The sequence below is a fragment of the Gymnoscopelus microlampas genome (assembly GCF_963454915.1).
Source record: "Gymnoscopelus microlampas genome assembly, chromosome: 14".
Classification (NCBI taxonomy): Eukaryota; Metazoa; Chordata; class Actinopteri; order Myctophiformes; family Myctophidae; genus Gymnoscopelus; species Gymnoscopelus microlampas.
In genome coordinates this window covers 2,969,961-3,035,380 of record NC_139951.1, presented here as the reverse complement: position 1 = coordinate 3,035,380, position 65,420 = coordinate 2,969,961, and the positions used below count along the sequence as shown (strand labels likewise).

Genomic DNA, 65,420 nt, shown 5'->3' with positions numbered 1-65,420 from the left:
GCAAACATGCAGCCAGAGAACAAGCAGCCAGCAAACAGACAGCCAGAAAACAGGCAGCCAGAAAACAGTCATCCGGCAAACATGCAGGCAGCAAACATGTAGACATAAAACAGGCAGCCAGCAAACAAGCAGCCAGAAAACAGGCAGCCAGCAAACAAGCAGCCAGAAAACAGGCAGCCAGCAAGCAGGCAGCCAGTAAACATGCAGACAGAAAACAGGCAGCCAGCAAGCAGGCAGTGTTGGAAAATTATATCCTTAAGAGGCAAATTATATCCTTTTTAAAGCCTTAGTTATTATGAGCAAATGGCTTATACCCTTATATGGAAATAAATATATATCCTTTTTAACCCTAGTTTCTAAAGAGTTAATGTGTGTGATTTTACTATGACTGTTTTTTAAAGTACCAGTTAATAAGAGCAAAAAGTATGTGTCTTCTTTAGTACTGTGTATTGCTGGTCACATAGGCCTTTATAGATAACACATTATTGTCTTATGAAATCACTATAGTTTTGCTAGAATCATATCCTTAGAATTACAGTCACTGTGATAAGCATGATCTATTAGTATGGCAGAAAGCTGCGTTATCTACTAGAAGACACATTTCACTTATAATGTCTAGGACCGTCACGGTCGGAAAGTAAAGTACAATGCTGTCTGCATCTTTGTTGGGGAGTATGTGCATGGCATTCTGGCAGGTGGAGAAACCAGGCCTGGAGAATCGAAGGTCATCTGTGGGACCTGTAAATCAGACGGGGCCACTTGCAAATCCTGGGGAAAGAGATGGACCAATCAGGAGGCTCACTGATCACCCATCTTTGATAATGATGTATAATATAGGCCCTAGGGATAGACAGAACTGCCCACTTGACTTCATGAACGAGAGGGTACTACTTGTTATTGGTTAAGGCAAAGCTACTGGGGCCAGAGAAGGAAATGCCATGCTAGTCGTGTAATCCGGGATGCAGAGATGGTAGTCAAGGCAGCAGTGGGGACATAGATTGGTGAAGCAATCGGAGGACGCGCCTGCTCCGGGCGCCTGGGTTTGGATCCGCTTAACACTTTCTACACTCAAAACACAAAATCTAAAAAATCTAAGGGGAAAACCTCAGCACCTGGCAAGAGCAATGAAATCACTGCCCTCCTGCGCATGACCCAAATCATAGCCAGTGGTGGAGAACTCAACCTTGTTGACTTTATAGGCAACCACGAGTGCAGTGACTTCCCCCCTTCCCTCTTCCAGGAAGATGGCAGGATGAGAACAGGTACCAAGGCAAGCCTTGTTAAGGTCCTGAAAGAGGAGACCAAAGTTGCATGCATCCCTGACCTGCCTACAGAAGACATAAAAACAGCAGTAGTTATTGATGCCATGTATGCCATGCGCCATTGGTCGTTCCTGAAAGGTGAAGCATTTGGAACAATCGCTGAACGATACCAACGTCTGCTGTTGAATGATGTGCCTGCTGGCACAGAGATCATTCACTTCTGTTTTGACCGGTACAGTGGACCTAGTCTTAAGACAGCTGAGCAAGAACACAGATATGCTTGACCAAAACCTACCAAAGAATATGAAGTTAGTATGCATTACACAGCTCCAGATCCTCAGGAGTTTTTTGCTGTGTCAGCTAACAAGGCAAACCTATTGAGTTTCCTCTGTGACGAATGGTGTGAAAATGAGAAACTTAAGTCAGCCCTTGGTCCAACACATCTTTACCTGGGTGGGGGGTTTAAAGAAGAGACAAGGAGTGTGGTGATCAAGGAGGGGTCTATTGAAGATGTCCCTGCACTAGAATCCACACAACAGGAGGCTGATACAAGAATAATACTCCACACCCGTACAGTGTCCAGAATGACAAAGTTGACAGAGTTGTCATCCATGCCAATGACACAGACATCATCATCATGTGCCTTTACTATGCAGCAACCCATCTCAGATGCCTTCCAGAGCTGTGGGTGAGAACAGAGCAAAATTCATACCTTCCTATCCATCAAATGGTATCAGCACTGGGGCTCGCACAGTGTCGTGCCCTGCCCTTTATCCATAGTTTAAGTGGCAGAGATACTGTACCACCAGCTATCCCTTCTTCACTGGGAAGAAGGCATGGTTCAAGGCCATCATGCGTCTGGATCTCTGCACTTGAGGAGTTTGGTGAAAACTCTTATGATTCCCTCTCAGATGACGTCCATCAATAAGGCACGAGACCTCACAATTGCTGTATATACATCCAAAGTGGACCACCAGGAGGATTTTGACCTGAGTAAGCTTAGAGTGTACAAGTTCCTCAATAATAGATCAACCCTCTTAAAGCTGCTGCCCCCGACAGAGAATGCCTTACCTGCACCTGAGAAGAGCTGTTCTAGCAACCATAATAGATAAATGTGCACATATCGCCAAGCCGGATATTCCTTCTTTCACAGAGTATGGATGGTCTCTCAGTGATAGCAATGCAGTCCCCCTTGCATCTACCGAGCCAGCCTGATCTGTGTCAATGAACAAGGCAATATCATGCAGCTGTATCAAAGGCTGCCAGAAAAACTGTTCCCGTGCAAAGAAGGCAATTCCATGCTACTTAGGATGCCGTTGCCAGGGACTAGAGACATGATGCAGCAAGATCAGTGCAACACATGACAACAGTGACAGTGAATAGCATTGTACCATAGTATCATTGGCTTTAGAAGCAGGCAAGACAGCACCATAGAGGTCAAAATGAACCTTTTGTAGGCAACCTCAACTCCGCCTTTACTCTATTTGTCACTAAGTACTCTATCTTTTGTTATGTTACTTGAATGCATACCACTATGTTAATTTGTATAGCCCTAAAGTTGAAGTTTTTGGCAAGTCTTGGAGTGTGCATGTGTCTGTTTATATTGTATTTAGTTTATTAAAATGATACATAAGATACATTGTGGGCTTTTTCTCCGATTTTTCTCTGCAATCATCCCCACAACTATAGATCTATAAATCAATAAATCTGAGGGAAAATGTAATACCATACATTATTTATGACTGCAGCCATATTGACAACATATAAATTAAAGCTCAAACTGACCAAATGTGTTCATATTGCTTAAAAAGCAGACTTTTTGCCATAACAGCCAGCTGTCACTGTAAAAGTCATAGTAAAACTCATTTTCGCGTGGCGTCCATCTTGGAAATATGCAAATGAAAGGTCCAGACACACCCAATCATAAAGATAAGTATTCCATTGAGTTTTTCATGCTCTGAATCCATGAAATAGACACCAAGTTTTTATTTCTAGCCCATCTGGTTCAAAAGTTATTGCCAAAGCTATTTTCTGATAATATTGAGGCGGCCATATTGGATTTCCAGCAGCAAGGTGACCTTGTTGTCCATATAGGTTGTGATCCTACTGGGTCATAGATATTATTTCTGGTGGCCAACCTTTTATGGCAGGGCAAATGCAGCATACCCCCCTTTGCCCCCTGGGTATACGTTTTTACTCTACTGGATGTCGGCCATCTTGAATTTCGGAGTCAAAACGAGGTCTTACAATTAAAATTGTGTCAGATTTGGAATCCTCATGGTTGACTTGTATGGAAAAGTGCCTTCATACATGATTCTAGGTCATCCAGATCAAAAGTTAATTTTTAGAGACGGCGCCGGGCGCCATTTTGAATTTGGCTGTCTAGCAAAAAATGCCGGGATTTTTGGGAGGGACCTGGAGGCTAAATCTTTTTTAAAGGGTCCATAGAGGTCAAATCAATCGTCAAACCATCCTTGCCAGAGGATGGTCACGGAACCTCCATTTTTGACTCCACTAACAGTTAGTATAGTAGTTATCATCCCTATCAGTACACAGTTAGTATAGTAGTTATCATCCCTATCAGTACACAGTTAGTATAGTAGTTATCATCCCTGTCAGTCCACAGTTAGTATAGTAGTTATCATCCCTATCAGTCCACAGTTAGCATAGGAGTTATCATCCCTATCAGTACACAGTTAGTATAGTAGTTATCATCCCTATCAGTACACAGTTAGTATAGTAGTTATCATCCCTGTCAGTACACAGTTAGCAGCAGTTATCATCCCTATCAGTACACAGTTAGTATAGTAGTTATCATCCCTGTCAGTACACAGTTAGTAGCAGTTATCATCCCTATCAGTACACAGTTAGTATAGTAGTTATCATCCCTATCAGTACACAGTTAGTAGCAGTTATCATCCCTATCAGTACAAAGTTAGTATAGTAGTTCTCTATCGTGGTCGAGACTGGCTCTCCACTACATATTATTCAATATGTACGGGAACTGACCCCCAGGGGCAGTGCTCGTGGATACTCTTTAAGACACATCACTCATGGTGGCCCTGCCCTGATCTGTGATCAGTGGGGTATTTAAGCCCCACCCAGGCAGAGCCACTTCGACTCTTTGATTTCCACGAGAGCAGACGCTTAGTGGACTCAGCTTAAGACATACAGTATACAGAACGGGTGTTTGGCGGCGTGGTCCACTTACTTTAGGTAGAGAGCAGGTCCTGTGAGGCTCCTCTCGGGACGCTTTGCTGCCATATTTAGACCAACACAAGTATATTCCATTTTTCCTGGCGCGCGGCGTGCACCCTGGTTCCGAGTCTGACCCAGTCAGAGGGTGGATCAGGGCGGCAGCTGTTCCGCTCGAGCGACCAAGTTTGTGAAGCCGTCTGTCGGCCGAACGCTTGGATCGCCGACATCGTCAGAGAAGAAAAAAAGAAAAGAAAAAGCCGGTTTGGGCGCGGTACCGAGGTGGAACCCGAGTGAGGCTGACCCAGTCGGCGGACCTCCGGGCCATCTACTACCGGCTATCATTGCCGCCGCGGCCGAGAAAGCCATCGGCGGAGCCAAGTAATCTATTACAAACAAACAAAGTTTGCAGCGTGCAGCGTGTACCTACTTCCGCGTTGACGCAGGGCGTCAGCGTGGGGGGAGGGGCCTGGGCGCTCCCTAGAGGAGGGCTGCACAGGTCAGGAGTTATCTCCTGGAAGCCTGCTGTCAAACTGCTGCAAGTCACTGTTGCAAATCACTGACTTTGGAAAAAAATAATGAAGTGGAATAAAAAGGATAAAGAGACTTGGCTCTGCTCATATCCTTATAGAGATTAAGGGTATTTAATATACAAATGTATAAACGGGCGAATATTGAGTATATGAGTATACAAATATTCGAGTATTGAGTATATGAGTATTAGATATACAAATACATACGTTTATGAATTTATACCTGTATATTATATATATTTAGGTATATAGATTTGCATACATAGCTTAAATGATATAGCAAACATGGCCAGCCCAGCGCCCCACGTCTGTCTGGGCTGTGGGATAAGGATGCCCTTGGGGGACGGCCACGATAGATGTATGCCTTGTTTGGGGATGGAACATGCGCGCACGGGCAGTCTGGACCCCTCTGCGTGCATGAATTGCTTCATCCTGCCGGCTAGAGTGAGAGAGGCCAGGGCTCGGTCGTTTTCTCTCCAACCCTTGAACACTGCCTTAGGGCAGCTGCGTCCGGCACTCAGAGCTGTGAGGCCTCGCGTTCCCATGGGAACAGGCGCTCGCTCGGTGACGAAAGTGACATTAGCCCAGCTAACACTAGCATGCGATGCTACAGGGCGGAGGTCGACGGTCAGTGGGAATCCCCGCCTACGTCACGGACGTCACGGGCTTCCCTCGCCAGCGTACGATCAGAACCCGACAGGGCAGATGACGCCAGCAGCCCCCACCTTCCCCACGAATCCTCTCGCTCGCTGTCTTTCCAGATGGAAAGCTTGCAATCCACATCCTTGGGTGTTACGCACCGTGCAAAAGGATACAGATTACAATTCAAGAGCTCACCTCCACGGTCCACTACGGCAGTGTTCTCCCGAGTGTCAGGCCAGGCGGCCATCACACTGCGGGACGAGGTATCAGCTCTTTTGAGCAAGGGCGCTATCAGAGAACTATCTCCGGATCAGAACCGGCTCGGTTTCTACTCGGAATATTTCCTGGTGAAAGAGAAGGGGGGGGGGGGGGGCGTAAGACCTATTCTGAACCTCAAAGGCCTGAACAGGTACATGATGGTTTTCAAATTTCGTATGCTCACGGCGAAAACGCTGCTGGAGCAGGCTCGTCAGGGAGATTGGTGGACGAGTATAGATCTCAAGGATGCTTACTTCCACGTCCCAATCTATCCACCGCACCGCAAATTTCTGCGCTTCGGCTTTGAAGGCAGAGTGTACGAGTACACGGTGCTACCGTTGGCATGTCACCGAGCCCTAGGGTGTTCGTGAAATGCACGGAGGCGGCTATAGCCCCGCTGCGGCAGCAGGGTCTGCGTCTGGCGACGTATATAGACGACTGGCTGCTGTCAGCGGATTTGAGGGAAGAGGTGGCGCGCCACACCAGAGTGGCCATCGCTCACCTACAGTCCCTGGGCTTCGCAAACAACGTTCAGAAGAGCGTTATGGTTCCGTCCCAACAAACCACCTTCCTGGGGATATCCTTGGATTCCACCAGGATGGTCGCACGCCTGTCTCAGGACAGGATAGCGAGTTTCCTGGCTTGCGTGAGGTCCATGCGCCTAGGGCGCAAGGGCACGTACAGGACTTGCATGCAGGCTGCCGGACTCATGGCCTCGGCTGTGAGCCTGATTCAGCTTGGCGGACTGAACATGAGACCTTTTCAGAGGCCATGGGCTCTCAAAAGGTGGTAGTGTCAGCACAGTGTGATAAAGCACTATACGGCGTGTCGCTGACGAGGTGGTGTAGTTCTGTCTGTCGATCTGCCAGTGACACAGACAGGACGTGCTGGTCTGTCGAACACAAACTGGGCGGCCATTATAGCCCGCTATACGGCGTATCACCGATTGGGTCGGTTTGCGCGTCCATGGCGGAGTCCCGTCAGTGGAGACACTGGGCGGGGCGCGCTGGTAGTCAGTTGAACAGTGTTATACCCGCGGCCATTATTAGCCCGCTTTACGGCGTGTCACCGATTGGGTCGATTTACGTGTCCGGGGCGGAGTTCTGTCTGTGGATCTGGTCTCAGTGACGCAAAACAGAACGTGCTGGGTCTGCCAGGGGTCCCCTGAATCAGTCATCGCACACTACACAGCGTATAGCCGACTGGGCCGGCTTACGCGGCTGCGGCGTGGTTTGCTGGAGAACCGGGTGTGGTGATACCAGCAGAGTGCATCCGTGCTGTCAGGGGCGAGCGGAGCGCACCATATATGGTGTTGCACGGCGGGGCCGTCTACACACCTAGGTGTAATGCTGCGTGGTGGAATCCGTCATCGGTGTGAAGCCACGGAGTAAGCTCCTTGCTCATCCCGGGAATGCACAGAGCCATGGCTATCCGGATGCAGCTAGCCAACACAGAGGCTATTCCGTCACTGTATCAGCGCCCGCCTACACGGCGCTTGCGTGACCAGAATAGAATTTACCTTTATTGAGGAGCTGCAGCAACTGGCTTGCAGGCTCCGAGGAGGACCGATCTTGTCCGAGGAAGCGGCTTATTGAGCCATCGACCAGGTTGGGCCAAGAGGCCAGTGCCCGGCTACAACGAGCTAAGGAGGCTCGTGGAGGTGCACGGGAGGTGGTGGCAGGAATGCTCCGGCAGGTAAGTAATAGAATACTTTCTCCACCACTGGTGTGGACAGTCATTATAGCCCGCTTACGGCGTAGTACCGATTGGGTCGGTTTACGCGTCCGTGGCGGAGTCCCGTCAGTGGAAACACTTGGTGGGCGGTCTGGCGGTCTGGCAAACACAACCTGTGCGACCATTATAGTCTGCTATGCGGCGTATCACCGATTGGGCCGGGTTACGCGCCCGTGGCGGAGCCCCGTCAGTGGAAAGACTGGGTGGGGTGTGCTGGTGGTCTGTTAGAACACACATAAAGCAGCCGTTAGAGCCCGCTATACAATGTATTATCGGCTAGGCCGGTTCACGCGTTCATGGCGGAGTCCCGCCAGTGGAAACACTTGGCGGGCGGTCTGGTGGTCTGTCGAACACAACCTGGGCGGCCATTATAGTCCGCGATGCGGCGTATCACCGATTGGGTCGGTTAAAGCGTCCGTGGCGGAGTTCTGTCTGTGGATCTGGTCTCAGCGACGCAAGACAGAACGTGCTGGGTCTGCCAGGGGTCCCCTGAATCAGTCATGGCACACTATACAGCGTATCGCCGACTGGGTCGGGTTACACGCGCTGTGGCGTAGTCTGCTGGAGAACCGGGTTCGGTGATTCCAGCGGAGCACATCCGTACTGTCAGGGACGAGCGGAGCGCAACATATATGGTGTGTTGCCGCCTCTACTCCAGCCCAACGGACGAAACGTCCGAGGGCGGCAGAGCGGTGAGAGCCAAGCTCAGGCTGTGGCCCCCCCCCTTTACCTGCCCTGCCTGGTTTGGACAGGTCTGTAGGGATGGATTTTGTTTATGAGAGGACTACGAGTGTTGGCAGCCTACTTCTCCAACTGCAGTATGCAGTTCGGAGAGTGGGCGTTGTGTCGCCCCTCTTGGGGTCGCTGCGGTGGCTCGTTCTTAGGTAAAACAAACCTGAAGGGGGGCAAGAGTAGCCCCCCGCATGTTACAAGGTGCTTGGACGCAGTCCTGGGACTTTGGTGTCGGGAGAGCCTCCGCATCCGGAATTGAATGACCGGCTGGTGCGGGCTTGCTCAGAGGAGCAGTGCCACAACAATGTGGCCAGGCTCCGGCAGCACTTTGGGCCTCGACAAGAGAGTTTGCAGGCGTCATCGCTCACAATCGAGGATCCTCCGCATGGGTTAGAGGCCGGAGCAGGGACTGGTCCCTTGCTCCAGGGGGACGGGCCACCCTGACAGCCAGGTTGACCGGGAGGCTGTGCCTATGCCCTTTGGGGCTGATGGCAGCCACGGCACACCTTGGGCCCCGGCTCTCCTGAACATGCGGCCAGTGCATTCCTTGTCATTTACAGTCATGCACCATACGGGCGTGTTGCTGGCGGCAGCTACCGCGTTCGGGTTATAGCTCCGTCAGTGGGGGGACACAGTGGTTGCAGCCCAACCCTGCATCCCACCCTAAGGTCCGGTCAGAGTCCCGAGCCGGTCAGTCCTCTGAGCTGGTCAGTCTTTGAGCTACACCCTTTCAACCCTCCGGGAAGCAGGGAAGCGGTGAAGCAGGGCCGGGCGGGCAGTCTTTATTATGCCCTGGCAGGGCCCTGAGGACTTACTGTCGGCAGGACACAGGCCCACAGGTGACTGTATCAGGGAATACATGTGCAGTTGTTAAACATAACAGAAATGCTTAACAATATGGGTGCAACAGACCAGCTTTTGTCTGTTATAGGCATAGCCGCCTTGGGGAACCACTCTCTAAGGCTAGGCTCTGGTGGAAACAACCCAGGAGGCGTACAGACAGGCAATCAAGCCAGTCCAACGACGGGAGTACGGGCACACTCGACACAGGGCCTTGCTACCTAGCATCGGCTCTGGCGAGGTGCCCCTTTGTCCGAGATCTGTACGGCGGCCTCTTGGGCACACATTCACCAGGTTCTACTGCATGAACGTGGCAGCCAGCACCCCATCCACGGAGTGAGTGCTCTGCTCCAGGCAGTAGAGCAGGTCATACTCACCGTGCCTCCGAGATCCCGGCTCCCGCAGGACGGGCCCGGGCTCGGAGTGATGTCATGCATGGGAAGCTAGCCCTGCGCCTTGCGGGCTAGCTAGGTGGCTAATCAGTTGATTGGCCTGACGCCAGCTGGGCCTAGGTAGCGGCTTGCGCCTAGGCCACGAGCCTGTTTGACCGGCCTTGGCATCTGGCGGGGCCAGCTGGGCATAGGTAGCGTCTTGCGCCTAGGCCACGAGTATTACATACTTCGTTGGATGACAGGATTTTGGAGCACGCCTTGGGCTCTGATACTTCGGGCTTAAACTGCTTCGGGCTGCCGCGGGGGCAGCTGGGTCTGCTTATTTCCTCGCGGTGTGTCTTAGAGTGTTCCCGTACATATTGAATAATATGTAGTGGAGAGCCAGTCTCGACCACGATAGAGAACGGGGGGTTACATCCGATGTAACCCGGGTTCTCTGAGTGGAGAGACTGGCTCTCCACGCTTGAGCCGCTCCGAAATTCGTGTCAATCAAAGTTAATCGAAGTGGCTCTGCCTGGGTGGGGCTTAAATACCCCACTCATCACAGATCAGGGCAGGGCCACCATGAGTGATGTGTCTTAAAGAGTATCCACGAGCACTGCCCCTGGGGGTCAGTTCCCGTACATATTGAATAATATGTAGTGGAGAGCCAGTCTCTCCACTCAGAGAACCCGGGTTACATCGGATGTAACCCCCCGTTATCATCCCTATCAGTACACAGTTAGTATAGTAGTTATCATCCCTATCAGTACACAGTTAGTATAGCAGTTATCATCCCTATCAGTACACAGTTAGTATAGGAGGGTGGTGTATTTTAGCAGCATGCTGATCAGTCAAATTGATGAGATCTGAGATCAGTTGAGCTCTGACACTATAGTCTCAATACGTTCTTTTCCCCCATTTGAGTCATGTATTTTTCCACATATGAAAATGGAAAAGAAATCTCTAAAAAGGCCCCCTTATGATATGTCCTTGAATATCTTTTATCAACTAGGATTTCACAATTAATTATACATTCACTTGAAGTTTCTTAAGTTATTCAATTGTTTATTTATTTATTTGTTTTTCCACTCCAGAAATGACAGTTGTCTAAAATGATGAGGCTTGTGCATGTTGGTGGTAGATATGGAACTGCGGGGGTGTAGAGAACAGCACTAGAGCAGAGGATGTGGTCACTGAGCAGGCTGTGCATCCTGTCTAGTGCCGATAAATGACAGATGTGAAACCTTCAACCTGACCACAAGCCTATGCCTTGCAAAGAACACCTGCCTCTCTGCAACCACCATCGCTGCAGGTCTCTGTACAAACATACACTGAACAGAGAGAATGTTCTGGCTTCTATGTCAACTGTAGCCTTATGAACCTGTGTGCACAGAAAATCTGAAAAAGCTAAATACACTTTATAAGCTAAAACACAGAAAAACAACAGCTAAAACACTTGGTAAAATAGGAAACAAAAAATAAACAACAGAAGGAGACATCACTATAGAATACGCAGCAGCGTCAGCAGACAATGAAACTAAGCAAGGCCACAGAACTCTCAAACGGGATCATGTTCAGGAGTATGTCTGTTTGTAATCAAATCAACATCCAGGGCCGTGACTCTATGCATTTTTTGTGCAGAATGGAACCATGTCCTGTTCATTGAAGCTAGCCTGGGCCACATGTACTTGGGACAAAAACTATGCTATTGAACACAAATGAATATAAATAGTCAATCAATGAATTCAATATTACTGATACATGTAACATGACTGTAGTGGTCAATGATGAATGGTATTTTTTTCTCTCTTTTTTAGATGCCATGGTATGATTACACAAATAGAGTGAACGTAAAAGTCAGTGAAAACAGGAGTTAGTGAAAACATATCCCTAATATTTAACCAAATAGATCCGGTAGAAGGCTCCGCCGGTGGCTTAGAAATGTGACAAAAACAAAAAAATCTCCATGAATTCAAGGTAAAGAAAAAGAAAACCTTTTGGGGGTGAACTATCCCTTTTAAGCCTGTAATCTAAACTCTTCACTGTGGTGGATTAATGATATGTGGGGTTACACTTTACGTGTGTCTGTGTGTCAGCCACCAATCAAATAAATGTCAAGCTTTTTTTTTTGGTCTGTTGGGAAATGTTATTTAAATATTTGTTTTTTTACAAATCACATTGCATTGGCATTGGGTAGGTCAGTGAAAGTCTAGTCAATGAGAGTTTAATCAACAAGGAAAAAGGTGAAGGTGAAGGCTCTGAATTGAAATCTATCACACCATGTATAAGGAATGGGGGCATTTACAAACTTGGAGGCATGTTTAAAAGTACATACATTTGCCATTTTCTTATGTGAAATAACCCCAGATTAAATTCAATATTTCTAAACACATTGTAACAATTCATGGCTCAAATTCAAAACAGTTTATTTGAATTATTTCACACTCCCAAATTATTATTAATTAATTAAAAAATTGGCTGGCAGCTAAGGATAAATCCGGCATTACTTTGCCATTACTTCGCCAAAATATTTTAGTCAACTAAATCCACTGTAGATTTAGTTGACTAAAATCTTATACTAGAAAAAACTAAACTAGACCAGAACTAAAATGTGAGTGAAACTAAATGGCATTTTACTTCAAATTTTCTGTCAGAATTAACACCTTACGACACACACGTCATTGTCTCCGCCAGGCCGAAGGCGTGGCAGAGACTGTTTTGCTGTCTTGTCTGTGACCAGCTAATCTGTGTGACCAGCTAATCTGTGTGACCAGCTAATCTGTCTGTGACCAGCTAATCTCCAGCAGATCGCAGTGAAACTGTGCAAAACACACTCCTATGATGCATTTTTCATGATCATCCTTTTATAGCGCCACCAGGAGGCCGATCTTTGCAAAACCTCAAATCATAAACGCAGCGTCCGATTGCCGTGAAACTGCACACACATTCCCACTAGAAGAAAGAAATGCCACCTTTTTCACATTGTTCTGTTATAGTGCCACCAGGAGGCCGATTTTTGCTAAACACATTTTTTGATATTACTCCTACAGAATTACCAAATACTTTCACTGTCATTTCCTATCGTGTCAGTTCAAGAAGTTTACTGCTAAACATGCATTGCCAATGTCATCTTATTATTTTTATTATTAATCTGATATTATATAGAATTACAAATGTTTTACCCTGGGCCTGGGTTGTGTAAACGACACAACTTAATAATGCGTATTATATTTTAAATTACACATTTGCTCCAACTTCATATACATCCATTCAGTTCACTGTCCTGCTACTCCACATACAAACATGAACCTGCTGGACACAGATGTTGACACAGTTAAAACACAGTTAAAAACCAACTGTTTCACCTTATGCCCCTTAATGTCCTGATACTACGACTGGGAGAACTTAGAAGATTAAAGCACATGTTTGCAGAGTACAAAGAAAAACGAGCCTAGCTGTTCTCCTTCTTCTTCTTCTTCTCTTGTTTAATGGCGTTCGCAACCAACTTAAAGGTGCATATCGCCACCTACTGTACACGAGTGTGTAGCATCACATCAAATATCCCATTACTGGCATGTAATATGAATATATATATATACATATACATACATACATATATATATATATACATATATATATACACACACACAACCTTTTTTTCCCTTTTTTTTTTCTCCCTCCCTTCAAATTCTGCTACTCAACCTAGTGTAATTTAAAAACGTAAACAGTGCCTTTCTAGCCATACCTACTCCCTTTCCCTCTGTTCCCAGAATCCCCATACTATCCCATTCCCGTCCTGCTTCAAGAACTTTGTCACGTAATTTTGTTCTTTCCTCTACATAACTTTCACATTTCAATAGAATGTGTTCTACATTTTCAATTTCCCCACAGTTCCCACATTTGTTACTTTCTGCCTTACCCATTACATATAATGTACTATTCAACCCTGTACGCCCTACCCTAAGTCTAGTGATAATAATTTCTTCCCTTCTGCCCCTTTCATTGTAATTCTTTATATTGACAGTTTTTTGGATTTTATACAACTTCCTTCCTTTCTGATCCTCACCCCACCTTCTCTGCCAAATTTCCATTCCTTTCTTCTTAGCTATTGCTTTCCCTTCACCCTTTCCTAATAATATGTGTAACTCTATCTCCTGCTCTAGTGCCCTTTTTGCCAACTTATCCGCCCCCTCATTCCCTGCCAACCCCTTATGAGCTGGCACCCAACAAAACTGCACATCTATTCCACCTCTGTGTAATCCTAGTAAACACTGTTTTATTTCAATTACTAAATCCTCCCTCACTGACTTTTCTGACTGTAGGCTTTTCAGTACTGCCAAAGAATCTGTGCACACCACCACCCGCTCTGGTCTAACCTCCTCCACCCTTTGTAACCCAGTGATAATAGCCACACTCTCTGCTGTATACACTGATAAGTAATCTGGCACTCTTTTTGTAATTGATACATCAAATCTGGGACATAGACACCAATTCCCACCCTGTTCTGCTTATCTTTTGACCCATCTGTATACATTTGCATATAATTATAATAACTCTGCCTGAGATACACACTTGTTTGTGCTCCTATATCCTCTTCTTGCCATTCTCTTTTCTTTTCCACAATATTCATATCTATTCTCGTTTCCGGAAACAACCATGGTGGACTAGCACTAATTGGAGTAGTCAAAGTAAACTCCATATTCTCCATATCATACTCCCTCACTTTCTCTTGCCAAGTCCATCCAAACCCCCTTCCTTGAAAACTGGCATAGGCCTACTCCCAACAATCCTTTAATGCCCTCTTTACTGGATTCTCTTCCCCCCACCTTTAATTCTAATCCAGTATGCCAATGTGAGCTTCTCTCTCCTTAACTCCAGTGGCATTTCTCCAGCTTCTATTAATACTGCATTTATTGTGGTTGATCTAATGGCTCCAATACATAACCTTAATGCTTTATACTGTACTCTATCTATTATTTGTAGTGATGTCTTAGCTGCTACCCCATACACTATACACCCATAGTCTATTGCTGACCTCATAATTTCCCTGTATATGTCCATTAAAGCTTGTTTATCTGCCCCCCACTCACATCCGGCAACAGCCCGCATCAGGTTTATTCCTTTCTTACATTTCGTCTCTAGATTTTTCAAGTGTACTTTCCATGTATATCTACTATCTAACCAAAGTCCCAAATACTTAAACTCTTTCACCCTCTCCATAGGCTGACCATACAATGTCAATTCCTCCTGGAATTTACGTTTGTTTGTAAACACCCGATAACAAGACTTGCTAGCTGACATTTTGAAACCCCACTCATATGACCACTTTTCCACCTTCTCAATTGCATTCCTTATGTTTTTAAACACATATGGCACATTTTCCCCCCTCATCTGCATATAACGCTGAACTTATGTTATTGTCTACATTATCAAAGATATCATTTATCATGACATTAAACAATATAGGACTAATTACACTCCCTTGTGGAATACCATTCTCTATACTATAGTCCTTTGACTCCTCTGCTCCAACCTTAACACAAAACGTCCTACCTGTCAAAAAATCCATTATAAAGTTATACATCCTCCCGCCAATACCCATTTTACTTAGCTTGATTAGCAACCCATCCCTCCACATAGAATCATAAGCCTTCTCAATGTCGAAATAAACTATTGCCATTATCTCTTTCATTTTCAGTGCCTTTTCTACATCATTAGTTACTTCAACTAAAGCATCCATTGTGGATCTACCTTTCCTAAACCCACTCTGATACGAGCTAAATAGCCCCCTCTTCTCCAGCACATATAGCCTTCGGACTATAATCTTCTCCATCCATTTACAAAGGTGTGACGTCAGTGCAATAGGCCTATAACTCCCAGTACTAACTGGATCCTTCCCCGGCTTATTGAATGGCAAAATCACTGCCCTTTTCCATCCAACTGGCATACATCCTTCACTCCAAATTTTATTAAAAAGTATCATTACCCTTTTTAATGACTCAACTGGCAGCTGACGAAACATGGCATAACATGATCTTTCCCTGGAGCTGTATATCCAGTATCTTGCAAAGCTATTTGTAATTCTACCATAGTAAAATCCACATCTAGAGCTGACATATCCTTCTCCCTCACATTTTCATTCTCTCTGAGTACACGTTCCTTTTCCTGTCTAATGTCTATGCATATTCCCCAAATGCTCCTAGCCGTTCTCTGTGCCATGAGGCCAGTGCACTTCCTGAATAAAGTCACATGACATGTGTGTCACATCATGAACCTGAAATCCTGTATTCCTTAAAGAAATATTACCTGCCACAGAAAACAATGCATGTATATATCTTATTAAACAAAACTCAAACATGAAATAAACAACAGTAGCAGAACAGAGTGTGATGCAGGACATAAGGGGCATTAGGTGAAACAGCTGTTGTTGTTTTTTTTAACTGTGTTTCAACTGTGTCAACCTGTTTCAGTGGCTGTGTGATCTGTGTCCAGCAGGTTCATGTTTGTATGTGGAGTAATGAGAGTAATAGTGCACCGACTATAACATAACTATCACATTGCTATTAGTTATGTTTATGGTTTATGTACTTTGCTGGTGCAATCTGCAGAACAGTGAACTGAACGGATGTACATGAAGTTGTCTGCATGAGCTTTGTGGCGTAGGACCTCTACTGAATGTTATGAGCAAATGTGTCATTTACACATTTGACAAGTATTATACTGTAAGTTGTGTAGACAACACAACCCAGGCCCTGGGTAAAACACATTTTATTCTATATAATATCAGGCTAATAACAATAAGATGACAACCCTGATGCTCAACCATGTCTGGGTGAATTTACGTCTGTGAGTCGTTTATGTTCTACCGGTGGTAAAGGTGGTATACATTCATTCAAAGCATTGATCTTTCTGACACATGTTGCAAGTCAGATTTCAAGAATACACAGTTCTTTATATCAGGGGTCTTCAACAGGGGGTCCGGGACCCCTAGGGGGTCCTCAGAGTTACTACAGGGGGTCGGACAAATCTTTGTGTGATATCATTGTTTTTTTTTTACCTTAACCACTTGAACCCTAGCATCCCTTTTCTGAGGAGAACTTTAGGCAAAAATAGCAGATCTACAAGCTCACAACGCCTCGCGGGTTCTCTAATAATTTATGCGTTTCACAAATACATTGTTGCCTACAGTATGTATACAAATATGTGATCAATATAGATTACACTCAAAGGTGATGACACAGTTGGGAAAAGGCCAGGCAGTGTCTGGCAGGGTTACCAGAACAGTGGGCCCCTGACACTGCCCACCAATTATTATAATAGTTATTTATTAAGGTTTCGAGGCCAATAGGCTCGAAGCCTTATTACATCTGTAAGAGTTCATGATCTTCCGCCGGTTTTGCCAGTTCTGGCCTAACCGCGTGGTCACTTTTTATGAAATTCGGCAATATGGTAGAGGGCTATGCCAAACGGCGAAAACCCGAAACTCACAAACATTGGCCAAAGGGTGGCGCTGTAGCACTCAATTGAAAATGCCAACTTTGAACAGGTACAGCTCATGCCCTGTTTCACCTACAGCCATGAAACTTTGATACACACATGCGTCTCCTCATGCCTAACAACTTTCACTGTTTGACTTTTGACCTCTGACCTTTAGATCTCCCACCATTTCGAATTCTATGAAAAGCAGTAAAAAGCAGTAAAAAGCCTACTCCTCCTGGGATTTATGAGCAATCTGTACGAAACTGTATACACATGAACTTTGGACCAATGCCGACAGACGTAACCAAGCGGATTTTCCATAAGTGAAAACGTTAAGCTTTTATAAGCCAATGAAAATTGCAGCTTTTTTTAAATTATTCATCTGCCCCTAACACATACATGCAGACTCACATTTGTTTGACACTTTGCAATATTGTAGAGGGTCCTTCCAAGTATCACTGAAACCAATCTTACTCCAATTGGTCAAAGGGGGGCGCTATAGCAATTTTTTGAAAATGCAAACTTTAAACAGGCAAAAGTCATGCCTCGTTTGGCCGACAGCCGTTAAACCTGCTTACACATGTGCCTTGACTCATGAGGAACACATGTATCACTTTGACCAGTAAGCTCTGCCCTTAGATTGTCTGCAATTTTGAGCAGTTTGAAAAACATTTAAATCCAGGATTTCTGAGCAATTTGCATGAAACTGTGTCAAATACATGTTAGAGGCCCTTTTTCACAGGTTTAGGTGTGTTGGTTCAATAGCTTGATCGCTTAATCATCTGCCTTGAAACCATAGGGTAGCCGGTTCGAATCCCACCTCAGGTAGACTTAATTATAATTGCATTGCACACAACATGACTATATCAATGAATACATGTGCAATTGTTAAAGATGACGAGAAATGCATACTTGAAAGTAGTTATTTTCAATGTATGACGTACTTCATTCGCGCTTTTGTTTTGTTTTGTTGGATTCTCCCTTTTCACTGTCTAAGGCTGTGTATTGGATAGCTCCACCAGTAAAGTGTGAGTCTCATGTGCCGAAGGTCCCTGGTTCGAATCCCACTTATTACAGTTCACATTTAAATTGCATTGTACAAAACATGACCCTGTTAATTCAGACAAGTGCAATGTTTAGACAATAACACGAAATGCTTTTGAGAGTAGTTTTTTTTTATGTATGACATACTTTCTTGTGAAAATAGCCGATCTACAATCTCACACCTTTTTAGATAGCAACGCGTTGTGAGCTTGTAGATCGACTATTTTCCACTAGTTTCCATTCCGAAATATATTGAGCAGTTTGAAAAACATTTAAACCAAGGATTTCTGAGCAATTTGCGTGAAAGTGTGTCATGTGTGTGAACTCCCTTTTCACTAGTACAGGTCTGTTGGCCCAATGGCTTAATCATCTGCCTTGAAACCACAGGGTTCCTGGTTCGAATCCCACGTCATGTAGAATTCATTATAATTGCATTGCACACAACATGACTGTATCAATGAATTTATGTGCAATTGTTAACCAGTAAACTCCGCCCTTAGATTGTCTGCAATTTTGAGCAGTTTGAAAAACATTTAAATCCAGTATTTCTGAGCAATTTGCGTGAAAGTGTGTCATGTGTGTGAACTCCCTTTTCATCAGTTCGGGTCTGTTGGCCCAATGGCTTAATCATCTGCCTTGATACCAGAGCGTCGCCGGTTCAAATCTCACCTCATGCAGACCTCAACTCAATTGCATTACACACAACATGACTGTATCAATGAATAAACATGCAATTGTTAAATGAAACGCTTATTGAGAGTAGTTGTTTTCAATGTATGATGTACTTCATTCCCTCTTTTGTTTTGTTTTGTTGGATTCTCCCTTCTCACTGACCAAGGCTGTGGATTGAATAGCTTGATCAATACAGTGTTAGTCTCATGTGCCAAAGGTCCACGGCTCAAACCCCACTTGTCACAGTTTACATTTAAATTGCATTATGCAAAACATGACCCTGTTAATTCAGACATGTGCACTTTGCTCTCTCTCTCTCTCTCTCTCTCTCTCTCTCTCTCTCTCTCTCTCTCTCTCTCTCTCTCTCTCTCTCTCTCTCTCTCTCTCTCTCTCTCTCTCTCTCTCTCTCTCTCTCTCTCTCTCTCTCTCTCTCTCTCTCTCTCTCTCTCTCTCTCTCTCTCTCTCTCTCTCTCTCTCTCTCTCTCTCTCTCTCTCTCTCTCTCTCTCTCTCAGTCTGTCTGTCTGCCTGTCTGCCACTCTGTCACTGTCTGTCTGTCTGTCTGCCACTCTGTCACTGTCTGTCTGTCTGTCTGTCTGTCTGCCAGTCTGCCACTCTGTCACTCTGTCACAGTCTGTCTGTCTGCCTGTCTGCCACTCTGTCACTGTCTGTCTGTCTGTTTGCCAGTCTGCCACTCTGTCACTGTCTGTCTGTCTGTCTGCCAGTCTGCCACTCTGTCACAGTCTGTCTGTCTGTCTGCCAGTCTGCCACTCTGTCACTGTCTGTCTGTCTGCCAGTCTGCCAGTCTGCCACAGTCTGTCTGTCTGCCAGTCTGCCAGTCTGCCACTCTGTCACTGTCTGTCTGTCTGTCTGCCAGTCTGCCACTCTGCCACTCTGTCACAGTCTGTCTGTTTGTCTGTCTGCCACTCTGTCACAGTCTGCCAGTCTGCCAGTCTGTCACAGTCTGCCACTCTGCCACTCTGTCACTGTCTGTCTGTCTGTCTGCCAGTCTGCCAGTCTGCCACAGTCTGTCTGTCTGTCTGCCAGTCTGCCAGTCTGCCACAGTCTGTCACAGTCTGCCAGTCTGCCAGTCTGCCACTCTGTCACAGTCTGCCACTCTGCCAGTCTGCCACTCTGTCAAAGTCTGCCAGTCTGCCAGTCTGCCAGTCTGCCACTCTGTCAAAGTCTGCCAGTCTGCCAGTCTGCCACTCTTGTCACAGTCTGCCAGTCTGCCATTATTCTCGAAACCGCTAATTGCTGCTTGCAGCTATATTTTTATATTTGATTTTATATCTACATTTTACAAATGAGGGGCCAAATGCATTAACATTTAAATTACATTTTAGGCCCTACAAAATGGTACCTGTGATAGTCAGTAATTTTGGGGATAAACAAGAAGTTGTAGGGTAACTTAAGCTTTGATAATGATGTACCGTGCATGTCAAAATCAGGTACACTACTGCACACAAGGTTTAGGTGCCCACTGGACCTGTCTACCTGGGAGTACAGGGGGCTTTCACGTGGGAAGGGGCCAAACTCCCACAGGGCGCTTTTTTCCAGTTTATACAGTCTTTCCTGTAGCTATACGTATAAACGTTTTATACGTGACCCCCCTACTTCGTGGGAGTGTGCATTCACATTGTGGTGAGCTCTGAGGCAATGGACGTACGTTCTGAATGATGGAATATTCTTCATCAATGATGAGAAATGATCTGACATCAATGGTATGTTTAGACTCTAAACATTCATTACCATATTAAACTTTAGAGCCATCAATGTTTTATTAGACTCAGTAGTAGCATTTTGATAGAAAATGTATGGACGGACGGACAAACATACGCACTGCACGCATGGACACGCAAAGACTGCTTATTGGGGGTAATTGCTTATTCATCGCCAACTGTATGTGATTATTGTTGCAGTAGTATATTTTTAGTTAGTTTTAGTTTTAGTTGGCCTTATTGGCTATACTCTTCTGTTAGTCACATGTGTAGAAAGGTGTTTCTGCATGTTACTTTTGAGTTTTGTATAAAATAATAACATAGTATAAACATAGTATAATACGTTTAGGTGAGGGCTTCAGATAATACCACTGGGCTTTCTGTATGTGCCATTTTATTTTCATTGGCATTTCCATATTTTCAATTGCGCAAAAACTAAACTCTTTTGAGTTGGTACATGCCTTAACCTATTAAACACATTTGACAATTGCTGGTGAACAGAGAATACAGGCACAGAGACATATCTGGACCGGCAAAATATTATATTGTTTTTTTAAACAGTACTGTGTCTCAGAACTCATTAATGTGAATGCGTTGGAGGGAAATTTCTCGGCAGGTGGCTGAATACATCATATACCGATAAAGGTTTTATATCTCATAACTAGAATAATTTACAGTCATACAGTTCTATTTTACACACAATCAAACATTTTTTTTTACCCTTATCTGTCACCGAGTCCTGTCTGTTCGAGAGAGAGAGAGAGAGAGAGAGAGAGAGAGAGAGAGAGAGAGAGAGAGAGAGAGAAAATATACTGCAGAACAGGGAAGTTGTCATTGAAAGAGGAATCATCAGAAGCAAGTTGACACGGTTTATATTTCCTTTTTAGGTAACGTGTTAAGCTGGGTGGGGAGACACGTTCACGCAGAGCCTAATATTCCAAATATAATCTCTCATAAGCCCAAACACAATCAAAATAGTAGTCACAGCTTTTGTGCATAAACACTTTTTATTTACAATCAGAATAAACCGGCCTGAATTAATTGAAATATTAATCAGTTGCAGAGGGGTAGTTTAATCCTTTTCACCAACCGATGAAAAGTAAAATTGTACCATTTAAACGTAACATTATTACTATCTGCTGTGTTCTTTCTGTTACGTGCTCCCTGCCCATTTATTGTGACGTTTATCTATTTGTACCACACCCATTTATAGTGCTATTTAATTATTATGGGGAATGTGTTGGGGGGATTAATGTGTTAGGATTTTTCATGTCATCATTTTATTCATCATTTATTTTATATCATTATGTTTTAATGGTCACAGAATGGGCATGTTTATGGCATACATGACATACCATCTACCACTCCCATGAGTTGAGGAGGCGGGACATGGGAAGTGGAGCAGAGTGTGAGAGAGGAGCTTAAGCTTTACTAAATTATTAAAAATGTTAAACGGCATCGCCGATCCGAGCGCATTAATGCAGATTAACCGCGCGTTAGTATTGCTCTTTTTGGTACCTTTGAGAAATCTCTGCAACTTCTAAGCGACGAGCTATTAGCCCGAGACGAGACAGTGGTACCCGCGACTTTAAGAGAGAGTGCTTTGAGCGACAAGGGACCCTGGATACCGCCTTCCCAAATACAAAAAAGGTAAACAGGGTCCCAAAAGGGGCTAGGCCTCTGCCCCATAGACATACAAAGGTAGACGCCTCCTCCGACTCTGGGGCGTCTGTTTCGCGGCCGCCATATTAGATGGGGCGCGCTTCCTGATTACTGGCTAATCACAGCACGTCTTTTCCGAGACTTAGTAGAATCTAGTTGTATAAAAATACAACAGGTGAATGGTGTCCTTGATCTGAACCCGAGTGATGTCTTTTTATTAGACTTCTGTGCTAGTCATGGATTTACCATAACAAGCACCATGTTCGAAGCTACAGATACCTTGCTTTCATACTGTATGTAGACACATTTGCAGCCACCCTAATAATAATAACTGTGTCTATGATTAAGAGATGTTATGAAAAAAACACACCCTGTGTGAAGAGAGTGGTGCCTTTGATGAGCCCCGTATTGATGTTGTCATCAATGTTTGTTTATTGGACATACGGACGGACACACAGACAAAGTCAGATATAGGAGTGGTTGGCACCACTCAAAAAACAGTCAGATTATGCAGATTTTATTACTTTTACCTGTATCAAATTTGAAGAGAACCATGTTTTTGGTCTTTCAGTACGTCTGAAACTCAAAGTGGGGTCCAGGGTTCCCTGAGGGGGGTTCTATTTAGACCCTTACATTTGTGTAACTCTGAGAGTGTACAAATGGAACCAAATGGACCCGTAAGGTCCATTTGTACACTCTTACAGTTATGGGGGTCCTTGGAATTAAAAAGTTTGAGCACTAATGCAATATACGTAGGAATTCAATTTAATAAATGGTTTCAGTGTGTTTCCTTTGCAAGTTCTGGATTGAAGTCTGCGTATGTATGTATGTATGTATGTATGTATGTATGTATGTATGTATGTATGTATGTATGTATGTATGTAGTACAATGAATGTGACTTGTATTAATGTGAGCTTGTAGATTGGCTATTTTCACAATACTTTTGTAAAGAAATTTGAAGATCTTTGTAAATCTTTTGCCTATAATGACATGCCCAAAATACTAGCCGGTTTTCTGTCCTTTCACGGCAGGTTGTACCTGCAGTAATAATTCACCTTACCTACTGTTGCATCTTTCAGGTGAATTGATGTAACTGATGTACACTCATGATGATGTCCTGATCATGGAGCAGGAAAGCATTTGTGTCATTTAAGATTTAAAAAAAAAATATATATGAGTGTGTGTGTGTCACGATCTTTCCAAAATAGCAGATATACAAGCTCATAGAGCATCACTTCGTGCCGCACTATGAGCTTGTAGATCTGTGGTTTTGGAAAAAAAAATGACAATTTGTTATTTTTAAAGGAACAAAAATTTCGAGATGGGGGTCCACGACCAAATACTACAGAAAATGTTTGAGAACCACTAACATACTGTAGCATACAAGCTCACAACGCATTGCACTACGACGCGTCGCAAGCTTGTAGATCGGCTATTTTCGGTGCGTGACACAATGTGCAACCAAGCATAAATCCCGCATTAGAGAACTGTGGGTTCGGTTCCTAGCTTAATACACATACGTTCAGTGCGCTCCAAAAGCTTTTTTTTCCTCCTGTCCGTTCCAGGCAGTGTCAGTGCCGCACTTCATTTGCAATGAGGCTGTCCTCGCCAGGCTGAAAGTCCTCATTCAGGCCATTTGCAACGTTAATTATTTCCTCGTCCTGCGAGGACCCCTGTGAGGACCCCTGGCCGTCGTCCTCGCTGCTGCCTGAGCCAACCTCGTCTGAATGTGGGCCCTGTTGTACCTGAGAAATGTATATCTGCTGCAGAGAGGAGGGTGAGAGGAAAAAGTGAATAAACTTGATTTATAAAGCAGCTTTCAATACATAGTTACAAGGTGCAGCACAATGTGCACAAAAATAAGTCACACCGCACACACAAAAAAGATGATATAAAAACATTAACACCGACACAGAAGTCAACACATCATCATAAGACAAAGTGCTTATTGAAGTGAATAAAGTAATTCAGAGGTATAAAGTGGGTAATGGAGGCGAAACACCTCATCTGCACCATCTGTAAACCTCATTCTAACTAGCTAACAACTTCACCGATCCAAATGAAGGTGGGAATGACATGAACAAGAGCGTTTGATGATACTTACTGCTTGGGAGGTACGTGGTGGCTGCCCATTCTCGACGTCATCCGTCTGATTCTGATTCTCCTGACTGTCAATCTGGGACAGACAAGAGATAGTTGACATGAGCAGGTGAACGTCAGAGCATTGTGGGGTCAGGAATATTAAGATGGTACGTTTAGAGAATGACAAGTGTTACCTTGTAGTTGTGAGCACTGAGATATTTAAAATGCCCAAAGCAGACGTGGGAGAGGCAGATGATGATTGTGATGATCAGAACTATGATGGTGAACATGGACGTCGCAGACGAAAACCCTTTGGGAGAAAGTAGAGGGAAACTTATTGTACGACTGCACTTAAAAACATTTAAGGGATGTCTGGTTTTCAACCTGGGCCCTATTTTCCGAGCCATCGTGTTTACCGGTTAACATTTTGTTTGTTTTTTAACTTCATAATACTAGCACCACCTGCATGTGAAGCTCTACAGCAGTGGAGCAACCTTTTCTGATCAGGGCCCACCTGAAAATCTCAAAGGCATTCACAGCCACTTAACGGCTGCCGTTTTAAATGGTCAGATTGGTAGGCCGTGTGCATTTTCAGAGCATGTGTATTTTAATGATGAATCAAATTAGTTTGTTACGGCTTGAATCAATGAAACCAACAGAGTAAGTTCCTATTTATTCGTATCACAATGAAAACTCATTCTTTAAGGTTTTATGGAATAAATATTAATGTTATATTATCATTACACTGTCTAGTGTTTTACCAATTATTTGGGGCCCATTTGTAACACCCTTGCTGCCGACAAGTTGGGAATCACTGCTCTACAGAGAAAAATCTTTTTTCTTCTTCTATTTTATTTTGTCCCTTGTATGATGACTTGAGAGATATACTGTTTAAAAAAGTCCACACCCCTGATCTAAACTTGATAGATTATGAGAATGGTGCCTTAATTGAATTTCTTTTTCTTCATATTTTTGCTTTTTCAGAATATCTTTATAAAGCGTGGGATAGAAGGAGAAGGGTGACTTATAATAGATGAATTCCTTTATAAATATGTATGTATTCTATATGCAGGTATATATGTATATATAAATGTATGTACTGTATGTGGTTTGTTTCAAATCAGGCTGTATTATGAGTTGCTGGTTGGGTGTACACTGGAATGTCTGTAACTTTGTTTTGTTTTGTAGTTTAAAATTGATGTGTCTGATAATCCCATGAGGGATGGGTCAAGAAATTGTCCGGACACGGAAATAAAACATTCATTCATTCATTCATTCTATTTGTGTCATAATGATGGCAACAATTAGGAAGACATGGCTCTGCAAACTTAATCACAATTAAACTTTGGTAGAGGCAGAAAGTGGAGAAAGCAGAATCCACTTTTGTGGATCTGTCTTTTGTGATTATTACCAATATTTGGAGTTACATCATGACAAGGTGTAACTACACAACCCAAACCTCTAACATAGTTTTCATCGTAACCTCATTGGAGACAGACGTGTTAGGGATAAGTTAGGACATTGAGTGGCCAATAGATGGAGTCCTTCTCTTACCCGTGCGCACGGTGGAGAAGAAAAGCAGCCAGAAGAGACAGAGAATGGGAGCTGCCACCACTTGGTTGACGGCGCCAGAATGGATCTTTTTGCCCAGTTTGGAAGGCAGGTAGGCATAGCACATGTTGTACCTGTCGACAAGGTGCTTCAGCAGCATGTACAACAGTCCTGAGCAGGGGGAAAGGGTGCAGCATTGACACTCCGAGGACCTATTACGCCTGTTGATAAGCTTCAGCATAGAGAGAACAGAACCCCCATGGTCCCGGTCTTCTCACATTAGGCCCTTTTAACCACTTTCAACCTGGTGTCCCTATTTTAGCCACGTGATGATTATAGATGAAAATGTTCAAACACTGTCTTTTTCTTTTCTGCCACAAAAAAATAAATAAATAGGGGTAATAGCCCACAGCGCGTCACATCGCATAGTGACACGCTGTGAGCTTGTAGATACGTTATTTTCTAAATGTGTGACACCATTGTGTGACAAAGTTTAAAATAGAGCATAAGCGTTTCAAACCGACACATTGTCGCAGATGTTCACTCACCAAAAGGAACGATGATCGGGCAGGTGATGCTGTAGGTCATAACTACAGTAAAGACACACATCATCCAGGCATAGGCTACCCCAAACTGGAACTCATTGGCTTGGTGCTGCAGGGACACATTGATGGGTTATGAGATTATATTGGACTGGAAGCAGCCTGGTTGCTACTGTTACTGTATGTGTAAATCCTATAAGTGGTGATTTACGATCACAAGATTTACGAGGTTGCAAATAAATAAGCATGTTAACTTAATGACCACTAAAAAGAAAATCCAACCTGAAAGGGTGTTAGAGCCACACCTTAATGCCTTAAGTAACAGTTCTTAACCTTAAATGAACCCCATACCTAAACTTAACTATAACATTAAAAACCCCACCAAACAATAGCTAAACATAACTATATGATATTATAGGTCATGGCATACCGTCATTAAACATCTATTTGACATACAGTATATAGAAAGAGAGAGCGAGACAGACAGACAGACAGACAGACAGACAGATTATATACAGTCAAAATATAGATATATATAGATATATATACAGTTTTAATACACAGTATTATGTATAATATAATATTATCATCATCAGTGTAGCACCTTCAAATGTCCTCTGAATAATTCACATTTTACTACCCAGGCTTGTCTTGTTATCAGATTTGATCATGTACAGTAACATTAAAATGGAATCTGTTTTGGGAGGGATGTTCTTCCATCCCTCTCAAAGATATTCCCAGTGCAGGAATCCTATTCCAAGACACTTTATGCACTAATTTCAACGTGGCAAGAAGAGGAACAATCCACTAACCCTCTTGACATTCCTGCGCTCAGCGGCAGAGTGGGCCAAAGTAAGGCGGATCATATACATGAGCAGACCAGGGATCCTCAGCAGGTCCATGGCGTTACCGATGAAGGCTGAAGCAATGACATAATTCACAAAGAACGCTCCATTGTCGGGAAGGAACACACACCTGCAGCAAAGAGAGGAGAATGACAATGTCACTGAAAACTGAATTCTGGCCCCCGATCGTCAAACTAAATATTAGCATTGTTGCCCTTTGACCATCTCAATCCCACCCTTGAAGTCCTCAAAGAAAAAATAAATGACCCCCAAAAATCTACATATTGACCCATTAAGACCGGGAAAGCCTATAAATCGTTATACCTTTAAAACCGGGAAAGCATCTGTGTCATTTTAGATGTTGCTATGTACATTAGAGTGTATGTATATAGGAATAACAGGAATTGTATAACAGAGAATTTTGTAAAAAAAAATTTAATAGGAAGTTGAATAGGATTTAGAAGGCGTATACCTGCATTCCATCTGTATGTACTCAAATGTTAAATGTGACAGTGGAACTGTCTGCCTCGAGTCCATATTTATAATGCATAATAATGCAATATGTTTGATAATGTGAGTGAAAGTACAGCTGTAAAAAAGTTTCAATACAATAGTCCAATGTGTGGCCCTTCACTCACTTTATCAAAGTCAGTATGGCCCCCTGGAATAAAATGCTGCCCACCACTTGATTTAGGGCCTAAATCATAGTCATGCGATAATACCGTATGTTAATAGACATTTGATTAAAGCTCATGGAGCTATCACAGCAAAACTAACAGTCAGTGAGTACCTAAATTCTGATGCAGTAATGTGATACTCAAAGAGGATAAAACATCAAATGACTGAATTTGACACAGGCCTGATATTGCTATGACAACATGACCTAACAATTCATCACAATTTTTCATATTTTATCGATGATTCCCCGACAGTAGTCACAGAGACCAGATGGCACCTTGAGGACAATAGATCGTTATCACACTCGCATGACTAATGTATAGGGTGACCACCTTCAAACAGACCCATTGAGGGACAGACGTGTCCGTTCCGCGGGACACATGCACGCGCACACGTTTTTTTTGGGTCGGGTCTGGGCAGATCGGGTTCGTTTTTGGTTTCTTTATTTCGGTTTTAGGGTTAAGATTAGGGTTAGGTTAGGGTTATGTTATTTACGGGGCCAGAGCTCAGCTCTGGAACCGTATTGTCATTGGCAGTATTCTGTCACTTCTTCTTCTTCTGCCACTTTTCGCAGTTCTGGCTGAACTGTGCAGTCGCTTTTTACGAAACTCGGCCATATGGTAGATGGTCATGAAAAACAATCAAGAAATAATTCTCACAATCTTTCGTCCAAAGGTGGCGCTATAGCACTCAATTGAAAATGGCAACTTTGAACAGGTACAACTCATGCCCTGTTTGACCTACAGCCATGAAACTTGGATACACATATGCGTCTCCTCATGCTGAACAACTTTCACACTCTGACTTTTGACCTCTGACCTTTAGATCTCCCACCATTTTGAATTATATGAAAAACAGTCATTGGCTCCTAACTTATGCATTTTTTCACTTATGGAAAATCCGTTGGAAATTTTTGTAGGCAGTGGTCCAAAGTTCAAGTGTTAAACGTTTCGTGCAGATTGCTCAAAAATCCCAGGAGGAGATAGATTTTAACTATTACAGTTTTATGAAAAGTATTCATCTGTGCCTAAAACATACATGCAGACTCACATTTCTTTGAAACTTTGCAGAAATGTACAGGGTCATTCCAAATATCACTGAAACCAATCTTACTCCAATTGGCCAAAAGGGGGCGCTATAGCAATTTTTTGAAAAGGCAGACTTTAAACAGGCATAAGTCATGCCTCGTTTGGCCGAAAGTCGTGAAACTTGCTTACACATGTGCCTTGACTCATGAGGAACACACGTATCGATTTGACCATTAAGCTCCGCCCTTAGATTTTCCGCAATTTTGAGCAGTTTGAAAAATACTTGTTTTTGCCAGTTCTGGCTTAACCGTGCATACGCTTTTTACGAAACTCGGCCATATGGTAGATGCTCATGAAAAACTACCAAAAAATAATTCTCACACTCATTCGTCAAAGGGTGGCGCTATAGCACTCAATTGAAAGTGCCAACTTTGAACAGGTACAACTCATGCCCTGTTTGACCTACAACCATGAAACTTCGATACACACATGCGTCTCTTCATGCCCGACAACTTTCGTGGTCTGACTTCTGACCTCTGACCTTTAGATCGCCCACCATTTTGAATTATATGAAAAACAGTCATTGGCTCCTAACTTCTGCATTTTTTCACTTATGGAAAATCCGTTGGAAATTTTTGTAGGCAGTGGTCCAAAGTTCAAGTGTTAAACGTTTCGTGCAGATTGCTCAAAAATCCCAGGAGGAGATAGATTTTAACTATTGCAGTTTTATGAAAATTATTCATCTGCCCCTAACACATACATGCAAGACTCACATTTCTTTGAAACGTTGCAGTAATGTAGAGAGTCATTCCAAATATCACTGAAACCAATCTCACTCCAATTGGCCAAAGGGGGGCGCTATAGCAATTTTTTGAAAATGCAAATTTTAAACAGGCAAAAGTCATGCCTCGTTTGGCCGAAAGTCGTGAAACTTGCTTACACTTGTGCCTTGACTCATGAGGAACACATCTATCGCTTTGACCAGTAAGCTCCGGCCTTAGATTGTCTGCAATTTTGAGCAGTTTGAAAAGCACTTAAACCCAGGATTTTTCAGCTATTTGCGTGAAACTGTATCATCTGTGTGATCTCCTTTTTCACAGTTACTTGTCTGTTGGGCCAATGGCGTCTCCCTTAAATGAATGCCTCACAATCTCAAGGTCGCCAGTTCAAGCCTCACTTGATGCAGACTTAATTTAAGTTGAATTGCAAACAACATGACTGTATCAATGAATACATGTGCAAATGGTAAAGATAACCTGAAATGCTTATTTGAGAGTACGTTTTTTCAACGTATGACATACTTCATTCTGAAAATAGCTGATCTACAATCTCACAACTTTTCATGGTTTGTGAGCTTGTAGATCAGCTACTTTCACTAGTTTTGGTTCTGAGGAGATGTACAATTTCTTCATTGGTAAATGGTTTGTGAACGAGTGATCTTAGTGTTAGTGAAACAGGGGCTTGGTTCATGAAAGAAGGCAAGAGTTTATGATCTTCAACAGACAATATCAGCCTGGACAAAGCTATAGCACTATAGGTAGTGTTGCAGCCTATTAGTCTGAAGGTTGAGAGTTCGAATCCTGTTAATGGCAGTAGGTTGAGATGTCCAATCAAACCATTATGTTTCCATCTCTCTCTCTCATCAATCTATTGTTTCCATGTCACTCTCTCTCTCTCTTCAATCTATTCCGTTTCCATGTCTCTCTCTCTCTCTATTCACTGGCCCCGTATTATCGCTGCTTGCAGCTATATTTAATTCTTATTTTTGCCTGATTTTACCGATTTATTATCAAAAAAAAATCTTTTTTTTTTTTTTTCATATCTTTGATTTTCGGGACATTGCTCTGCTTGTGCGGGACGCGGGACAGAGGGTCCAATTTCGGGACTGTCCCGCGGATTTCGGGACGGGTGGTCACCCTACTAATGTATAAAAATAATTTCTGAAGCAAGCTGATATGCAGTGGTGTAATTTATCCATCCAGGTGTATAGTGTTCTGTACAATGGTCTGGTGCAGTGGTGTGTTCTAGGCTTTTTCGGAGGGTATACGATAATCATGCAGGGAATATGTTTATTAGACTGTATGCTTTCCCCCAAAAAGAATCTGCACTGTAATATACGGCGTATACAGCGTAACACAGTAGAACACACCACCGGTGGTCATATGGTTTGCTGCTTACTCAAATCTCACTGCAGCGTTTGCCAGGAAACGTTTGTCAAAAAGCCAACGGAAGAACACATCCAGACTGTAAAGAGACAAAAAAAAGGTTTTAATTGAAATGAACTAATTGCAGACTATGGCTCAACTTACATTTAATTGCACAAGGCTTTTGCCAAACAACACTTAACAAAAGTGGTCTGGCAACAAACTATAACTTAGCTTTAAGCAGACACAAAACCAAGCCGACAGATGCCCTTATATTACTGTATTATTATTATTCAAATATTTGTATTGAATTTTTTCAAAAAGGTACACATACAAACACATAAACAACTACAAAACACCACAGACACAAGTACTCAATACACAATGAAACGGATACACATACCATCATATTACTAATTGACCGAAAATGAAAGGACTTTAGTACAATACATTGGCAAAAAAAGCGGTATTAATATCACAAAATTAAAGTCAATACTCTTATATTACTGTATGTAGACTGTTGTGTTAGTAACACAGCTGTAAGCAGAGACATGCAGTACCTGCTGAGTCCCAGGGAGGGCAGCAACAGGACGATGAAGATTAAGAAGGTGTAGCACTTGTGCATGGTTGTCCTGTTCTCCTCTGACCTGGAAAACAGAAAGAAACAAATCTTTCTTTATATTTCTACACATGGAAAGAAAGAAGACAAACACTTGGGGCACATGCACACAAAGATCTTAACCACATATTCTGGGTGTGAACATTCAGCAAAACTATGTCGCTATATCAGTGGTTCTCAAACTTTTTCCCCCAGGACATAAAAGGACCCCCAAAATGATGTATTTGTCCGCGGGCACCCATCTCAAAATATTTAGTTCCAGGAACCCCAAGAAGCAAAGATTTGAGGTACAAATGCTTTAAAAAAAATTGCTTTCAAAATATATATATTCAAAGATTTGCTCAAATTTTCACGATTTATTAAAAATAGCAGATCTACAAGCTTGTAGATCTGCTATTTTTGAACAGCCAAAAAAATCTAAAATGACACAGGTCTTAATGGGTTAAGTGGTTAGGTGAAAACACACGGAGCATAACTGAGAACATATCGTATTGTGTGAACGAAGGAGCGCAAAAGCCAGTGAGATGTTGTTGGTGAGGGACCTACCGTGTCCAGTGGGCTTCAAAGACTGAAGAGTAGTACACAATGGTGGAGAGCAGGGCAGAGAAGGCCCACAGGAGGAGGGTAGGGAAGAACTGGGTGATAATTGGATTCTGGAGGACAGATAACAGAGACATATAATTTAGAAGTGACCGGATACATTTTACGAAGACGGCTAATCATTCTGTGGTTTTATAGAGACCATTATGTCTAGCGGCTCCTCTCCATTGTAACTCCTGGCGTGGCATGTGTGGCAGGTTCCAGCTTAAGCGATAACCTGATTCTCATTCAAAAAGAGCACAACCGCTCCTTTAATGCCTTCACAAAACCCTACCATTTTCCTGCATATGATACATGTACATGGAATTGTGTTGATGTCTTATGTTTTTTGTCACTCACATTTTGAATTAACACTCATTTTTGCAATGTATTCTTAACCTTAAGTGGGCTGTGTACCTGCTAAGATGTGAGACGTTTATGGTTGAGAAGCACCCGTGAAAATGTTTCCCCACACTGTTGTCAGTATCCTCAACACGCCTTTTATTTAGGTCACTCACCTGCCAAGTGAGTGCTACAGCAAAACAGGGAGAAAGCTAAAGTACCTCCTCCGAACAAACAATAGAGCTACATTACTTGTGTCGGCATCATTCTACTGTGGTAATGCTATAAAAAAACAAAACAACGCCACCATATACACCTACAATTGCACTTAGTATAAGTGGAAACAGACTTAACTGCATATTTTGAAAAGAAAATACATGTTTTTAGGCAGGATAATTACCAAGATCTACACAATGAAAGGAAAGTTCCTGCCTAGAATTTGAGCACATTGTTAAAATCTCTGCGATTTTTAAATCTCTGCATGATGTGAGGATATCCTTGCAGTATTGCACAAGTTCAGCAACTCTTCCCTCACAAGTATTTTTCCACCAAGTCATAGACTGGTCTTAACAACTCAATGTATTTGCACCACAGACAAAGCACTGTAAGGACCGAATGAATGACCCCCCCCCCCCCCTTCCCCCAGGCCACAACCGTGGGAGATGGGGAGGTAAGAGAACAAGCCAAGACAAAGTTCAACCTGGGGACCTGCAAACAGTGAACTGCTAGAACACACGACACCACTTATTTTGGTTCCACCGTTATTCTAATTAATAAAAAAAAAAAAAAAAACATTATTATTTTTTTAAACTCGTGATAACTCATTCTTGGCACTGAGGGCATTCAGAAAAATACGTTTGATAACTTGTTTTTGGCACTGAGAGAGTTACGTGTTTTTACTCAAAACAAAAATTCTAATTGCTACGGAGATTACCGTTGGTATTGTCGTTAGTCATAGGGACTATGTAAAACCACAGACTTAACAAGTCTAGCTAATGAGGCGTCCCATAACGTCAACGGTGAAGGTAAAAGGGAAAGGAAGCGCTCACGTTTAAGTACTCCACAGGTTTGGTGACATTGAACTTGTCCATGGTGGAGATGATGATGGTGACCGGTGTGGTGAGGAAGAACAGCAGGAGGAAGAGGACAGTGTTGATGATGAAGCAGCGCAGCCACCAGGAGACCGCTCCGACTGACAGACGCTCCCTGTGGGAAGACGGGTCACATGGAATGTGGGGTTAGACCGACACTGAGCGACGGATGACCCGTGGTTATGGACACAGCTGTCCAGAATACAGACACTAGTGGTTTACAAAGGGGGTTCCCCTTGGAGGGAGCGCATTGCTCTTTAAAAGTGGGCTGAAATCGAATCATTCTGCAGTCTGATACTCAGGCAGATGGGAGACATCAAGAAAAGCAAGCCATCAACCCGTGTTTGAAGGCTTTTGTGGGGTATTCACGATATATTAACCTGCCCTCATTCTCTCATTGCATCGGTATGACAGAGTACATTTATTTTGATGGATTGTACCGTTTAGCCGTTTTTGTATCTTGTGGACACTAGGCGACAATTCATGACGCGTTGTCAGCTTGTAGATCAGCAATTTCTACTATTTTGAAAATTATTAAATATTTCAGTAATTTCTTTTTATATTTAGTTATTTGTCATATTGGCCCTGCGCAATTTTTTGATTACGAAGCCTAAAGTTTTTATTCATATGTTCCGATGTTCAATGGCCAAAAACATAATTAAATTGTTAATCGCATCTGTGTGACAATTAATCGTCAACTTAAATTTGTAATCATGACAGCCCTAGTGGACACATATTCGTCACATTCTAACGTGACGAATATTTGCGTTCTTACCAGTAGACATTCTGTGGATCGGGGGAGTAGCGGACAGTCCAGCTGTGTGCGAAGAGGCTGCCACTGAACGGAGAGGACTTTGGCTCCCGACAACAATAACAGTAACAGCCCTGACATCTGCAAGCATTGAAGTCCTTCATGATACTTGAGAGGGGACATCCGGGCAAAGACACATAGAACAACAATTACAACGGGTCAAAAGCCAAGCAAACAGTTAGACAAAACAAAACAAACAAATACCCACTCCCCTCACTAAAACACTCACATGGCAGTCATGGCCTCATTTTTGAAGGTGACAAAGGCCATTCCTAGGGGTTTACTGTTGACCTTATCTCGTTCTTTCCTATACTCATCCTTCAGCTTTGCCTCCAGCTTGGTGTAGTAGCATACAGCCTCTTCCTGTGGGAACAACAATGACAACCCTGATTTAGATGCAGCGCTGGGGGGGGGGGGGGATTGGGGGCATAGCATCCCCAAAAACGTTAACTTCTTCACACATTTACTTTTAAAACTGAATTAAATTAATTGTTCGACTGTGATATTATGTGGTCCTATAAATAGATGAACAATAATACCTTATTCATGGTATGTTTGCTCGCACACCCACATAGTTTAGTGATTGCACTTAAAAATAGACACGCAAAATAGCAGGTGTGGTTGGTTAAGTGGGTTTGTTTAAAGATCAAAGGCGGCGGCACATGTTCAACACAGCAGTTAGAGACCAATACTGAGCGAAATGGAACGTTTCTTGGTCTTCAAACTACCATGTTTTGTGGTTGATCAACCCGCAACAGTTGACAGCGATTCTCCAGAAACAAGTTGATATAAGGAGATTCAGCTAGAGCAGGAGAAACAAGCCTGATGTATACTTGTTTAACAGTTGTTCTCATGAATTACTACCATTACTCTTTATTTATATTTTGCGAGTAATTTTTTATTCCACATGCTCAGTACTAACTAGGGAGCGGGAGCATTATGTACCTGGAAATGTACATAATATGTTATGGTATGGCGGTTTGTTGCAGTTTGTGGGATGTTGGAGAAAAATGTTAGTCGTTTTGTGGGAGACAGACACAGGCATGAAAAGGGACAGATGGATACAATGGGTGCCCTGGGTGGGGCATGCATTTCAAACTCGCATCGTTCCTGACTTAAATCGTTCCTAGAGTAGGGTCTATAGTCTTTTTAAAATTAATCTAATGTTAATCCTTGTTTTGTTTCTTTTGATGTCCATTTTTTTTCTTTTAATGAAGTTGAGCATGTTTTTTTTAATGTTTTTTTGCCACAACAGAACTATATAGGACAAGCATAAAAAAAATTGCTGAACAGTGTGTTCCAAGTTTCATTACCCAGTATTTCCCAGGACATTGCGTGTGTGAAATAGGTTCCCTCTCCCTCCCTCTCCATCACAGGTAGTGATGGGGAGGGATCCCCATATTTGCATGCCCGCCACAGACACACTCCGCCATAATAGTAGAAACGTTGTTTTTACTTTAAGTGCGTCACCTTATTAAACTAATGGCCTAAGTCTTTTTTTGAGGAAAATTATATTTTTGCCTAAGTCAGGTCCTCATGACACTGGCCACCTCTGGTAAAATGGCCCATCTCCTAATTGAAAAGGATCATGCTGTTCACGCCCCTTTTAGTATAATGGCCTAACTCCCTAGTGTGACTTAGGACAAAATAGGCCTTTTGTTTGGCCTAAATCACACGGTTTTGTGACTTAAGCCAAATTATTTACTGATTTAGGCCATTTTGTAATTTGTTTTGCTTTTTATTTTGGCCTAAGTCAGATTTAATCCTATTTAAACCTATTTAAATCTCTTATGTTACATAACTGACATACAGTGTTATTTCTATTTAAATAGTCATAATTTGTTATAAACATTTTGGGTGAAATGATTAAGAAATATCATATAGTTTTGTTCTGGATCAGTTTTTTATTTTTCCTGAAAACCTTGAAAACATGACTTAGGCCATTAGTTTAATAAGGTGACGAGTGAACACAAGCATCCTGTAGTGCATTGGTTCTCAAAGTTGGGTCCGGGGACCCCCAGGGGTCCTTGGGGGGTACGAGGGGGTCCCCAGTAAAATTAGTTAAAATAGCCTCACAATCATTTTAACCATATTTTATACTTTGGCTATATGCAAAAATAGCAGATATACAAGCTCATAGATCTGAAAAGATCTATGAGCTTGTAGATCTGCCATTTTAGAAAGATCTCTGGCGCATTTTTTTTTGACGGGGGGGGGGGGGTCCACAGCCAAATACATATCATTTTGGGGGTCCTTGACATGAAAAGGTTTCAAAATCTCCGGAGAAATATTATGTGAGATCCCATTGGTTCACCGATCATTGAGAGCCCTGGCGTCACAACATTTGGAGCGATGCCCAATACACTCTGGTTGGTTGGGGAAATGAAACACTTCCTATTCCAGGAACGGTCCAGGCTCTTATTTTTTAGCAAAAATAAAAAATAAAAGCCTAGAGATCGAGGCTAGCCCTACTGTACCTTTTTGCAGTAGCCTTTGACAACACCGCAGCAGAGGTGGCCACAGGGGTTCATGTTGACCAGGGTTTCAATATGCTCCTTGGTCTTCAGGTCAGTGTAGAACTTCTTGCTGCGCTCCGATTTCTTCCTGCAGACAGACAGACATAACCAATCAAAACCTACAACCAAACCTATAAAGTTCTTGAATGAAACCCCAAAACAATTCTTTAACTCCAGAGGTTTTTATTCACTCCTTCACTCAGTAACATCCAAGTAGTAATGAGAATCATTTCCTGACAAACAACATCACATGACCAACAGGGCGCTCTCCTTCAGTGGTGTTTCTAACATTCTGCAATACAAAGCGCCCCTTTGTGGATCAAATCAAATAGAGCGTCGCAGTTCCCGCCCACTTCCTGGTGCCGGAAGTAAATACTCAATGCATTTTACAAAAATATTTATATAAATTAATTTAAGCCTAGAATCAAGCTATCCAGGATAGCGGTGAATCATGACCATAAAACGTTTGATTCTGTGAAAAAAAACGTTTTTGAAAACGGCAAAACAAAGGGTATTTATTAAATATAGTATATCATATCATTAAATATAAAATTTACAAAAAAATCACAGAAAAAAAGGTTTTATGGTCATGATTCACCGCTATCCTGGATAGCTTGATTCTAGTCTTAAATTGATTGATATAAATATTTTTGGAAAAGTCAATGGGAAAAATGCATCGAGTATTTACTTCCGGCACCAGGAAGTGGCGGAACTGCGATGCTCTATACTGTCAGATCATAAACAAGTTTTTTTTTTTTTTTTTAAACAGCCGTTTACATTTCAACAAATATTTTTCTTTCCTTCCAACTGACACTCAGTTCAACACTTTTTTTTCTTTCTTTTTTTTTTTTTACAGCAGTTGTGAACACACACATATAAAGAACATAGCGTGCGTTGTATTAGAACCTTTCACATTAATCAAAATCAGCCAGGTATGATGGGGGTCCTCTGTTGACCCTGACTGGGTATCTACGGACAGGTGACTGTGACTGAGGTGTGTTAGGGGCAAAGGGCTCTGGGGCTAGGGGCTCTGGGTTTTGCATTGCTGACCCGTCCATAGCAACTTCTCCGCCATCCACTGTCTTTGACCCACCCTGGGAGTGGTAATCGTTGACCACCAGTAAAGGTTTGAAGTGGGATGAGTTTCGGGTGATGACATGGTAATTATTTTTAGCTGTCACCATGGAACCTTTGATAGCGATGACCTTGTAAGGTCGGGGATTGCAAGCATGGCATAGTTTCCCCTCCTTCTTTTGACGACACAGGACTACGTCTCCCACTTTCAGAGCCAATGGAGCAGCATGACTTACCCTGTCAGCATAGACTTTCATTTTGTCCTTTGCCACTGCATCTGCTTGACGTAGCTTTGCATCCGTGTGAGAGTGGAGGGGAAGAGGGGCCTCAGGAAGCTTGATTCTCAGGGGCCTACCAAACAGCACATCAGGAGCCATGCCAGTCGAACAGTGAGGCGTGGCACGGTAGTTGCGGAGGAATGTATACAGAGTTTGTTTCCAAGGACGGCCCTCAACTTGAGCAGCACGTATAGTCTTTTCAAAGGTACGCATGAACCGTTCGGCTTCTGCATTGGCCTAAGGCCACAGTGGCGTTATTTTCCTATGTCTGAAGCCCAGATACGCTGCAAAATCTGCAAATTCAGAACCCTGGAAAGGAGGGCCATTATCTGTTTTAACCTGAAACGGAATTCCCAGTGTAGAGAATATTTTATCAAGTTTAGGAATTGTAGCCCTGGCTGACGTGGACTGTAGAATCTCTACTTCTGGATACCTGGAGTATTCATCAATTACCACTAAAAGATAATCACCAGAGGGGAATGGACCACAGAAATCAACACCAACCTTTTCCCAGGGTGATGACGGCAGCTCAGACATGCGGAGAGGTTCTTGTGTGTGATTAGGCACAACAGCCTGAAAGGGGAGACAGCCAGCTATCATGGTTTCTACTTGTCTGTCAATACCAGGGAACCAGACTTTTTCCCTGATCAACTTCTTGATTGTTGTCCCCCAAGAATGGGGGACAACAATCCTTGTGCCCCGTAGTAGCACTGTGTCATCTGTAGCAGTTACAGTCAGTTCATCCTTGATTCTCTTGTATGACAACAGTGCAGCGACATCAACTCCATCAGGAAAATCCTGCTTTTGAGACAGTGACCACCATGAGCCTGTTTTAATGAGCCGAATGACTTCACATAGAGTAGGGTCAGCTTTAGTTGCATCCTGGATTTCGGCCAGTGTCATCACCTTGGGAACAGCATTTGTAGTAACTAAACATATTCTTCTGCTTGCTGTTCATCTCCTGAAGCGTCCAGGGAGATGTGCGACACCTGTGCAATGTGTCGTGACATATATTCTGCTGGATTGTCTTTACCAGCTTTGTAGCGTACTGTGTAATTGTAGGGCTGCAGACGTAGACTCCAGCGCTCTATACGAGCAGGTGGTTTGGATTTGGGGTTGTTGAAAATCCACTCCAGTGGTTTATGATCAGTATGTTTTACCCCCTGTCCGTCCGTCCGTCTGTCACCAGCTAATCTCTGCCACCGTTGCCTTGATTGCAACGAAACTGAGCACTCCCTGGATGCCAATTCCGAACTTCTGCCCCACATTTTTTACATGGGCCTTTTATAGCGCCACCAGGAGGCCAATTTGTGCAAAACATAGTTTTTTACAGTATTCCTACAGATTTTGTCCAAAAATCCCGCAAATCGGTACACAGTATCTCTATAGTCATTAAACGAAACGGTCTTTCAAATTTTTTATATTCCATCCTGATTGGCTAAAAATGGCTTCCAAAGTTTGCAGGAGTACTCCGTTTTGAACAAAATGCCTCAAATCATGAACACAGCATGCAATTTCCGTGAAATTTTGCATGCATATTTCCACTATGCCGAGGAAGAAATGGCACTTGAAAACTTTCAAATCAGCCTCATGGTGGCGCTATAACAGGCGGATTCATGTTTGTACCTATAACTGCAGCGATACGTGTAAAACTTTGTATGCGCACTCCCTAGAGGTCAAGGAAAAACCTTTGCCTTGCATTCTTCACATCTGCCTTTTATAGCGCCACCAGCGACTTACGTAAAACTTTTTTTTTATATTACTCCGTCCGATTTTATTCAAATTTCACGCAAATCGGTACACATGATCTCTATAGTCATGTGATCAAGACGGTCGTGTTTGATTTTTCATATTCCATTCTCATTGGCTAAGATTGACATCTAAAGTTTGCAGTAGTGGCTTGTTTTGAACAAAACTCCGCAAATCATGAACGCACCGTCCGATTGCGGTCAAACTTTACACGCACCTTCACACGATTGCCGTGCAAGGCCTAATAAGAAATGGCACCCTTTTCACATTGGCCTATTATAGCGTCACCAGGAGGCCACAATAGCCTACCTGACCTGTGCTCCAAGGAGCACTTTTTCTAGTTTTATATGCTTTATAAATTAAGCACTTTGAAACTGAAGATGATGGCCAATGTTGATGCTAGTAAAAAATATAATAATATTGTATCAATATCGTGAGCCCAATATCGTGTATCGTATCATATGTACCGTGAAATTAATGTATCGTGACACCCCTAAATAGATTTTGAGTCATGTCAAAGAAGTTTTCAAAACATGATATTTTGACACTCTAAAAACTGAAAAATTACAAATAACTAATGGGTATCAATACATGTATTTAAACCGTTTTAAATGTCTCACCATTTCCTGCATTTTTGGGTGAGCGGGGAACATAGAACCTTTTTTTGGTTGAGTGGGGAACATAGAACCTTTTTTATAACCTTTTTTGGTTGAGTGGGGAACATAGAACCTTTTTTTGGATGAGTGGGGAACATAGAACCCTTTTTTGGTTGAGCGGGGAACATAGAACCCGGGGAACATAGAACCTTTTTTGGGGGGGGGAGGGGAACATAGAACCTGGGGAACATAGGGATGACCCCCATTGGGTGATTGTATCACATCATCCACAGTAGGTGTGGGATGTCTTTCTCTTTCAATGGCCCGGTTTGGTAGTCTCATGTCCACACAAATACGCACTGCTTCTGGGTCTTTTGGCTTTGGAACTGGAACAATCGGAGAGACCCAAGGAGTGGGACCATCCACCCTTTCAATGATATCAAGGTCCTCTAGGCGTCGTAATTCAGCACGTTTCCTTGTATCATCCAGAGCAATGATGAAGTTTTCAAATCGCTGTATCCACTTCTTACATCGGACAGAAGAGTTCTGATCATCATTAATATCAAAAGCAGGGAATGATGGTAATGCTGCAGCCATGGTCTCTTTTTTTTTCTTTTCTCTCCTTTCTGTTCAAATCAAATACTGTCAGATCATAAACATTACAAAACCCAACCAAGGACCTGGGAAAATTGAACAGTAGTGTAAAGTAACTAAGTACTGTACTTAAGTATACTTTTGAGGATTTGTTTAGCCCTTTAGCCCTATTTTATGCATAGGCTATTTGAAAATAGCAGATCTACAAGCTCACAACGCGTCACGATTGGTACTTTAAGTGCATGTTGATGCCAATACTTTTGTACTTTTACTCAAGTAACATTTTGAACACAGGACTTTTACTTTTACAAAGAGTACTTTTACATTGTGGTATTGATACTTTTACCTAAGTAAAACATGTCAGTACTTTTTCCACCACTGCAATTGAATACTTGAGATTTCAAGCAATGACCAAAAGACAAATACCACAAGGTATTTGGCACAATGTCGTTACCTTTCAGAGTTTAGGTACATCAGCCTAGCCACATTATAACAGATACGAGCCTCTAGCACGGTGCAGTTTTCATACGCCTGCCTACGTGGGAGAAAGGAACGGGAAGAAAGAGTGAAATATTAGATCTGGTCTCCACAATCCTAATGGCACTAATGAAGTCAGTTTCTGTGATAAATATCTAATCTACAAATCGACAATATAGAGTGCTATAATGCAAGAGTCACACACAACAAAACACCTACATCAAGCTTCTATCTTTGGGGGTTCAATTTCAATTAGTTATCAAACTCTGCCCGAAGCCTACGTTTTCCGGCCAGACCGGGACGAAAATGTATGCTAATTCGTCGGGCCGAGCCGAACCTCTGGTTAAAAAATATATATATATAACCCCCAAAAAAGAAGCTTCAACTGCCCCTAGCGGCCTAACCGTAAGGCCGACGGAAATTGCAGTGGATGCGTTGGATGAAGCTCAATGTGAACTTTACTCAGGTATCTAGTTTGTCGCCTTTCGACCTTCGTAGCCTGTGGTATTAAAAAGAAACTGGCGAAAATGGCCAGAAATCAAACATTAAAAAATCGGCGAAAGTGGACGTTTTCTAGATGTTTTGGCCATTATCCAATCTGCTCAGTGCAAAGCTTGTTGGATGCGTGACTTTGAGGACATTAAGCACATAATGACTTTTAGGGGTTTTCAGGTTTTCGGCCCTAAAATTATGGTAATTTTGGCCTTACTTTCCAGGCCTGTTGATAACTCTAATTTCAATGGACATATTTGTATATAGTAGAACATGGATATTTTTGGGGAATCCTGAAGCGGAGATAAGATTTGGCATAATACTATTTGGCTGAGCAGGAAGTGAGCCTCCCATCCTAACACATGACTCCCATGATCCTGCTCATTTGGCTTCTATTAGGGACAATTACAACATTTAGACCCGCTGTTGTCTTGTCCCAGGCACAAGGCTCAGGTCAAGACAGCAGCTTTACACAAGAGCAGCCATGGCTCTCACAGGGCTTAGTACTGCTAATGTGCAACTCAATTATGAAGTGAGCACCGTACTGGTGTTTGACAGTTTAATGCATGTAAAACATAAACCAAGACAAAGCTGTGTTATTGGCTAATGGCAACTTAATTATGATGTGAGTGCCAGTACGTTTGACAGTTCAACGTAAAGCTGAGATGCTGAAACAGCGCTTACTCAAAGTGTTGCTTTATGTCCTTCTCCTATATTTGTAGATTCCATTGATGAATAAAGTGCGTTTCACCTGAAGAAGATAAGAATAAAGTTGTGAACATTCAGGCAGACAAAGATGGATTGCACCACTTTTATTTTATGTTCTACTCTTTATATATTTGTATGTGTTATTGTTCGTTTCATATTCTTTGCTTCAGAATTGAAATGTCTATTTTTCCTATCCCTTTCCCCATTTTATTTTAGTGCATTTACACTTGAAATACTTGAAAAAGGATATGCTTTTGAGATGGAATGAGTGGTGTAGTGTGCAAATCAAGGTTATGTAAGTATGTGCTAGCAGTGGTGTTAAGCAACTAAGTACAATTACTCAAGTACTGTTACTTAAGTATCATGTTTAGGTACTTTTACTTTACTGGAGTATTTCCAATTTTAATTACTTTTACTCCACTGCATCTCTGAGGAAAATGTTGTACTTTTACTCCACTACAATTATTTGAAAACTTTAGTTACTTTTCAGATATAAATTATTACTTTTACTTTACTTTAGTAAAACATGTAAGTACTTTTTCCACCACTGTGTGCTAAGGAATCCATGCATTACCATCACAACACTTACCAAATCATCCTCTCTGTAGTGCATTTTGGAAGTGTGCCGTCTCATGCTGTACACTGTCAGTAGCAGGTAAAGGAATGCAAAGGTTGTGTGCAGCCACAGCAGCGTATTACTGGGAAAGAAATACACAAGGGATAAATCATTAGCGTCAGACCTCATGGACTCAATATAATTGAGGAATGTTGAAAGCAAGTAATGATGAGTTTACTCACTTGGCATCTAAATTAGCTATAGTTGTTCGCCCAAAACTGTAGGCATTGTTTTCTGTGGGAAAGATTAAAAACAAGAAAATTCACTGAAATGCAGAGGTCGACCTTGTGACATTGCACCACTATGTAGCTAGGAACGTGGAAGATGTTCTAACTTAGCAGTTTAGCAACATTGCAGGAGGTGGCTGCCCATAGGTGGAGAAAATGAAATGAATGCCTTTATAAAAAGGGCAGAGTGGACTCATGTGATACACATAAGAGCAAAAAAGGCCTTAAAATGTAGTATTGGGAGTGCACTGGACCAGCATGATACCGATGAGACTATAAATACTAATTAATAAGTGGTTTGTCGGAATTTGCTAATCTGATTTAGACTATGAAATCTCTCACTTAAGGCACCTACATTATATGATTCTTCTGAATAATTTGATACAAATGGTACGTTAAACACATCAGTTACATTTGAAACTTACAAAAAGAAGATTCTTAAGATACTGGCCAGGACAGAATTGTATTAGGAGTCTTGTTTTATCCAAGGTGTCTTCAGGAGGTTAAGTGGCTGCCACAGCCCACAATTTACCAGCACGGCTGACTGGCATGTGGTGTTAATGTCCCTGTGTGCCACTTACCAAGTAGGTTCCCAGAGAGGTTGACAGGCAAGACGATGAACAGACAGCACGCCCACCACTACCAACAGGCCGATGACGTGGCGCTGAAAGGACAGGTATTGGACTGCGTCCTCGCCGCACTTCTCCCTGATCTCATCATCCCTGTGGAGCGAAATCAACCAGCAACCTTAGATAGCCGCAAAGCTTTCATAACTCATGTGCAAATGATAAATGGTAATTGGTGCATTTATATGGCACTTTTAGCCAAAGCACTTGACATAGATTACATTCACGCACACATACATACACCGATGGCGGAGGAAACCATGCAAGGCACCAACCTGCTCATCGGGAGCAATTAGGGGTTCAGCATCTTGCTCAAGGACACCTTGACACTAACTCTGGGGAGCCCGGGATTGAACTAGGAACCTCGAGGTTCCCATACGGCAACTCTACCGGCCACTCTACCCCTGAGCCACTGCCCCCACCCCCCATACCTGCACATACCATGGACACACTCACTGCCTCAACTGTTTTTAAATAAATGACATTGAGGCAGATTGCTTATGTCGTTTAAGTATTTGCATATGGATATGATTCAGCCCTATTAGTATCAGGAAAGTGTATAGAAACAATTAAAACATTACTTGGCAAGGAGCTCTAAAATGTAAGTGGTTGGTTATGTGACAATAACTTATGCTTGCACTTATTTAAATCGGAATGTATTTTATTTGGATCAAAGTATGAATTAAGAGAAACTTTTTCTGTGGAGTGCCAACTTCTGCCAAGGGACATAGTTAAAAGAAAAACATTCTGTTACTTATCTTGGATGTGAGCTCGACCAATGTATGACAGGTAGGGCTGGGCCTGGGACAATAACCACAATTATTATTATTACTATTATGGGGGGGGGGGTAATTTGTGTACAGGAGTACATTAGCTATATCATTAGCTCAATATCACGTTGATTACACTTACACTGCCTGGTACAATGGTACAACAAAATACAAGCTCCAAAAAGAGGGTCCTTAAAGGACGACCCATTTTAAACCTTTCTTCATATAATTGGTCCTCACTTATGCTCATAATATACCATTTTGTCTACCCCATCTGTGATTCAGAGGAGGGCTGTGGAGAGTTCAGAGACATCAGTCGCCTACCAGTGACATCATCGATTGGGAACCCAAGCTAATAGAAACGGCAGGATTTATATTCCTGGAAAGTATGCATGCTATAATAGAAGCCATTGTTCTCAAAAAATATATATCTGAGGGGTATGTGTTGATTTTGTAATGTGCTACAGTATGAGCAGCGTATACTGTATGCTACACCCTATTGCAATGACCAAGTCTACGAGACTGCAGTGGAAGTACGTCATGTAACTTTATTGCGATATCCTGATTAGATAAAGTGCTATATGCATATACAGTATACTGATTAGATGAAGTACTATATGCCTATCTGCGTAATCAATCAACAATCAAATTCAAACAGTTTGACATTCAGTTCTGTCTATAATATCAAAACTATGTGGTGTGTGTGACCTCCTATAAACATCCCCCAACTAGACTTAAATCCAATCCATGATAATAGGTTGACTCACTTGATGCGGAAGATGGCAATTAGCCAGGAGCAGCAACCCTAAAAAAAAAAGAGACAGAACAGAGGTTTTAGAGCTGGTGCAGTCAAACAGCTTTCAGATGGTAAACACATGAGAAGGACACCTTGTCCTATGTTAACCACATGAACCCTAGTGTCCCTATTCTGGTGTGAACAACATCTTCAACCTTGCAACACGTTGTGAGCTTGTAGATTAGCTATTTTTATGATCTTCATAGTATACAGTAGACAGACAGGAAATGGGGAGAGAGAGATGGGGAGCGACACGCAGCAAAGGTCGTCGGGATCGGGACCCGAACCCGCCTAGATGCCCAGACCGCTACGCCAGTTGTCCAGGCCTAGATCAGCTATTTTTAAACATTTTTTGGGGGGGCTTTTATGCCTTTATTTGACAGGACAGTAGGCTGCCAGGAAATGGGAAAAGAGAAGGGGAGTGACATGCAGCAAAGGCCGTCAGGATCAGAGTAGAACCCACGACAAGCTGTCAGGTTACATTGAGCCTAGGTGCCTGGACCGCTATGCCAGCGGTCCAGGCCTAGACCAGGCCAGAGGGAAAGGAGAGGGGGCCTAGTACGGGACACTGGCCAACAAAGTTCATGGGGTTGGGGGCGCTGATAGCTGAGTGGTTATGGTGTGCACCACATAGGGTCTGATGACTGACAGTGACAGCAAGTCCACGGTAGGCCCGGCAGACCTTTGCTGCATGTCACTCCATGACTCTCTCTCCCCGTTTCCCGTCTCTCTACACTGTGATCATCAATAACGTTTATAGGGTTTAAGTGGTTAATACAGTAGAAACAATGGTCTACTTACTTCATCTCTCTGGTCTATGTCCACCGAGCTGGAGACCGAGGTGAGGCGTTCGTTGCGCTCAGGTTTATCTGAAGCCACGTTGTTGGCTATGCTTTCGCTGTGGAAAACAATAGCAAAGCATGTGCGTGTTACCCAACAGCCCAGTGGCGCAGACGGTGGAGGGAAATTAGTTTTTAAACAAGAGTTACACTGGGATTACCGGCATTTAATGGGAAGAGTGGAGAACATGAACAGACAACAATCACACAAACACAAGGACCTGAAATGGACTGAGGAGATTCATCCCCCTTCATCCTGTGGTTGTCACAGGGTTTTGGGAATTGTTAAGCCAGCCAACCACAGGAACTAACCTGAACCTCCCCAGTCCCATTCCATGCAGTGACAACAGGGGCGTAGCTAGGTTTACACCCACCCACCCCCACACACACACACACACACACACACACACACACACACACACACACACACACACACACACACACACACACACACACACACACACACACACACACACACACACACAAAAACAAACTACACTATCTCCATCAAGAGCAGAAAGTGTGAAAGATAGTTAGGAAGCGAAGACTGGGTGAGTTCTAGAGGAAAAGGACATTCACAGAACACAACAGGAACTCGGTGACCATGAAGAGAGAATCCCAAAAGGCTGTTACCCACGTCTGTCCAGCAGAGCCTCAGGATGTGTGACAACTCCCGCTGACTAAATTCAGCTTAAATGGCAACTTTGCCTGTGTTGAACATGAATCATACTGTTCTATTGGGAAGAAGACATGTGAAAATCAGACATCAACGCTTCCCGACGTGTTACGTTGATCGCAAATTTGTGCTGGAAAATAATCGCTAGAACGTTGGGATTCACTTTAAGTCTGCAAATTCACACTATCGGCAAAGTTTCCGTTTAAACGTTCAAGAATTTGTTTTATTGCACTCCCCTGTGAGGTCGTGTCAGTTTGGGAGTTGCAGTTGTAGGGGGGGTCCTTGGGAGTGTTCCAGGGGGTCCCCGGCAGCTTAACCACTTTTACCTACATCAGCTTGTGAAAAACGGGACATTCTGCACGGAATTTCATTACAAAATATCAGAAGGAAAGAAGTTGTACAACAGTGTCCCATAAAAGTAGTGAAAATAGCCGATGTACAAGCTCACAAAGTGTTGCACCATGATGCTTTGCGAGCTTGTAGATCTGCTATGTTTTAAAATAAAAGTCTGTCTGTGGGTTTTATGAATATTAATTCATTATACATATATACAGTATCTATAAAGGGAACATTGGGTTATATAGGGTGCGTTCGGAAATACAGCACTGAGCGCACTGGCCAATACAAACTAATAAACGAGTGTGCGCGCCGACAGACAGACAGACAGACGTCTTATATATATATATATATATATATATTATTATCCCGCATGAAAAAGACGCGTTCCGTATTGAACTGATAGACGCGTTCCGTATTGAACTGATAAGGGACGCACTTTGTCCCGTATTTTAAGGTCGGGGAATAAATATGAATGACAGGGTGATTTATGTGCAGCCCTGTCTCTTCGCTGTGTGACAGAGAGTGAGAGCTCAGATGAGCGGCTGTCATTCAGTGTTGCCAAGTAAAGTGATAGAAATGAGCCGGCGACTTACAAAAACAAGCCAAATTTTGTCCAAAAGTTGCGGGAAATAAACAGACTTGGCAACGCTGGCTACGATCCCATTGTCTGGGAGTGTGCTCAGCAGCTCATTGGCTCATTACTCATGACACGACCAATGAGAGTTAGCGCTGTGCCGATCCTCTGTGCCCTGCGCGCGTGATAGTGATATACAGCTTCATTCTGCCAAGACCCGCCCCGGAAAGGTCGCGCTGTGATTGGCCAGTGGTCACTTTGAGTGACAGTTGGGGCAAACGCAGTCCCCACAACATCATTTACTATTCTGTGCCTATCGGTACATAACTCGGACGGCGCTTAGTCGACTAGCAGACCATCGGCCGGTCGTCGCCGGCACTCGCGCCTGGAGGCGCTCGGGCGCGACTCATTGGCCTCAAGGTCTGCTGAGTCGGCGCGCCTCCGTCATGGTCCAAAACTATACTTTATTAGCCAAAAAAAAGTTGTCTGCGGTTGACGGAAAAAGAGTACCCCCAGCGGGATTTGAACTCAAGCCACAGGGTCGGCGTCGGCAGCCTAACGCCCAGTGAGGCACGCCACGAGACCACATGGAATAATAGGGTTTTGGTCTGTATTAGACTGTAAATGCCCCCACCGTCCCCTCTGGGGCGGAGTCCTTGTTTTCTCGTTTTTCTATTCAGCCAATCGCAGGGCGGCAGGGCGGGGTTTGGTCGAATGAAGCTGTACAACAATATTACGCGCCCTGCGCTGCCTGTCATGGTTGCCTAGTTACCTCTACTCAGTCAGTCAGTGCTCGCGCAGTGGCACCGCGCTGTTTCAAAATGTCTACAGCCGACACTCAACCACGTCCTCAAAAGAGAAAACACTTCCAAAAGTACAGACGTGAGTGGGAAGAGGCAAACCCTTGGCTTGACAGCGTCAGTGGAGATGTTTACAAAGCAAACTGTAAAGTATGATTGTCAGCGTATGTAATCTGTGGCGGATGATGGACTGGCTGACATCAGACAGCATGCCTCAGGAGAACAACATTCCAAAAATATAAGAACCCAAAGGACCCAAGCACAAGTGTCACAGTTCTTCATGACTGAAACACCTCCTGAGATCGATTCGGTATGGGATATTACATCTTATTTATCTGGTTGTGTTTTTTAACAAGATGTCAGTCAGTATTTCTATTTACCTGCCCTAGTGGCAGCCTACATATTGGCTGCTAATGTGGGCATAGAGGCTATTTCAGTAGACTAATATGGTTGGTTGATTGTTTATTAATGTAGAAAAAAAACCGAAATAAAGTAAAACCGAAATAAAGTAAAAAAAAAAAAACTCCAAAATCCGCCCAAAACCCGAAAATGTTCGCGTGTGCGCACGACACGCACACGCACACGCACGGTCAACGCATGCACGTGCGTGCATGTGTCCCTTATTTCCATTTCTGAAAGGTGGCAACCCTAGAGTGAGGAGGAACAAGTTAGAAACCCACAGCAGCCTGGGCAGAATGGAGGAAGAGTTAGATCATTTGAAAAGAAGAAGGGGGAAGAGGGTGAGAAAAGGTGGTGAAGAGGGTACGACATTGGGGAAAGAGAACATACTATTCCTGATCATCCAGGCGGCTGCAGCGCTGATCCATTCTTCTGGTTTAGAGAGAGAAACAAAATTATGACAGTCGGGTTGGTCTAAAGGAGGAACAGATACTGGCTAGTAAGCATGTCAGTAATAGAGGAATAGCATGTGGGTAAGGGTTCAGACAGACAGTTTAAAAACGGTCATAAAGGTCATGCAAGTGTATTTCAAAAGCAGTGACTGTGCAATAATATCTTCCAGTCCAATGGTTCTCAAACCTTCAAATGTCAAGGTATCCCCTTAACCCTGACAGTATACAAATGTTTACTGTCAGAGTTACAGACATGTACAGTAAGGGTCACTTTGGACCTCCCTAAAAGGAACCCAGAGAGTCCCTAGAATCCACTTTGAGGAGCACTACTCTAGGGGGTCATTTAGCTGGGGGTCCCCAGCTAAATGAGTTAATATATCATTCCAAAATAACTGATCTACAAGCTCAGTGTGTCACGATGCAATGCGTTGCGAGTTCGTAGATCAGCAAAAAGAAAATTGACATATAAAAATATGTCACATTTTCACGATTTCTTCTCAAAAATAGCAGATCTACAAGCTCATAGAGCGGCACATGAGCTTGTATATCTGCTATTTGTGAAATAGCCAAAGATATCTTAAAATGACACAGATGTGTTCCTCGATTGAATGGGTTAAAAGACAGACAGTGACTCAGAGTCAGCACTTTTTAATAGTGTCATGCGGCCTTGGCCCTCAATTTCTGTCTGTTCCGAAAGTAAGTCATTCTGCCCCCCCACCACCACCACAACCGAATGCACTGCTTTATACTCTCACATCCAGCTGCACAAATAGTGAAGCAGCGACCACAGACAAACACATGAAGGCAGATGTAGGTGATGGAGCACGGGTGACGTAGTATGCTGAGTTAGTGAGGCCTGAAGTAGCATCTGATCTCCATTTCTTTGTGGCCATTGTTCATTTCCATTTCATTTGTATCAGGGACCGTGCACAAAATGCATTAATGTCAACTTCAAGTGAAAGAGAGAAAAGATGCTTTGTACCAGATTTAGCTACAAGCCAATTCTCCCTGGGCTACAACTTCTAAATAAATCTGGAGTTTTTTTTTTCATCTTACAATAGCATTGGAACTTACAATACGTGTGTTTTGGATACGGTAGCTTAGCTTGGCCCAAAGAAAAGACACTATAGAGGAAGTCATGCAATTAATTATTGGTTCACTTGTTCACAGCTAAGCATGTGATATTGTTGGGAGCGTAAGGGAAATTGCTGATACAGACCATCCTGTCTGTGGTAACACAATCCCCCACATACACATCTACACGTCTACTCTTCTGTCTATATAATATTCTGAAGAATTAGCATGCTTAACCATGAACCCTAGCATCCCCATTAGTATTCTGGGCACGTCATAGTAAGACACACATTATGCGAAATTGGATGAACATTCCGCAAAAATCGAAGCTCAAAACTTGTCTCACAGCCTTAAAGGTATCATTACTACAGCGCTACTAAATCCTGGGCAACTCATTCTCAGAACCTGCCCAGGAGGAACCTCTCGGCCCAAGGACTGCACTATGTCAAGTATGGATGAAACTCGGCCACCAAACAGCCAATAATTCTATGCTATCTAACCAATCATCCTTATGTTTGGGTAGATAGCATAGCATTCTTGTCTGAGGAGACACTGGAGTCTTATCTGGGTGCAAAGGAACTCCTTGCTGTGATGTTATACAGTAGTAGATAACACACGTCTCTTGGTGGCCAATCGTGTGTGTGTGTGTGTGTGTGTGTGTGTGTGTGTGTGTGTGTGTGTGTGTGTGTGTGTGTGTGTGTGTGTGTGGTGTTTATTTCCTTTGTACAAGGCATTCTTGTACTTCTGTTTATGCGAACATAAATAAATATTTCAAATGTGTGTTGTATCATGGGATTTTAACAGTTAACACTTATGTTTTGTTTGTCCTCTATTCAACGTATAACATTGCTGATTAAGTTGTAACTCTACTACTGAATGTATAGTACTTAATGGCACGCCAGATTTTTACCTGTCGACATATGTCACCAGCGCAAGACGTCCATAGTCCCAAGCACATTTTCGCAAGAAGGAGAACAAAAACAGAAGCGCCTAGAATGGGATAGAATAAACACATGTCAAAACAACTCATGTCATCACTCACTACACAGAGCTGACATCTGTGATGGTACCGAACATTGTGTACAGAATGATACAGTGTATAGTATCATCTTGACAGAATTGTGCTCATCATCAGGAAAACACAAAAGACAATGGGTTTTAGTATGACTAGGATAACTCCACTTTTTCAAGAAAGTGTTAAATAGCTCTATATTCTGATAGTAATCAATGCTATAGTGCTTGTTCAGTAATAGGGGTCTTCCCATCTCTAGCTGTTTAGTAAACAGAAAACAGTTTAACTGCATTTTGGGAGTACACATACTACTACTTTTTATTGCAAATATTTAAACTACTGTTGGTTGCTGGCTTGTTGATTCTATCTTTAGTTTTTCTTTCCCTTTTGTGTGTGTATGATTTCCTAAGTGTGTGTCTTTGTAATGTGCACGTAATTTTGTCAAAAACGGAACGGAAAATACATTTTCAGGTGGGGATCATTTCATCCAATCACATGAGAGACCTCATGAGCGGACATAGTTTAAATTGAAGCTGATAGCTGAGAGACTTCCTGTATCTTTCCTTACTGGATGAAATTGGTGACCCACCTGACAATGTATTTTGTGTTTACTATAGAGCTGGAAGACCCCTGGCTGTTACTGAACAAACATTAACAATGAATGAGTACTATCAGAACACAGAGCTTTAACTTTTTAACCAAAAACGTTTTGTTTTAACCAAAACATTTTACTAACACCACTTTAACCACATCAACCCTAGCATCCGTATTCTGAGGTGAACATTCAGTGAAGGCAGAATAGCAGAATGCCTTTTACACTAGATCGGCTAGTTAAGATATTTGGCTTAGAGGAAAAAAAATGAGTGGGCCTAGTATAGACCCCTGGGGAGTCCGGTCAATTAAGTATATATATTTTTAAATGATTAATAAATTAACCACTTGAACCCAACGTCCTTATTCTGGGGGCGAACATTCTGTAAAAATACTACAGATGTCCCCATACCATTTTTTCCTTCCCCAATACCGATTCCAACACCTGCAACCTGCGTATAGGTCGATACAGAGTACCGATACCAATGCGTAATAAAATAAATTCTAGGAATAAGTAACAATTCCATTAATAACTGTTAAAGTACAGCCACAAGTTAGGAAACTAACAATCTAAATAGTACGATTAAGAATATAAAACAGCCAACTGAAGCACTCAAAATAATTGTATACTGTAAATGAAATTACGTGTTATCAGATTGGCATACTCGTCGATACCAGCATTTTAGGCAGTGTCGGCAGCTTTTCTGATCGCCGCCGGTACCGGAACAACTCTAAACAAATGGCCGATCTACAAGCTCACAAATTGGCTATTTTCTGTGACATTTCATGTAGAAAGAAAAAAGGAGGGGGCCTAGTATAGACCCTGTGCAGGGGTTGACACTAACGGTTGCCCGACGGCCCGTGGCAAGTAAATAAAACATTCGGGCAAGTGGAGTTTGCTTTCAGGTTGCCCGAGGGGCAAGTGCATTCTGTCTTCATTAAATATGATAGGCTATTTATGAAGAACAATGATACCTTTTTACAACTAGCAGTTGCACTTCTGGTTTTGAAAGTGACTATTGCCACTTGGATTTAACATTAATTTGTTCTTGGGCAAGTGGGCATGACCTTTGTGCAAGTAGAACATGACCTGTACCTGCCCGACGGGCAAGTGCCTCTGAGACCTTAGTGTCAACCCCTGCTGTGGGCGGGACTCGGTCAATTAAGTATATAGGGTGGTGGTTGAAGAGAGACTCACCAAGAAGATCATGAAGTCCAGAGCAAGGACAGTGGGCACTCCTCCAAAAGGCAGACCCTGGAGCACAGTGCTGCGGAGTCGGGCAGAGTAGCAATAGTCCTTGGTGTTGTTGGTAATGTCTGCGATGCAGTTCCCATGGGGGCACGCTTGTGTCGCCCAGATGCCCATCATGAAAATCAACACTTGGTACGTCACTCAGTGAAGCATATTGAGTATCTGAAAAGAAGGGAATGTATATAATTTCATATTTTAAAATGCTTACAAAACATTATACACTTTAATAGGCCCTATTGTCTAGGTCCTTTTCCTTCAGTTTGGTTCCCATCAAGTGGATCTAAATAATCTCTGCTTCTTAAAAAAAGATCTATTGGTAGTACGTGAGAAACAAAAGTTTCGCCATCAGATTTTGTGCAGTATTTTTATAATCAGTGTTTAACGTCGGTACTATTTTCTTACTAGGCGTAGTAATACTCAAAAGGGTGGTGCGGTTTTTGGCACGTGATAGAACCAATGGGGACGCCTCTTTATTCCCACCATTTCCTGTAACAACAGCCATGGCAACGGTAACGTGCGAATTCAATTCAATTCAATTTTTCAATTCAATTTTATTAAAGTGTCAAATCACAACAAGTTGTCTCAAGACACTTTACATGTAGAGAAGAGACCCAACATCCCACCCTGAGCAAGCAATTTTGCGACAGTGGCAACGAAAAACTCCCTCTTAATTCAACAGGAAGAAACGTCAGGCAGACCCTAGGCTCTAGGGCGGGGGCCTTCTGCCTCGACCGTGTTGGGGGAAAGAAGAGAGAGAGAAAGGGAGAGACAGAGGAGAGACAGAAAGAGATACAGTGCAAGCAGTAACAATAACAATAATAGCAAATATAATTGTGTAAGATACTAGCATATGATAGTATAATATAGTACAGCAATAGTGTGTATGCAGTATATAATGGAATAATATAAAAATGTTTAAGATAATATAATATGCGGTATAGTGTAGTGTAGTAGAAGTCCACGGTCGTGTCCAGGTCGTGCTCCATGGAGAGAGGCCCGGTCCGGTCCGCAGTCACAGTCTTGAGCCGCAGCTGGGGGTCCGTAGTAACAGTCCAAAGACTCCATGGAGAGGCCCAGGCCCGGTCCGCAGTCACAGTCTTGAGCCGCAGCTGGGGGTCCATAGTAATAGTCCATGGACCTGCGACGTGGGTGGTAGAAGAAACTCCGGGGAACGAGTCCCCGGTTGTAGAATTAGTGGCAGGCCTTACTAGAGCGTGAATCCGTACAGGGTTAATTACGATTGTACCAATGGGACACAAACCCACACAACCAAAGGGAGGACGGGAAGAGAGAGGACGAGGGGAGAGAGGATGACTATAGGGGGACTGAGTCTATACACTTCGGCTATAGGCTTTATCATAGAGAAAGGTTTTTAGTCTAGTTTTAAATATACAGAGTGTGTCTGCTTTACGGACTGAGACTGGGAGAAGGTTCCACAGCTGAGGTGCTTGAAACTTAAATGCTCTACCTCCTGTTCTAGTTTTTTGGGGGTTTACTGGAACCGTAAGCATTTTTTCATACTGTGGACGCAGTGGTGTTCTGGCTGGTTTACGGGGCTCGATGAGTTCTTTGAGATATACTGGTGCCTGTCCATTGAGAGCCTTGTATGTGAGGAGGAGAACTTTAAACTCTATTCTGTATTTAACCGGGAGCCAGTGCAAAGAGGCCAATGAAGGAGTGATATGATCTCTTCTTCTGGTTCCTGTCAGTATGCGCGCAGCGGCATTCTGGACAAGCTGCAGGCTATTTAGGGACTTACTTGGGCAGCCTGATAGTAAGGCGTTGCAATAGTCCAGCCTAGAAGTAACAAATGCGTGGACAAGTTTTTCTGCATCATTTTGGGACAGAATGTGCCTAACTTTTGCAATATTACGCAGGTGAAAAAAGGCATTTCTTGAAATTTGTTTTATGTGGGACTGAAAGGACATGTCTTGGTCAAACGTGACTCCCAGATTCTTTACAGTGGCCCTGGAGGTCAAGGTAATACCATCTAGGGTAAAATTCTCATCGATTAATTTATCTCTGAGGTGCTTAGGGCCGAGTACAATAACTTCAGTTTTGTCCGAGTTGAGGAGTAGGTAATTACGGGTCATCCAACTCTTGATGTCTATAAGACATGCTTGAAGTTTAGCCAGTTGATCTGTTTCATCTGGCTTCATTGATAGATATAATTGTGTATCATCTGCATAGCAATGGAAATTTATAGAGTGTTTCCTAATTATCTCACCTAAGGGAAGCATATATAGAGTGAATAGTATTGGTCCAAGTACAGAGCCTTGTGGGACTCCGTATTTAACCTTTTCGCGTAGTGAAGGTGTATCGTTAACGTTTACAAATTGAAATCTGTCAGACAGATAGGACTCAAACCAGTTCAATGCAGCACCCTTAATGCCAACCAGATGCTCAAGTCTCTGCAACAAAATATGGTGATCAATAGTATCAAATGCAGCACTGAGGTCCAACAGAACCAGTACAGAGAGAAGGTTATTATCGGATGCAATCAGGAGGTCATTTGTGACCTTCACCAATGCCGTCTCAGTGCTATGGTGTGCTCTGAATCCTGACTGAAAAGCTTCAAATAGCTTGTTGTTATGTAAAAAATCACATAACTGCTTGGCGACTGCTTTCTCAAGGATTTTAGAGAGAAATGGGAGGTTCGATATAGGTCTATAGTTAGCCAAAAAAAAATAGTTAGCCAGAAAAAAATCATGAAATCATTGCTGTTAAGGGATATAGGAATACGCGGATCAGTAGAGTCATGACTTTTTGTCAATTTGGCTAGAGTGTCAAAAAGGAACCTATGGTTGTTTTTGTTTTCCTCTATTAGAGAGGAATAATAGGTGGCTCTGGCATTGCAGAGAGCCTTCCTATATATTTTAAGGCTGTTCTGCCAGGCTATACAGGATTCTTTCTGTTTGGTTGAACGCCATATCCTTTCAAGCTTACGTGACGTTCGCTTGAGATTTTTAGTTCCAGAGTTATACCATGGGGCTAGCCTCTGTTGCTTTATTACCCTCTTTCTTAAAGGAGCAACAGAGTCAAGCGTTGTCTGAAGGGAGCCTGTGACATTATCAACAAAGTGGTCGACCTGAGAGGGGCTATAGGTATAAAGATCTTCAATTGTATTGGAATATACTGAGTTGATGGCTGATGGTATTGCTTCCTTAAATTTGCCCACAGCACTATCAGATATATTTCTACCAAATACATTTTTGTCCAATGGTGAGTAATCAATTAATGTAAAATCAAAAGTTATTAAATAGTGGTCGGAGAGGTTCTCATTATATGGGAAGACTATGAGATGTTCAATTTCAATACCATAGACCAAAACAAGGTCGAGGGTATGGTTGAACTTGTGAGTAGGTTTATCTACACACTGAGAGAAACCAATTGACTCAATTAATGTAATAAACGCTTTACTGAGGCTATCGGTTGCAACATCCACGTGGATATTCATATCGGCAGCCAGAATGATTCTGTCAGAGTCTAGGACTAGGCGTGATAGAAACTCTGAGAATTCAGATAGAAATTCAGTGTAGGCCCCAGGAGGGCGGTACACTGTAACAAACAATAGAGGCTGTAATGATTTCCAGCTTGGGTGCGAGAGAGTGAGAACCAGACTTTCAAACGTTTTGTAAGTCAGCCTGGGTCTGGGGCTGATTATTAAGCTTGAGTTGAATATGGCTGCAACGCCACCTCCAATCTGGCCGGTGTCTCGGGGAATATGAGCATTTATGTGACTTGGTGGGGTGGCTGTATTTAGGGGGACGTATTCTTGCTCACCCAGCCATGTTTCAGTAAGACAAAGTAGATCAAGATGGTTGTCTGATACGATTTCATTTACCAATACACCTTTATAGCGTAGGGATCTAATGTTCAGGAGTCCACATTTAATTATTTTATTTTGTGGCACTACTGCATTAATTTTGATCTGTGCCAAGTTTTTATGCACAACTCCTCGAGCCCTTGGTTTCACATGCCTAGGGGGTCGAGTAGTTTCAATTGTTCTGATTTGTAGGGTAGGTGGCTGCTCTGGTGGAAGCACAGAGAAGCGTGTAAGACTGCAACTCTGCTTCCTGGTCCCAACTCTGGGTGGTCATAGTTTATTGTCGATAAACTTGTCTATATTTCTAGAGATGAGCGCTGCACCATCCCAGGTTGGATGTATGCAGTCTCTCCCCATCAGACCAGTTTTCCCCTCGAAAGTTTGCCAATGGTTTATAAAGCCCACGTTATTATCTGGACACCACCTTGATAACCAGCGGTTGAATGAAGACATACGGCTGTACATCTCATCACCAATCATATTTGGCAGGGGACCAGAGAAAACTACGGAGTCCGACATTGTCTTTGCGTATGTACACACAGACTCAATATTTATCTTTGTGATCTCTGATCTCTTAAGTCGTGTGTCATTGCCACCGCAGTGGATTACTATTGTATCATAACGTTTGTGTTTACTTGTAGCCAGCATTTTTAAATCTGATTCGATGTCGCCCGCTCTGGCCCCAGGGATGCATTTGACTATGGTCCCTGGTGTCACTAACTTCACGTTTCTCATTATAGAACTACCAATAACCAGAGTTGTTTTCTCAGTGACATATGGAGGGGGCGTGTCACCGAGTGGGGCTAACGTCTCACTGCTAAACTCAACGGGTGTAGCAGCGAGTGGGGAAAATCTGTTTGAAACGTGAAGTGGTTGGTGTCCCGTGTGCTTTTGTTTACTAGGCCTACTACGCCTACGACCAGGAGCAGTCACCCAGCCGTCTTGGGTCGTGGGGTGCGTGTGGGGACTATGATCAGTCACGATCGGTGACCGTGACTGGTAATGTCCCCCTGTTCCCTGTTGCACGGGAGCAGAGGCTAGGCTAATGTGAGCACCGCTAGCTATAGTTTCCTCTAGCCGCCAGAGCCTCCTCTCCAGCGCTGCAAGCACACAGCACTTGTTACATACATCCGCACATTCAATAAAGGCGTCGGAGCTGTAACTATGCATGTGACATTCAGCACAGGAGCGAGGATGAGAGCGAGAAGGGAACCGGGGGGAGGAGTGAGAAGCCATCGCCCAGCAGGCCAGGGTAGCCGCTAAGCTAAAGCTAGGCTAATTGTAAAGCCAACAACCAACGGCAAAGTTAGTCCCTTAGCTAGACAATCAGCCCAAGCAGCGATAAAGTCGCCACACAGTAGAGAGATAGGGTGGTAGTTAGCAGTGGCAGTGTGTGCTCAAATCACAACAATACAATAATATCAACGTTAACGTCTTGCGCAGCTAAACGATACACGTCTCGCTAGCTCAGACAATACAGGAAGTGACGCAATACGCTTACCGTCAGGGCTACGTCAGGGTTGCCAGGTCCGGAATGGGCTAAGAAAAGAAATCAAAGAAAATATCCTTCAAAAGGACTCGAAACGATGCTATATGAATCTTATGTCTGTCCAGAAAGAAGAGGTTCAGGAATTTACACGGACAAGATGGGATACATGTACAACAAGCCATGGATACACGACGGTCGTCTGTCCCGACCGAACTTCAACCAGGTGTTTGCACTTTTCCCATTTACGGCCCGTACATCTACGTAAACGTTCAGATTTCAAATATAAAGTGCTTACCGCATGGCCACTGATGTTACAATTCTGTATGGTTCCGCAGAAATACCCGTATTGTTCAATAAAGAGTATTCTTAACCGATCGTGGCCATTTTCTCAATACACCTCCCAACCAATAGGGTCGCGTAGTTGAAAGGATATGGTAAAAGTGGCCACCGATCGGATTAACATCCGGGAAAAAAAGGAACTTTTACTTTTTGGTGATCTGAATTTTAATTGGACTAACAAATCTGATAGGAAAAAACGTAAGGAGATAACAGACAAGTTTAATCTCACTCAACTGGTGAAAGGTCCAACAAGAATAACAAACTCCTCACAGACACAAATTGATTTAATGTTTGCAAATAGGCCAGAGAGAATAACAAAATCATATAATTTGATAACTGGTATGTCGGACCATAACATCACATTACTGGTGAGGAAACTCACCAGTAAACGGTTTGACAATACCACAAAACCTAAATCCTTTCACCAGATTATTCCAAAAAAATGCAATTGAAAATCTTGATGGGGCCCTAAAACAAACTGATTGGTCAAATCTACTGTGTAGCCAAGATGTAGAGAGTGGCAGCAGTATTTTTGTGGAAACTACAAACAGAGTAGTGTCACCCTTCATTAAGAAGATTCTGTGTAAACCAAGACAAAAGAACACCCTGCCATGGCTCAATGGCGCCCTCTGGCAGCAGATGAGAGAGCGAGATTTTGCACTAAAAAGATCACTAAAATCAGGTTACAGCAGTGATAGGCAGATTTTCACAAGTCTTAGAAATAAGGTAGTAAGGAATTTAAGGAAAGCAAAAGCTTATTTTTTTATCAAAGTAATTGAAGATGCAAGGGGAAATGGGAAATTGATTTGGGAAACCCTTAATAAATTAACTGGGAGAAACAAGGATCAAAAAACAAAGGAATATGAACTTAAAATTAATGGAACTTTGACTCAAGATCAGGAGGTGATAGCTAATACTTTTAATAGTTATTTTATAAATTCAGTTGGGGAACTGGCCCAAAGTTTCCCCACCAGAATTCTGACATGTGCCCCTATTAATGATGACAAGCCCATTTTTAGGATAGGAGAAATTACCGAATCTGCAGTGGTTAAGATCATGAGCTCCTTAAGAGACTCAAAAGCAAGGGATGCGTATGACATGGACACAACATTTCTAAAGACACACAAGGATGCATTAGTTTGTCCCATAGTTCATCTGATAAATTTATCAATCAGGCAATGCACTTTTCCAAGCACTTGGAAATCAGCCATTGTAACACCAATTTTTAAGGCTGGTGACCAGACAAATGTGGCAAATTACAGGCCCATTAGTATTCTACCTGTAGTGTCCAAGGTGGCCGAGAAATGGGTTGCTCAACAACTGACCGCTCATTTGAATACAGGCCATACTCCCTTGTGTCCACTGCAGTTCGGTTTTCGCTCCAACCACTCTACAGAAACCGCAAACTGCTACTTTTTGGAAAGTGTCAAGTCAAGTTTGGATAAAGGTGGTACAGTGGGTGCAGTATTCCTGGACCTTAAACAGGCTTTCGACACTGTAGACCATCCGGTACTCTTGTCGAAACTCTCTTTCTTTAACTTTTCTACTGAGGCAGTCAAATGGTTTGATTCATACTTAACAAACAGGAAGCAAAGGGTTCGTATTGGTAACAAACAGTCAACATATCTTAACAGTAACATTGGAGTTCCTCAGGGATCAATACTGGGCCCTATCTTGTTCAGTTTGTATATTAATGATCTGCCTTCTGTCTGTCCATCTGTCTCCATACAAATGTATGCCGATGACACAGTTCTTTATATACATGCTGAAAACAAACAACTAGCAGCAGATAAACTAACTGCAGCCATGGCCCATGTATCTGATTGGTTGAGGAACTCATGTTTACATCTGAACACAAACACTACTGTTTGTATGTTTTTTTCATGCAACTCCACAGACACTGTTTATCCTGACATTATCGTCAATGGAAACATTATTAAGGTAGTATCTAGGGTGACCACCCGTCCTGAAATTCGCGGGACAGTCCCGAAATTGGACCCTCTGTCCCGCGTCCCGCACAAGCAGAGCAATGTCCCGAAAATCAAAGATATGAAAAAAGAAAAAAAAAGTTTTTTTTTTGATAATAAATCGGTAAAATCAGGCAAAAATAAGAATTAAATAACATAACCCTAACCTAACACTAATCTTAACCCTAAAACCGAAATAAAGAAACCAAAAACAAACCCAATCCGCCCAGACCCGACCCAAAAAAATCGCGCGCACGGGAGGTCCACATGCACGCGCGCGCAGCGCGCGTGCATGCCCCGCGGAACGGACACGTCTGTCCCTCAATGGGTCTGTTTGAAGGTGGTCACCCTAGTAGTATCTTAATTTAAATATCTTGGAATCACACTAGACTCAAATTTGACATTCAAAAAACATATTAAAAATGTAGCCAACACAATCAAATTCAATCTGTCTAATTTCAGGCACATAAGACCATACCTAACAACAGACGCAGCCAAACTCTTCATGCATGCTATGATTTTCTCACACATCACATACTGCTTCACAACCTGGTCACAGACAAATCAAACAACTCTCAAACCCATAGAATCACTTTACAAACAGGCATTAAAAACACTTGATCAAAAACCCAACCGGTACCACCATTGCCATATAGTTCAAAAGTATAATTTATTTAATTTTGATGGCTTTAAACATTTTGCAGACGCTTGTCTCATTTTTAAGGTTTTAAATGGGCTTGCACCTCCACCACTAAAACAGTTCATAGAGCGAAGAGAAAGTGGTGACAGAACAACAAGGGCAACTACCAGAGGAGACTGTGAGGTGCCATTCAGAAAGAGTGTGTTTGGTAAAACAGTCTTCTCTGTTAGAGCCTCCCATCACTGGAACAGTCTCCCTACCGAAGTAAGAGAGACTACCAACTATCTAACCTTTAAATTCAACCTTAAAAGATGGCTTAAAGCTAACCAAATTTGTAATCACGGGTAAATATCAGCTCCATTAATCAGTGTGTCTTCTCATATTTTACTGTATTTGTTTTGTCTTCTGTACTATGTCTACTTGTTTTGTACTGTTGACGATGATGTCTCTTTTTGTATAGATAACTATGCCACTTTAACAGCCTGCTCAGGGACTACAGATGAAAATTAGCCAACTCTGGCTAACTCTGGCTCATTTACATGGACGTGAATAACTGACATGTTGATCAATGTGCATTGTCCCTGTTAAATAAATAAATAAATAAAATAAATAAACATGCTTTTTATTTAACAATACGGAAGATACAGGTACTTCTCTGTGCCCGTACATAATTGTAACATCCATGGCCATGGGTAAGCACTTTAAATCTGAAATATGAACTTGTATGTACATGTATGGGCCGTTAATGGAGAAAGAGCAAACACCAGGTTGAATGTTTCAGGGCCACTGCAGCACGTGCATCAACGTTACTTATAAACGTCAACATTGTGTGGATATGGGTTTTTACAAGCCTCCTGAGGACGCTGGGTTTCACGCAACATTCTACCAGCGTTTCATTGACAAAAATACATTAATGTGATTAATGTGAGAGGAAAACGGCAGAAGGATCAACTCTCAAACAGAAACGTCAGCAGGTGAGCCACACACACACACACACACACACACACACACACACACACACACACACACACACACACACACACACACACACACACACACACACACACACACACACACACACACACACACACACACACACACACACACACACACACATTTTAACATGAGACTGAAATCATTTATGTTATCAGATAAAAACAATTGAAAAACATTGAAAATAGCAGATCTACAAGCTCACAACGCATCACAACGCGTTGTGAGCTTGTAGATCTGCTATTTTCAATAGATTTATTTGGGGGGGGAGACACATTTTAACATGAGACTGATTAATTTTTCATGTTATCACATGAAAAAAATCAATTGAAAATAGCAGATCTACAAGCTCACAACACGTTGCGTTGTGAAAGTAAAACAACCTCAAAATTCTACTTGTACATGTAGCCTACTTGAGTAAATGTACTTCGTTGCTGTCCACCACTGCATCTCACCAGTGCTGATAAAGCCCATAAGCTAATTGGCAATATGGCCAAGTAAGAGATTGTAAACAAAACATGTATGTCAATATTGGACTGTCAAATATTAATTTGTCATTTTATGATTGTATGGGTGCTATTACTGTATTTGTCATCCCCTTCAGTAATAATAATTTATATAGTATTTTATATCATTTTTATCGTTGATTAGTCACCTTTACAACGAGGTACAGTTGTAAGGATTGTACAATCGTGGAATGAGCAAGGGAGCTAAACGTGTAGGTAGCGCCCCCAATAAATATGCCAAAATCCCCCAATATGCTTGTGTTGATAATCACTCTTGTTTTGAGTGACCTGCCAGACACTCAGGTGACTGGTACCTGCAACTCTGTTTGTTTATGCTCCAAGCAGCAGCACTGCCCCCATGGAAAGATGGCACGTTTGTCGTGCAAACATTGCAATAGGGCAAGTGGAAGCATATTCCATTATGCAGAGTGGCGGCATTATTTGGTGTCAACCCTGGTACCATTTCCAAACGTAAGGATTGTGCAATCGTGGAATGAGCAACACAGCCAAACGTGTGGATGGCGCTTCTAAAAACGTCCAAAAACTGCCAAAATCCGGAGCATGGGTCTTACAACTTTGTTGAGTTTGTTTGTGCTCGAAGCAGCAACACTGCCCCCATGGAAAGATGCCACGTTTGTCCCTTAACACATTAGCTGCCAAAGACGTATATATACGTCTTTTAGGCCTCTGCAATAGGGCAAGTGAAGCTGGTGTTCCGTTACGCAGATTACGCATTATTTGGTGTCAGGCAGCCCTGGTACCATTTGCTGCCAGGTGTGTGCCAGTCACAGTTGTGCCAGTCACAGGTGTCTTAAGCTTTACAATAAAGCTTAAGACATCTTAAGAAAAAATAGCTGATCCACAAGCTTGTAGATCGGCTCTTTTCCACTTGGCATTTTAAACCTTTTTTAACATGGCAAATTCATGAGTTCTACATTTTAGTAGTTTTATATCAAATAAACAGAATTTTAGCTTTGTAACTTTGTATTCTTTAGCATTTTATACTTTTGACTTTTCAACACAAATTAGGTCAATGCTGCAATGTGTTCCTCAACCATTTCTGCAATGTGTTCCTTAATTTACAACTTTAGCAGTTAAACCTGACACATTAAGCCACATTGCAACACATTAAAGCAGCAATTCAAAACAAAGTAAATAAAACACTTCACTGACCATTGGCATCTTTGGGCTTAACTCAACTTGGAGTTTCTCTCTTTCTCTGGAGAATGTTTGTTTGAATGAGCACCTCTGGTCCTTTTCAGGTGCTCCCAATCTGATGACGAGCAGCCATTTTGCTACTGCACTCTGGGAAGTGTAGTGCTGTTTGAGTAGAGGTGTAGTTTTTGACCATATAAGGAAGAGGATTGGCAATGAAGCTCCAAGCACTAAGTCAAAGCTCCAGTTCCTGCATTTTGACTTAACACACATTTCTTTGAAACTTTGCAGAAATGTAGTGGGTCATTTCAAATATCACTGAAACCAATCTTACTCCAATTGGCCAAAAGGGGGGCGCTATAGCAATGTTTTGAACATGCAAACTTTAAACAGGCATAAGTCATGCCTCGTTTGGCCGAAAGTCGTGAAACTTGTTTACACTTGTGCCTTGACTCATGAGGAACACATGTATCACTTTGACCAGTAAGCTCCGCCCTTAGATTTTCCGCAATTTTGAGC

General features: G+C 42.7%; 1 pseudogene across 1 annotated transcript; it reads right to left on the bottom strand.

The window, feature by feature from the left end:
* Positions 1-22,667: 22,667 nt before the first annotated feature.
* LOC311060559 (CSC1-like protein 2) lies at positions 22,668-65,024 on the bottom strand (annotated as a pseudogene). The gene is made up of 23 exons (XR_014602915.1): positions 64,920-65,024; positions 53,933-54,148; positions 52,042-52,121; positions 46,780-46,876; positions 45,950-45,987; positions 44,368-44,508; positions 43,742-43,793; positions 43,533-43,641; positions 42,920-42,986; positions 41,721-41,801; positions 36,937-37,063; positions 34,689-34,822; positions 34,424-34,567; positions 33,607-33,763; positions 32,183-32,289; positions 31,578-31,664; positions 31,052-31,117; positions 27,135-27,297; positions 26,329-26,434; positions 25,784-25,951; positions 24,424-24,539; positions 24,252-24,323; positions 22,668-23,910 (listed from the first exon to the last, which is right to left on the bottom strand). The product of XR_014602915.1 is annotated as a CSC1-like protein 2 (transcript).
* Between the last annotated feature and the right edge of the window lie 396 nt (positions 65,025-65,420).